At 39.0% G+C, this 60,948-nt stretch overlaps 2 protein-coding genes across 3 annotated transcripts; one reads left to right on the top strand and one right to left on the bottom strand.

Annotated features, from left to right (window-relative positions):
- Positions 1–1,758: 1,758 nt before the first annotated feature.
- On the top strand, positions 1,759–22,694 carry LOC137836638 (uncharacterized). Of its 2 annotated transcripts, XM_090301221.1 has the most exons (25): positions 1,759–1,973; positions 2,810–2,933; positions 3,030–3,092; positions 3,815–3,916; positions 3,998–4,163; positions 5,245–5,343; positions 6,783–6,932; positions 8,998–9,037; positions 9,241–9,298; positions 9,791–9,873; positions 10,973–11,071; positions 11,181–11,296; positions 11,376–11,494; positions 13,896–13,966; positions 14,350–14,455; positions 16,936–17,075; positions 17,195–17,353; positions 17,431–17,534; positions 17,698–17,873; positions 18,964–19,153; positions 19,514–19,613; positions 20,064–20,232; positions 20,688–20,770; positions 20,847–20,923; positions 22,248–22,694. In XM_090301221.1, the coding sequence occupies exons 1-25, from the start codon at positions 1,938–1,940 to the stop codon at positions 22,417–22,419; spliced, it is 2,802 nt and encodes a 933-aa protein (XP_090157347.1). In that variant the 5' UTR covers positions 1,759–1,937; the 3' UTR covers positions 22,420–22,694. The 2 variants fall into 2 exon arrangements, with proteins under 2 accessions (XP_090157347.1, XP_090157348.1); XM_090301222.1 differs by lacking the exon at positions 8,998–9,037 and having other exon boundaries at positions 1,789–1,973.
- Positions 22,695–23,928: 1,234 nt separating this feature from the next.
- LOC150027776 (proteasome subunit alpha type-1-A-like) lies at positions 23,929–25,523 on the bottom strand. The gene is made up of 2 exons (XM_090301147.1): positions 25,083–25,523; positions 23,929–24,626 (listed from the first exon to the last, which is right to left on the bottom strand). Exons 1-2 carry the CDS (start codon positions 25,431–25,433, stop codon positions 24,132–24,134), a joined length of 846 nt encoding a protein of 281 aa, XP_090157273.1. The 5' UTR covers positions 25,434–25,523; the 3' UTR covers positions 23,929–24,131.
- Between the last annotated feature and the right edge of the window lie 35,425 nt (positions 25,524–60,948).

The following is a 60,948-nucleotide window of genomic DNA, read 5'->3' as shown; positions in this document are numbered from 1 at the left end:
GTGGTGGTTCAATTTTTCAACCACTCTCCTTTATCTTACAATATGTGAAAGTGGTTCCCATTGACCCAATAGAAGTTTAACATTGAGATTTATAGGTGCGCTAATGAGTTTGGGATGCATTAGTCCAACTTATCTTGTTAAGGCAAAAGTTTAGCACCCTAAGATTATTTATTAAGTGTTAAAAATAACCAAGTATAAAATATTATCATAATTTGTTTGTAAGACGATAATTCTAACAAATTATGTAAAACACAAATATTTTTTTTATGATAAATGATATAACAATGTGTTGCTTTTATCTTGAGTATGATAAGACGAATAAAATAACAAATAAAATGTGTAAGACATCGGACGATAAGTGCATAGACTAAACCATCATCATACTTCAATAAATATTCATATGTTGTAGGAAATGTTTGTCTATCAAGGAGATATGTTTTGAGATAAAATGTGAATTAATATTGAGATCTCTTGGAAAACAAGCTAAAATTGCTCTCTTCGTTAACTTCCTGACACAAAGAGCCTTTTAATTCTAACCTAATTATCTATGATGTACGCTTTGCACTTTTACCACGAATTGATGTAAACGACTGTGCTACCTAAAGAGATAAACATTGTCAGTTATAAATTATGTGTGTAGAAAAAAGTATTAAATGCAACCATTCATGTTGAAGTTCGTTAGATGCAAGTTGAACATAAAAGAATAATTGTAGTTGTTCAACGCCTATATAAAGTCAACCATAAAAAAAAAAAGCAAAGGAGATACCATTCCAAATTGTTGATGAGGTAAAAGGTATTCCTCAAAGCTTCATAAGTTTTATCTTAATCAAGCTGCCCTAATTGTTTCCCAGCTTCAGTGCCCTCAAAAATTGTGGTTGTCAGATTTCCAGTAGAGCTATTAATGATCATATCTTGGGAATCAATCACTTTAGTAGAAGTTCTTTTTTTTTTCCTATACTCTTTAGGTTGTTTATGAACCACTTGACCCCCCACAAATTTCCTATACTCTTTGTTGTTGTCAGTATTATTCTTGTTTTGAGAAGACTTATGTTGAGGACCAACAACAATAGGATTCTAAGCATTAAACACTCGACACCGAACAAGATCATGCCCAATCATATTACAATGAGAGCAAAATAGAGGATGTCACTCATATTCCACATCAGCTATAAAAGTAAACCTGAACGTTCAACCAATAGCTGATTAGGAAAAGATGATACAAGATCAATATCAACAAGCACTTTAGTATAAAAACCCTTATTTTTTTCATAGTATGATCATTCAAGGACAAAGGGGTACCAATTCCTCTAATAATAGAACATATAGCCCATGGTTTCGAATATTCCAGAGACAAATTGTAAATTTGAACAGAAATATGAATTTTAGTGATTTTCATAGTAGATGGAACAAAGTCTTTTGTCTAGTCAAATAACCTCAAAAAACTCAGAGATAATTTCCATGAACCAATCCTTAGAACTTTCCTCATGTCATTTAAAGAGGAAAACTCAAACTCATAAAAATCATTGCCAAAGAGATATAACCTTCCACACAAACTATAATGTTTCTTGGTTAAATCAAAGTGTGTTAGGGGTTGATACCCTTAGTATATATTTTAATTTAATAAAAATGTGACGTGTTTTTCTAGTTATTTATTATTTAAATATAATTTATAATTATTTTTAATAAAATATACCCAAATACATATTAATAATTATTTATATAACACCTAATTTTTATTTTCTTTAAGTTAGATGAATTATATTAATTAGGAAGTTTTCACTTATTTGTGATTATTCTTCCGTAATTCAAATCTCGTCTCCATATGTGTTACTCGTCCTCACTCCAGCACGCTGAACCCTACCCACTTTGTTCTCGACTGTGCCTCGCCGTGTAGTTGCCGTGGTCTGGTTCGTCCTTTTGCAGTGGCACCACCTACCATGATTCGTTCTTCTGCAGTGGCTTTACCCATCTTGGTTCGCCTTTTTTTTTTCTTTCTTTTCTCTGTTTGCTCTTTGTTTCTGCAGCAACAACTTCACCCACCCTCCCCAATTTTTTTTTTCTGCTCAATACTTATGTCTAATATATGAATCTGAAACAAAGTTGTAGATTAATAATCCATAATTGATAGCTATGATGCTTGATTTTCGTTGTGCAAAGAAGTTTACCTTCTCCTTCAGGACACCTCATGGAAGTTGTATGTTAATAATCCAATCCAACGATTTCTGCGTGCTTGCTTTGGTCTGTAATTATCCCTTTTGTTCTCTATTCCAATGACATTTCCGGTGTGGCACATTCTGGCCAACCCTGTGACAGTGCTCTATTTCTGAGGCTCCTATATAAGAATTTGGTCTACATTTTTACTATATAAGAACAAGTCATCAATTTTGGCTATGTTTTTTTAACTTGCATCATTTCTCTACGAGTCCCCTTTTTTCTCTATTTCAATGACTTTTTCCAGTGCGGCACAGGATTTATAGCCAACCCTGTGATTGTGCTTTGTTCCCTGTTTCTGACACTCCTACATTTTTATCTTTCTCTGCTGTTGGTTTATGTTTTTATCATTTATATATCTGGTATAAATTGTATAGCACGAATCAGGGTGGGAGATGAATCCATGATTCATTTTAGGTTCAACCTAGCTCTTGATCCATGACAGAATTAATCTAGAGAGCATAACTGTTCTGATGTTGATTATTTCGTTTTATTTTATTTTTAATAGCTAGTTCTTGTGGCCTCTTAACATCCATGTGATAAGTTTGTCATTTCTGCAAATAAAGACATTCATAACGCTTATTGTGATTTTTATCAGTTCTTAATAGTTAGTTCACTTGGATCTCCTATTGAAACTCGCAAAAGTGGCAGATCATCTGTATTCTCACTGTTTAACCTCAAAGAAAAGAGTCGCTTTTGGAGTGAGGATGTTATACACCATGGTATGTTGACACCTTGTTCATTGAGTCAAAACTTCTTTTTTCACTGTCCAGTAAGAGATTTTTTTAATCTCATTAGTTAATTTGTTGGTTCTTCAGATTTTGATGATTTGAAGTTTTCAAGCCATGGAAAATTAAGCTCATTTAATTATACCAATGCAGGTATGCATGCATTCTTTAAAGTTCTTCGCAAATTAACTTTGTTTCTTTGAACTACTGTTGTTTTATAATGTACAATCCTATATTCTTCTATTTAATGAATATTTATCCTAGATAAGTCTATGTTAATTTTATTGCTATAAAAGTTAACATGGATTGTCAAATTCTTAGCTTCCAGGCTGCTAGTTGTTTTATTTGCCTCTTGTGTAGAAACTCATCCCAGAGATTAAATAGGTGGAGTTTTCCTTCTCATCCATTTGAGCTATATTATACTTGTGAAAAAATGTTTGTGGTATACTTTCTTATTCTTGTGTATGGAATTCAATATGTCCAATAGCCCAATAGATCATGATCATTTAGTCAAAAAACAAAAGCTTTTGTAGTTTATGACCCATGACATTTCGTGACTGAAATATCAATGTTTTTTAATTCTAAACCTTTGGCAAGTCTCACCCCTCACCCCTATTCTTGGTTAGTCTAAAGATGAAAAAACTATCAATGCTGTATTTATTTGTTCCATGTCCAATATAGGACTATTGTTATCTTGTTAGCACTGGTTCTAGCTTATCTTTCTCTAATTACATTTTTATCTTGTTTTGATATACTATTATATTTTGATCACCACAGTGGTTGTAGCTGTATTTTAAGCATGGATTGGCTAAAGCTTCTGCAATTTACTTTGAAAAATGAGCACCTAGTCTTAAAATAATTTTATTGTATTTCAGGGAACATAGCTAATTATCTAAAGCTTCAGGAAGTTGATTCCATCCACCTCCCAGTTCCTATGAATTTTATATTTATAGGATTTGAAGGGAAGGGCAGCCATGGTACATAGCTGAAAACTAACTTTTTTGGTTATTTCATATTATTGGAATGTAGATTCTATAGCGGTTTTTTGTGTCTTTCAGAATTCAAGCTTCTACCAGAAGAAATTGAGCGTTGGTTTACCAAAATTGATCATATCTTTGAACACACTCGAATCCGACATGAAGAAGTTCTTACTCCATTTTACAAAACCAGTATCGATAAAATGCGATGGCACCACCTTCCTGTTGTCAGTCACATAAATTACAAGTAACTTGTGTTTTTTTTCTTTTCATCTGGCCTTGAATTTACTGACTAGTGCTTGACATCATCTTGCTTTTATGATAAATTATATGCTCTACATTTCTGAAATTGATACCAGTTTTAAGTTTCAATACAGTAGGGATTTTGACTGATAATTCTAATATATTTTTTAATATAAATGACTACTTCTTTTGATGTTTCAAAAAAATCCATTTCATTCTTCTTTTATATTTGTTCTCTATATATTATATAAAATCAAAGATTATCGGGCAGAAAGATTCTAAGTCGGAAAAAATAGGAACTAAGATATAGGATTTTTCAGGAAGGGATTAAAATAAAACAATTATTTTATTGATATTCTAAGAATATTTTTGTTTCAGCACAAACAAGAAGGAATAAGAATTGGACTCCAAAAGACAAAGAATCCCCCGTAGAGTAACTTTTCCATGTTTTAATTTATTTATTTTAGTTCTATTATGCAGAATAGAATTACAAAAAGTATTAAAAAATGTAGTTATTTTGTATTAGTTTGTGGAGAAACACAAACACAGACTGATTTGGCATCACATTTAGAGGATTTACTCCATAAAACCTTTGAGTTTAACATAGGGATGGAGTGGAAAATTGGCTGGACCAATTTTGAAAGCCAAAGCTTTTGTTAGTTTCATTCTCAGAAGAGAACTAGCAGGGCCTACAATGGCTGCACTCATTTTCTCTTGGACGGAAAACATTTAAACTAAACCTTTTCATCTGATAAATTTGATTGTGCTTTTATCGTTCACTTAATTTAGCAGTTTATTTTTAAATAAAAGGATATATTTTGGAGAATGAAGAGAAGTGCATGGTAGAAGGATGAACAATTTGTCTGAATCAATCAACTTAATCAAAGAAAATTTGAATATTGGTTATGGAATATTTTCTAATCCCTGTTAATAACACTTGTATATCTTTTTCTTTGAGCCCTGTTGATTGGAATGGCTACTCTGAAGTGAATCTGATAATGTTTTTCCTCATTTATTCTTGGAATTTCCTTTCGGTGTGTGAATTGTATTATCTTTTGTTTATGATAATGGACATTATGATGCAGCTTTTCTGTTCATGCTATTGAAATGGGAGAGAAGGTTACTTCCATAATTGAGAATGCCATAAATGTGTTTGGCCGCAAGGATGATCCAGTTGGCAGCAGGTAAATTTAATTTAATTTTTTCTAATGTTGCTAATGATACATGTACTTGAATAAATAAGATGGAGAAAGAATGTATTCAACCTACACTGTTGTGCTTTTTTATTGATGTATATATATGAATTACAAAATAAGGCAAGACCATGGTAGTCAAAATCAAGATCTTACTCAAGATCGGAGAGAGAAATATGAATCGTAAGTCGGGAGATCATAACACAGATTGTAAGATCCTACAAATTTTATGAAAATTTATACACACATTAGATCATTATATCTCACTAAAAATTAATTGAACCTCATAATATATAAAAGAGTACTTAATTAGGTGTAAACACCCATCCTATGATAGGAGTAACTCTTTACTAGTTACAAAATAGTGAGAAAACTTTGAAGACAAGTGGATGGAAGTTCAAGTTTGTCTTTCATTAAATAAACCCAACTGCATTAAGAGAATTCATCAGTGAAAGTTACAAAATAATGAAAACAAAAAAATTGGGTTAAAAATTCACACAAGAAATCATTTGGAGACGGTGGGTCTAGTTGGCCAACACAATTTTTTGAAAAGGCTCTAGATTCCATATTAAGTTATATGAGGATAGAGACATTGAGCTGATATTTATATTGAGAAAAAGAAACCATCACAAAAAGTAGTGGAAATTTGATATCCTCTAAATAGTAAAGATGTGATACGAGAATAACTAAAAATGTTTCTAATAATAAATATTCTTGATTATATAGGATTTGCTCCTTATTTTTATAATTATGATAGTTCTGTTTCTCCCCTCTCCATGCACTGGTAGGGATGGAGCCGATTAATTTGAGTTTCTTTTCTTTTGAAAGGTAAAAGCTAGGCAAAGAAGTGTTTTAAGAAAAACAAAATTTAAAAGTTCAGCCTTCTTTTTAATGGAAACTTTTACAAAGCTAGTTTTAAGTTCCAAGAATACATTACCTAAGAAATTTTAACTTGAAAGTAAGTTTCAAGCTTAATGAACTATATAGTTATTGAATGGTAAATGACCAATTTGGTCCTTGGATATGTAAAATAGGGGCTATTTAGTGTTTGAAAGAACAAAAATATTGATTTAGCCTCTAAATGTTTGATCCCTAAACTTAGTGTCAAATTTGTCCTTAAAGGTTACAACTTAATTACAATAGTCTCACAAAATTTAATAAGACGTGATTGTCACACTTTATACACATTCAAAGACTCAATTAGAATTGTTGTACTTTTAGGGACTAAATTAATAAAGTGTACACTTTAAGGGAGCAAAATGACTTAGTAAATAACTTTAAATGCAAGGCTCTTTTAGTTTTAACTTCAAAGTAGCTACGAAGCTCTAAAGAAGTGAAAACAAATGTTACTTTAGGAACATAATGTGTCTTCTTTTAGTTTGCTTTTGAATTTCTTGCTTTCTCTTATTTTTCTAATTTCTTTATTGCAGGGACACTAATGGTGGTAGTTGGCAAGTAGATGTGGACATGTTGGATGGCCTTTTTTCTAGCCTAGTTGAATACCTTCAGCTAGATAATGCATACAATATTTTTATTTTAAATCCCAAGCGTGATGAGAGGAAACCTAAATATGGGTATAGGTGCGTATTTGTAGAATGTTGTCATTTATTATTTATTATAAATATCAAATCCAACAATGTCACCTCTTTCATAAAGAATCTTGGAATTGTACACAGTTCAAACTCATGAGTTTGTAAGCCTAAATTCAAGGACCAAAGTAGTTATTTACCTTGTGAAGAAGGGAAATCAGTTTTGGGGAGAGAAAAGGTATTTGATGATTAAAGGGAATGCTTCTAAAAGGGGGATTCCTAGAATTTAAAATTAGAGTTTAACTCAATCACACAAAATTCCTTGTAAGGTAAGGCCTATCCAAGCTTCTATTTTTAGACATATCTCTAGTTGACATGGATTAAGACAACTTTCCAACATTTTCCTTAATGTCCAAGGCAATTTCAGGTGTCTCAAATATGGATTTAATATAGACTATGGTATCATCGTAGGATTAAGGCCTAACACAATTCATAAGATCGACTTGTAAGGTGAGGTGAAGACTCTGCCTATGTTTTATAATATCTATATTAATCATATCTCTAATTAATGTGAGAATACCACCATCATTGAGACTGCAATTAAGGTAACCTCAAAGAAACCTCAAGGTACACTATGGGTGACCACAATTAAAGCAACTTTTCAGGGCTTAACATTTTTTTGTAGTTTGCAGTTATAGCTTGGGGTATAGGATACCAATCATTTTGTAGGGAGCCTTTTCTCTTATATTTGCCATATTTTCTATTCTCAAAGGCCTTAAGAGATTATGGTTAATGCATGTAACTTGAATGGCATTAAAAATGGATGGTGCCATTAAGGCACATGTAGGTGCTGTTGTGTCCTCTCTAAAAAAATAGGAAATATTTTGGTGTTCCACATTCAAGATTAATTGGTGAGATCACATAATTCAATCTTGAAGGAGCATATTGGCTCAATTCAGTGATCATTCAGCTAGGTTGAGTTCCTTGATGACTGACAAGTTGGGTCTTCTCCAAGTCAATGTGGCAATGCACATTGAGTTGGTATAAAAATGCAATGCCAACAATGTTCACTGTAATCACCATTCACTAGCTCAAGAACTAGGGGAAACACCATTCAAGTCATCAATGATTCAGGAGAATCTACGTAACATCTCCTGTAGAAAAAACCAAATATTAGCGATTGGTAGAAAAGTTTATTTATCACAGTTGATATCAGACATTGCTTATGCAGTTAGTGTGGTAAACTAGTTTATGCATTATCCAAGAGAAAGACACATGCAAGCAGTTGATACAATTCTTCAGTACTTAATGTCAAGCCCAGGAAAATGGTCATTCTTCAGGAAACGAGACACTTTGACCCTGAAGATATATACTTATGCAGACTATGCATGTTCTATTACTGGTAGAAAATCTACATCTCAGTATGTTTTTTGGAGAAAATCTAGTGACCTGGAGAAGCATAAAAATAGGATAGAGTATCTCGTTCCAGTGCAAAAGTTGAATTTCAAGCCCTGCTCAAGGCATGTGAAGGACTTTGGATGAAGATCATACTTGATGACCTTAAAGTATAGGTTGACATCCCTATGCAATTGTACTGTGATGACAAGTCAGTCATGAGCATTGCCCGTAATTCAGTCTAACATGATGAGACCAAACATATTGAAATTTGACAGGTACTTCATCAAAGATAACCTTGACAGAGGCCTAGTGGTTATAACTCATGTCCATACAAGATTTTAGATAGTAGACATTTTAACTAGAGGGCTTCCTCAGGGCAGATTCAAGGATCTTGTAGGCAAGTTGGGGATGAGATTGATATTCATTCAACAGCTTGAGATAGTGTTGTAAATGGCAGATTATTAGGATATTTTTTTTTTCAATATCTCCATAGTAATTAGGAAAAAATATTTATTTTTTAAAAAGTTTTTGGTTATTACAATTTACAAATAGAGATTATGAGAATGTAATTGGTGTGATTGATATCAATAAAATAATTCTTTATTTTCTTACATAGTTCAGGTCTAACCTATTATGGGTATCTGGGAAAATTATCTGTTTTGGCCGTGCTTTTGTTACTCGTGTTTTTATATATTGTTTCTCTTACAAAATATTTCAGGAGAGGTTTATCTGAGCCCGAAATAAACTTGCTAAAGGAGGTATATAAAATGTTCTGTCTTTTCTCCTTAGAATGTGCATTGCTATTGTGATTTGGTTGTCATTTGTAAAATGTATCATACTATGTTTGGCACTCTTCTGCAGAATTTATGAACTATTTACTAGCAAAAAGTAATTGCTAAATATTTATTTCTACTGAACCAAAGTCTTCAGTGCCAACACTAACAACTACCATATTGTGCAGAATAAGAGTTTGCAAATGAAGCTTCTTCAGGCAGAAAACATTCCTGAAAATATTCTAGGTATGAGATCGATTGTCATTTCATTTTGTCTAAGGAACTTAGTACTGGATTCATCAAAGCCAATGAGCAGCTTGTGGGCATTCTAACTATATCCTTAAGAGGTTCTAGAGTTGAATTTATATATTCCAAGCTTGGTGCATACAATTTATATGCTCCAGCTTGAGAAGGAGTGTTGAAATAGGTGTAATTATTTTGTTGTATTTTTGGGTGTACCTACTTTATGTTAAGGAACATATTTTTTTAGCTTTCCTCTTTGAGATATATTTGTAGTCATGTTTATATATACACATACATCAGCTGAGATGAAACTGACTGGTTTTGGCCATCTCTAAATTCAAGTAAAATTAACACCACAAAGTCTTTCCATAACAACAATGCTTATTCAAACTTTTATTATTTATGATATACTTCTGCAGTTGATGTTTGCAGTCCCTCTTTATTTCTTCTTTCTTTTACTTAGAACCTCATTAGGTATTTACTATTGCTCTACAGCTCTTACTAAGATTCAGCGACCTTTGTATGAAAAGCATCCAATGATGAAATTTTCTTGGACAAGAACCGAGGATGCTGATATTGTAAGTATTTCATTTCCTTGTATGGTGAAAGCATATATGCTCATTAATTTTTATTTTGCATGATGTGATTCAAATCTTTCACATGATTGGATGACCTTATGATAGTCTTATACCAAATTCAATTGGGGCAAGCTTTAGTTGTTTTTCCTACTTATTTTGAACTTCATTTACCTACAAAACTAATATTAATCCTCATTCAGTTCTACTTTATTGATCTCTTGTGCATGCAAAATTGGCTACTAGTCCTCCGAATTAATCCTTCTATTTCAGATTTCTTTTCCCTACCTCTTGCACCATAATGTCCTATTGCATTATCAGTTGGACTTTCCAAATGATCATCTCATGTCTCGGCTGGCTTCGAAATATGCATTTCCTCTATGTCCAAGATTTTTCTACTCTTTTTCTCTCCATGACTTCTATTTATCATTGGCCTCTTTATCAGCTACATCAAAAGTTAACTTGTAGGAGCTAATACAAGAGGAAAGTGGAAATTAGCTAGGAAGGGAGAGGGCATTTAGTTATTTGAGATCAATTAGATAGGGTTAATAGTGTTTGTAGTACCTGAAAATTTTTGAACTTTTTATTTTTGCTTTCCAGCTTCTAAAACTAATAGTTTTCATTCATGCCTGTATATTTTTAAAATAAGAAAACTTAGTCCTTAATGCTAGTAACACTTTTTCCCTCTATACTGGGACCAAATTTTGGGCATTTAAAAAAAATATACGGACTAAAACCAAAGTTTTGAAAGTTCAGAACAAAAATAAAAAATTGGAATTTTTTGTAGTCCTAAAACAGCATTGACTCATTAGATAATACGGTGCATGGATAATTTCAAAGAGTTAAAAATTTTAATAAAGGAGAAAGAAACCCTCTGACATGGATGTATATTTTACAAACCACAAAATCATAATCTTCGTGTTCTCTCCAATTATATATTTCTTTGCTTGAAGTCGAAGAGTATCTAGCAGTATTTCTACTGTAGTTGTCCTTCTCAGAGCTCACTTACAATTTGGGTCTGGTCTCTTTTCTGGAGTTCATGGTGTAAGCAGTGTAAATTTTTATTAAATGTTTGCTGTTTTGGTACAACAACAAAATGCAGATGGATTGGTATAATATTTGGCTAAATGCACTAGATAATTTTCGGAGGTTGTATCAAGGGAAAGACATAGTTGAGATCATTGAGGTCAAAGTTTTACAGGTATACCACTCATCAGATGTCTCCACTTATAGGAAAGTATATTTAATTACTAAAATTTTTGCACTACGTTTTTTCCCGAAGTTTTCATTTTTTGATCCTGTATTTCTAGTTACTAAAAGGGAAGGATCAAGACCTGAAGCTCCATCTAGAGAAGGTATTAAAATCTGCAGACTACAGTGGTTTTCAAGCAGAATGTCTCACTGATACATGGATTGGAAAGGACAGGTTCAATTTCTTACTTCACAAAATGCTAAATTTTCACTCACATTTCTTTTTGTTTACATTCGTTAGTGTTTTGTACCAGATGGGCATTTATTGATTTAAGTGCTGGTCCCTTTTCATGGGGACCTGCTGTTGGTGGAGAAGGTGTGCGTACGGAAGCAAGTTTGCCAAGTGTAGAAAAAACGATTGGTTCAGCTTCAGGTAGTTATGATTTGATGTGTGTAATTTATCCAGCTGTAAATCATGCTTTTGATATTAGACTATAGTGTTAGATGTTGTAGCTGTCAATGACATCTGCATAGTTAGTTATACAGTTGATATATATTAGTAATTAATTCAGCATAATATCTTATCTATAAATAGGGAACTCTCAGTAGTAAGTTTAAGTTCAGTATAATAGTTTTCTCAATATCATAGTAAGAGCTTGAAAAATTCCTAAATCATGGATAATGCTTCTCTGATGCAGAAACTGACCAACCACTTTGGGTAGAATGACTATAATTATGTAAGGAAACAAATAATTATTTTATTGATAACTCTTAGGAAGTGGGTTCATGCCTTATTCGATCTCACAAAATTGATTTATAAGGTGAGGATTGCATCCCATTTATATTTATAATTTGGCCTTATTTCTAGATGATGTAGGATTTCCAACACACCCTCTCATGCCGGGGTATGAACATTTTGAGCGTGGGATAATACTTTGCTTATTTGCATTCGTATTAAAAGGACATTGATTATTTGGAACAGCATCTATAGTGCATATCCCTATTATATAACCTAAACTTTGGCAATGGCCAGCATAGTCAGGAAATTGAGTGCATGCTCGTTGACAAGAGGGTTTGCTACGAACAGCAGAGGAAAATAGAACAATGAACATGGCTGCAAGGATAAGATTCAGCAAAACCATTGAGAGAAGTGAGTGAGCCATGTTAGGAAGTGCGCTTAAGCCTAACTCATCTTCACAAAATCGGTTTATAAGGTGAGTTTTGACCCACTTATATACTGTAAATTGGCCTTATTCCTAGTTGATGTGGGATCTCCAACAATAACAATATCACCAACTCACTCACAATGATAATCACTCTCAATATCAAAATTACCTTTGTGGGGTAGACTTTAGCGGTGAGAAAGGTCATGATGGTCAATGTAACATTCAATTTTAAGTTTGTACCATTAAGTCATACTGAAGTATTGTGTTACCACCAATCCTAACAATGGTCAATCTAAAAATTCTTAGGACAATCCTCCAAATTTTAGGGTCCAACTATTTCCTTGACCCAACCTTACTATACTGCAGTTAGTTCACCTTATGGTCCCAATCAGTTTGCCACTAGTGCTCAAGCCCATTACACTACCTTTCCACTACCTCAATGATCCCAAAATAGGTATTTTGATTCAAGGGCTACATTCATGTTACAACAACTCCTGAATTTCTGAAGCAACAAACTGCAATTCCACATGAAGAGGTTTTCCTCTTGGGTATATTTACATATCTTTCTTTTTTGTGCCTTCAGCAACCAAAAATCTTGTGAGTGTAACCAAATTTGTAAATGATAATGGTTTTTACTTTGAATTTAATCCCAGTAACTTTTATGTCAAATCTTAGGGTTTCCTTGGCTCAAATGTTCTCTCTTCTGGTGTGTTTGATAATGCAAATTTACTATTCATGAAGAAACATTTGAGTGTATTTGTGAGGATTTTGGTTTGGTATAGGTGATTTGGGTGAATCTCTGGAGAAAGTTTGGAGTGAGAAGATTATGTGAGATGGAGAGAAAGTGGGAGATTGTGAGTATTATATGTAAATGACTATTTTTCCCTTCGGTGTTCCAATTTTTTGTTTTCTCCTTTGTGTTCAGGCTTTCTTGGACACCTTGAGAATTTCTATTTTTTACCCTTGTGTTCTTGGCTTTTGATCTGTAGTGGTCTCTAGACTTGTCCATTCCATTTCTACGTCACCCACAATTACTTCATAAAAGCTTAATGGCAAAATTACTTATTTTGGTCTGCATGTGTTGACATTTGGTTTCATGCCCAAGGTATTCTTCATAATCGCTTGGAAGATAATAATAAAATACCATTAGACAAAGTTAAACATTGGAATTAGATGGATTTTCGTTTTTGTGCCTTGTTATGACAGTCTGTAGAACCAAATATGTTGGGACTTTTAGATCATTCAAACTTGTAACTCTTCTGGAAGAAGGCTAATAATGTTTGGGCAAATGATATTCAATGCCTTTATGACTGTTCATAAACTGACATCTCTTAAACAAATACGCCATTGCATGACTTCTTTATCACTAAAGCCCGACCGGCTGGTGAGTAATTGAATATGTTCTTAGAAGTTTATTCTTTATAAGAGATTAAGAAGAAGTTGTTTAAGTTTTACATGATTAAGATCTTCATGCCATGCACATAGATTTTGATCTATTTGGGATCTAATTCTGACCATCAAGAAATTCCATCAATGCCATGCACCTCTGATATATTTGGTTGACTTGTAAAGTTGCATCTTATTTGTTTTGCTCATTATGCATGGCTTAACTCTTGATGCCATGTTATATTTCTGGCTATTTTGATCCGTTTGCATTGCTAATTGCAGAAATTTCAGAAGAAGAAGCTGAAGACCGATTGCAAGATGCTATTCAGGAGAAATTTTCTGTATTTGGTGATGTATGTAAAATAAGTTGGATCTAACAATATATTGCATATGGTTTTTCTAAGAACGAGGTTTTAGAGAGTTGTAGTAAATTGTAAATACTCTGGATAATTTCTACCTCATACATTGTAAATACTGCAAACAAATTAAAAAAGAAAAGTGTGGTTCAACCAAAATGTTAAGGATGTGAAACAAATTGTGATAGAAACAAACACTTTTATTCTAGGTTTCTCTCAAGTTGACAGGAATTTTATGTAGTGTTTGTAGACTTTGATATCATTGGAATGTGATAATGATGTTGAGAGGAATGTAGGCATCCAATATATGTAGTAAATGTCCCCCCCTTTCCGCAGTCATTTTTCTAAAAGTAGGTCAATTGTTACTTTTAATGTTGCAGAAGGAACACCAGGCGATTGATATTCTTTTAGCTGAGATTGATATATATGAGCTTTTTGCTTTTAAGCATTGCAAAGGAAGGAAAGTTAAGCTTGCTCTTTGTGAAGGTAATCTCATTATGTAGCTTTTTGCCTTTAAATTTCTAAATTTAACTTAAAGTTTGTTGAATTCCCTTTTTCATTTTGGTAAAAAATGATTTCCTTTACTTTCTCATAAAATCTTGATTTTTGGACATGTTGGGAGATAACAAATAAACACAGGATATGAACAGTGTAATTAAAGCTAGGTCGCAGCAAGCATTGAAAGCTATAGGACAGTACAAAGTTAGAAAATAATATACGTAGTTAATATTCTTCAAATCAATATAAACACAAATCTTAAAGATCTCCATAAAATATGAACAAAAATGCAAATTTGAGCTTGTTTTTAAAGTATAAGCGATTCTGCATAATGTTTTCAAATCAAATACCAATCTTGACATTGTGAATGTTTTACAGATTCATTATCCATTTATAAACTAACCCACTTACATTAGTATAATGCTTCAACGTACTGATCCAACATAATGTGACACGGGTATGTTATATTAGACTTGGAAAAGTGCAGACAAAAACAGTTTGTTTTCGTCTGGAGAATTCTCCATTAAATAGTGATGATAATTCTGATTTTTTAGCCTTGAAACTGGCTATTCTGCAATAAATTTTATCCTTCTGCCAGGCTAACTAATTATGGACGTAATTTTATAATTATAGCTGTACAATCATGCAGGAACTGTAACCAACAAATCTGTGCTAATAATAACAGATATTATGTAATATTCTACAATCTATGCCAATTAATTACAAATATTCTGCTAATCATTTCTTTTGGCTTCCCACCTGAAATTGATGTAAGTCTACAATCATCAATATGTTGATTAGGAAATTCTGGTGCTGACATGTCAAGGGTTTGGTAAGAACGTTAATGATTTGAACAGATGTAGAAACATTAGGCTAGGTAATAGCTTTGTGGTCGTAGGCCTCCCAGATTGAGTAGCAATCAACCTCTATGTGCTTCCTTCTTTCATGGTAAACAGGTTTGCAACAATTTGAATGGCACTTGTATCGTCAACAAGTATGGAGTTGGTTTTGCATGTGAAAAACTCAGCTCCAAAACAAGAGTCTGTAGCCAAGTAATCTCAGAAGCAATTTGCAGATATGGTGTGATATTCAGCTTCAATAGATCATTTAGAGACTGAATTTTTTTTCTTGCATTTCTAAGAGATAGAAGGATTCCCTAAAATATACACCAGCCAGTAGTGGATTTTCATGTATTCGAACATCCAACCCAATTAGAATCACTTTAGGCTTGAAGTTATGATGACACACTACCAATAGGGAAAAAAGACCACGATTGCAAGTACCCAAGAGATACTTAATAATATGGTGTATTGCTGAAAGGTGCAAATGTTAGGAAGATACCAAGCAATGTTGTGTGAAACTTTTCAAACCATATTGTTGGTGCTTCTTTCAATCCATATAAAGAATGCTTCAGTTTGAAAACAATATTAAGTAAAGGTGAAAGCATACTGGTATGAAGTTAGACGTAAATTTCCACCTTGGGGTCACCATGGAGGAATGCATTCTTTGTGTCCATAGGTGTATTTTCCAAGATTCAAGTGCAGCAATGGCAATCATAGTGCACACAATAGTCATTTTGGCCACAAGTTAAAAGGTATCCTCATAATCAATGCCAAATTCTTGCTTATTTCCTACAACAATCAGCCTAGCCTTGTATTTATCTATTGATCCATCTGAACAAAGCTTTATATTGGGTGGCCAAGATGCGTATGCTATAAATTAACAATGGCTGAATTTCAGTAAACAAAAGGAAGGAAAGCACATGGAGGTTGAGAAAAATAGAGAGGAAAAAGACCTTCAACTTTGGGCCATTTCTTGATCATCTTCCGAGGTTGAATAACTCTTGCCATTAAGGCAAACAATTAAGATATCATACTTGTCACTAGACATGAAGTTGAGAAAATAAAAATCACGAAAAAATCATACAAGAGACAGCAAAACAAGGATAGTCTTGCAAAACCCAAAGGCTTTGGATAGAACTAAGATAGGATTACAACCTAGTCTGATACCATATTAGGAAAAAATGCATATCAAAATGATGTGTTTTCCTCTGGAGAATTCTCCATTACCCTTGAAACTGACTATTCTGCAATAAAGGCTATCATGCAGCTGGGCTAACTAATTATCGAGATTATTGCATAAATATAGCTGTACAATCATGCAGAAATTGTTTACCAATAATTGCTCCAATAATAACAAATATTCTGTAATATTCTGCAATCTACACCAATTAATAACAAATATTCTGCTAGTCAATTTCTTTGGCATGGTAATCATTTGAAGTATCTATGCTTCTCTGCTAGTGAGATGTTCTCATAATGCTTTTATTTGTATGCAATAATGCTTTTTTTTATTTTTCATTCTAATTATCTAACTTTGTAGATTTCACAGCTCAGTTTATGTAGGTTTAAAATCTACAACGTTTTATTGTAGTTTTTCATACAGCTTGTAACATTTGATAATTTCAGAACTTGATGGGAGGATGCGGGATTTGAGAAATGAGCTACAGTCATTTGAAGGTGAAGAATATGATGAAAGTCATAAGAAAAAGGCCATAGAAGCTTTGAAACGGATGGAGAGCTGGAATCTATTCAGTGATACACAAGAGGTCAGCCAGTTAATCTTGGTTAATTTAGTAAATTACTATAATGAGTGGTGTGCCCCCAATTTTTGTGTAGCTTAAATTTCTGGTTAGACCTCTTCATTCAAGGATTTACCCCTTTGCAGGAGTTCAAAAATTACACAGTTGCGCGTGATTCTTTTCTTGCACATCTAGGTGGAACACTGTGGGGATCTATGAGACATATTGTGTCACCTTCGGTTGCTGATGGTGCTTTTCATTATTATGAAAAGATATCCTTTCAGTTGTTTTTCGTGACACAGGAGGTAAGATGTCTTTTCGATCATTTGAAAAGGTTTGCAACAGCTGAATATTGATATTGCCCTTGTATTATTTTTTGCAGAAAGTTAGGCACAATAAACAGCTTCCTGTGGATATGAATGCTATAAAGGACAGCCTTTCTTCCTTGACGGTTCCTTCTCAGAAACCAATGTTCAGTCAGCACATGTATGTTATGAATTTTTAATTCTACCCTTTCCTTGCCTTACCTTTAATTAGGCATTTGGTTGGTGAAATGTTTTCTTAACAAAATGCTGTGGATCTGATTTATCACGTTCTTATGAAATTGTGCATTCTCCCTAGTTTTCTAGTTACATAACTATGACTTCAGGTTGCCGCTGTCGGAGGATCCTGCCTTAGCAATGGCCTTTGCAGTTGCACGACGAGCAGCTGCTGTACCTTTACTGCTTATCAATGGAACCTACCGAAAGACAGTTCGAACATATCTTGATTCTGCTATTCTGCAATATCAATTGCAAAGGCTGAATAAACATGGTTCTCTTAAAGGTCATTCTTATACCCTTATGTCCTGTTTTAGAATGCCATTTGTTTGTACATGGAAAAATGGGAATAAGTTGGACAGTCCTCTTGAAGTTGAGAGAATAAAAAGGTGAAAGGAAAATTAAGTTCGAACATATCTTGATTCTGCTATTCTGCAATATCAATTGCAAAGGCTGAATAAACATGGTTCTCTTAAAGGTCATTCTTATACCCTTATGTCCTGTTTTAGAATGCCATTTGTTTGTACATGGAAAAATGGGAATAAGTTGGACAGTCCTCTTGAAGTTGAGAGAATAAAAAGGTGAAAGGAAAATTAAGTTCGAACATATCTTGATTCTGCTATTCTGCAATATCAATTGCAAAGGCTGAATAAACATGGTTCTCTTAAAGGTCATTCTTATACCCTTATGTCCTGTTTTAGAATGCCATTTGTTTGTACATGGAAAAATGGGAATAAGTTGGACAGTCCTCTTGAAGTTGAGAGAATAAAAAGGTGAAAGGAAAATTAATTTCGTCCATTGATTAGTGTATATGCTGCTCAATCTATTTTCATCCTTGCACATTTTTATTCCAAGCAAATTTTGGGGAATTTCATTTTGAAATCTTTATTCAATTAAATAAATAATCAAGCCTGAATTAGAGATGAGTTTAAGACAACCTTTGTTTAAATTCTATAAGATGCTTGGCGTTATGCCTCAATTGCTGAATAGCAGGTGTGGCATGCTGTATTTGGGATGATAGTAGCATCAATCCTTACTATATATTAGTTTGCGTGTGTCTAAAACTCTTTACAGCTTATAGCTTGGAGTTTCAAGTTCATAGTGTTTGCTTCACTAAGTGACCAAAAGTTTGTCACGGACTATGCATAAATATATTAGTCACACCAAAATTGTCTTGTTTGTTATCATCAAAACATGGATGTCAAAAGGGAAAAACTGAAGATATGTAAAGTGTGAAATAGTAGGGATTAACAAGGACTTTCTACGTCTAGCATGTAGGGGTTGCGCATTGTGGTTGGACGTGATAAGTTTAAAATAAAGTTCTCTTTTATTCTTGATATTCTGCCTATTGATAAATATATTAATATTTGGTGCAGGTAGGCATGCACATTCCAGGTCCGTGCTCGAGGTTCCAATCTTTTGGTTCATCTACAGTGAACCACTTTTACTAGACAAATATTTTCAGGCAAAAGCTCTGTCTGACATGATTATTGTCGTTCAGTCAGAGCCGTCCTCCTGGGAAAGCCATCTACATTGTAATGGACATTCACTTCTACTGGACTTGAGGTAAGATTCAGAAACCTATCTTCCAACTTTCTAAAATTGCTTATTCATCTTTCTTGCAAAACACTTTCTTAAAAAAAGGTTGTTTTGGGGGGAATTTGTTGATGATGGAGCCAAAAATATCAGGATATCAAGCAATGCTTCACTGTTTTGGGGGGAAATTTGTTGATAGTAGGCCTTACATTTTCAATATTTTTGTCAAAGCATCGTATTTTATTGATTTCACTGGGTAAGGGGAAGGGCAAGAGGTGAACTTCTATAGAAATTTATATTGAACAATTGTGATAGTACCTTTATTTATCGTACAAAAATAATCTACTCATCAGTTCTTTCATCATTTCATCCTTTATATGGACAATAAAGGCAGCCTATAAAAGCTGCAGTTGCTGCCACTGCTGAGCATCTTGCTGGATTGCTTCCCCTTCATCTTGTCTATGGTCAAGCCCATGAGACAGCAATCGAGGTACATTTGATCTAATATTTGGAGTTCAATCTATTTCTTTGACGCATTTAGTATTTTAGGTCTTACTGAATCCAGATATCTTTCATTTGTTGAGGTTCAGCTCTTGTGCATAATGTATGGGACTATGTTACTCTTCTTTGGGTATACCTAAGCCCTTAAAATGCAACAATTCACCCACACCTTGCAAAACTCCCCAACCCCCCTAAAATACAAAAAAGTGATGTATGTTAGCAAAAGAGCCTGCAGGAAGCTAGACCACCTTTTCAATTTGTCCTGGTTGCAGATGCTTAATGCCTTTGTCAACAATATACATACTCATTTAGAGATTAGCCTGTGTGAACTGTGTCCCAAGTTCCTAGAACAGTCAATGTCCATATACTAAAATGTAGCTTCGTTTTCAAGTGTATTTGAATCACACCATATTGTAAGATTTATCTCTGCATATGACAGGACTGGTTATGGTCAGTAGGATGCAACCCTTTCTCCATTACATCACAAGGTTGGCACATTTCACAGTTCCAGTCTGATTCAATTGCTCGGAGCTATGTCATTACTGCCCTTGAAGAATCAATACAACTGGTTAATTCTGCCATTAATCTTTTGCTAATGGAACGTACCAGTATCCTTACTGTGTAGCATTGAAGCTATTTAATGATAGACAAATGACTATTTCAAAATGCATCAATGAGATCATTATTATAATGTGCCATATCCTCTATTTCTGTTATCTTTCCTTTTTAAAGATTTATTCCTTTATCAACATTTCATCCCAAAATGAAGACAAAAATGAGAAATTAAACTTGTACTAAGAAAGTGAAATTTAAATCTAATTCAACCTTGAAAAACAAGAGGGGGGGGGGGGATATATATTTTATGTATCTTTGAAGAATTAAAAGTCTATTTCATATAGTCAATGTACCATTGCATTTGCCTTTGTGAGAAAAAATATTGAAGCATATTTTATCAAATTAAACCATGTGAAACCAAACCTGCCCTTTGCTTTTCAGGAGTATCGTAGTGCTTTTGTTTTTCTTGAGACACAATGAGTTAATGTGAATTCTTAACAAAATAAAGCTGACAAAACGTTCAGGATCTTCCTGTCCCAGGAGCATGAGCTTGTAAACAAGTACAATTATGTTGTTAGCCTTTGGAAAAGGGTGAGTGATAGTTATTTGTAGCTTCTATTAAATTTGTAATCTTATTCTTAAATTCCATGAATGTTGTATTCTTCAGGTATCAACTGTCACTGGAGAATTGCGTTATGTTGATGCATTGAGGCTACTAAACACCTTGGAGGATGCATCCAAAAGGTTGGGCACTATTCTTCAATAAGCATTTTAATGAAAAGAACATACTTATAAGAGAGCAACAAGAGATGTGTACCTCCAATAGACAACCAAAAAAATAAATATAAAGCCATAAGAACGAAGAAAAGAACATCTGCTATTCAATGCTCTAACCAATCTCTCTGCTTGCCTAGCAGAGAAATCTCTTTAATATAGCTCTCACATCTCTTGAACAGTCTGACATTCACCAACAGTAGAAAAGGGCCCTCACCACAAATGTCACTGTTGGTTTGTGAACTAGGAAACACTGCAACTTTTAGGATACAAAATACCTGCAAAAAATCATCTTCATTAATCCTATTTAGCAGGCTTTAAATAAAATAGGTGGTTGCATCACATAATGCGGCTGCCATGACTGCATCATGCCATAGTTGCGGACCACGTAATATTGCAACCACAATTCAAAAGTCAAAACCTAGCTACTAAGCACAACATCCCAAATTGAGGACTAGTCCTTAGAGAGGGGGCCTTAGAGTGTGAAGGTTTTTGGCAAGTTATGCTATTGCACAAAACATTACAGCAAGGGCTAGTTGATGAAAGGGTGCTATTTTTTCCTCTTTGGTGCAGGTGTTTTATCCTCTAGTGAGAAGAGAGAATGAATAATTTCAAATTTGTATTATTTTAATAGAATTTGGAATTCCACCCTTTTAAGTAATAAACTCATGAATTTCTAATTTCTAATTTTTATTCTTAAAAATTCCTTTTCCAAAAAAATAGTTCATTTCATTACAAATCATTTTAGTTTTTTTAGAAAATGAATTATTCTTTTAAAACTCTTCATCCAAACACAACATCATGTATTGTGCAACCGTTATCTAGCTCAGCAAGCAACTTTTTTCTGAACTCAGGCTACACACTAATTGAGAAAGCACTTTATTATTGGCTTCTTACTCAAACAGTAGACAATTTATTCATTGTAATGTCACACGTTCCTATTGAAGAATGTGTTCTGTTGGAAATAAATGTATTAATTGATCTAAAGGCTTGGTAAACTAAGGAGGATAAATACTATGGTGCATAACTGTTTGCAACTCTTTGGTGCATCTAGTTGGAGTAGTGGTTGCACATTTATGGGTATCTAGTTGGTCTCACTGGTATTCAAAGTGAGTGACTATTATAATGTACAGACAGAGCGACTAGCAAGCCCTATTTTATCGTTGATCTTTATTCAGTTCGTTATTTCTTGCCTTTCATATCAAGAAGCCATTTGAACTGAAGGAATTAACGTGCAATACGACTTTTTTATTTTTCTTAGATTTTGTTTTTTGTCTGACAATCTCTCATGCAGGTTTGTTGGTCAAGTTAATGCGACTCTTGCCCTTCTTCATCCAATCAACTGCACAAGAGAGAGAAAAATACATATGGTGTTTGATATGACAACTATACCAGCTTTCTTGATTGTTCTAGGGTGCCTTTATATGGTATTGAGACCAAGGCGACCAAAACCAAAGATTAATTGAGGCTTCTAGCTACCATTTTGAAGTCTAATGGAAGGATTTGACAAGGGTTCTCCATGTTGGCAAGTGTAAGCTTGGTGGTAAGGATTTACACCATTTTTATGATAGACGTACATAATTTTGTCGGATTTTTAGACTTTGTTGGTCATGAGTACCCTCAAGCACATTTAGTTTAAAAATAGTTTTTTATGCGTCAATTTTTGCCTGTATGCAAATTGTTTATATTTTGAAAATCATTTTAAACTAGAGCTAATCAGTAAGGGCTATATCTTTCTCCACCCTATGATTCCTTCATGCACCTTTATGAGATGTTGGAAAACTTTAAAATATTCATGTTTTAGATTTTTTGATTGCAAAACACGGAAATATGTTCTAAATCGTAAAATCTAGAATAATATTTCAAGTCATGTCCATAATAATTTTTCTAGAAATATGTTTTTGAATTGTATAATTCAGAATAATTTTTTTTAAAATTTTCAACTGTGCAATCTGTCAAATTATACAATCTAAAGTATTTTTCATCCAAAAAAATTTCTACAAGCATGGAAAAAAGTATAGGTTAAAAGAAATTACCTTAGTAAAAGTTACTTAACGCCGCACTTACTCAACTCAAATCCATGATAAACAAAGTTTTGTATAAAGATAATAGGGGATTAAAATACATGATTTTTATTTAGAAGAATTAAAATGTTAGAAAGTAAATAATTAGTGTATAAGATAATGGGGAAGATATTTTTTAAAAAGTTAAATAAGCAGAAAACGTGAGAATCAAAGAGAATGAGTACCCTAAACTTTCCGCTTAAAGCTCCAAAAGAAAGTTTAAAAAAATTATTTTTAATAAATTAATCTTTTAAAGCATAATTTACTTTTATTAATTAATTATATTTTGAAAATAAATAATTAAAACAAATATTAAAATAATAAATAAATATTAATATATTACTTTAATAGTATATTGAAATAAATCATTTTAATTTTAATTTTATATTAAAATTTAAATTAATTTATTATCATTTTAAAATATAACTTATATATATATTAAAATTTATAATTAATTATTTATTTAATTTAAAATTTATTTCAATTACACCAATTACTTCACTCATAAACCTTTATAAATCTCAATCCAAACAACTTTTTTTTCATACTTATACCTAAAATTCATTCTCTAAAATACATGAAACATTAGAGAGATCTTAACTAAAATACAAAAAAGGCTTTTAAAAAATTCTTTTAAGATCTTAACTATAAAATATTTCACAAACACATTCATGCTCACAGAGGACCTCAGCCAGTTTTGATACTGGCAAAAATTTAAACCACAAACTGCCAAATATTCTAACATGAATTATTTAAATTAATAATAAAGTTATTTATATTCAAAATCATTTATAATATAGTCAAATATAAGAAAAACTAGACACCCCAGAGCTGAAGATGAACAGTTGCTTTTCTCATAGGCTACAAGAGTCAAGCATTAAATAATTAAGTTTAAACAGTTATATCTAACAATTTTCATCGAGAATTTCAGTAAAGTTCATCAAACAGCTATAAAATTGTTTACAATGATCAAGCACGGATGAATTGCAGAAACAAACAGATTAACGAAAATAAAATACATCAAAAAGATGTCTTCTCCCCATAAACAGTCAATATGATACCTACTCATCTTTAAATATCGGCATTCAACACCTCTAAAAATAGATTTTTACTAATCAAATTTCCATGGGAGAACCACCTTGATCTCCAGCAGCTGCACCACCTTGATCTGCACCAGAAGCCTGATCCGTGGGAGCCTCCTGCTCCGTTGTTGGCTGAGCTTCTTCAGCTGGAGGTTCTTCCTCCTTTACAATCTCAAAAGTATCAATCAACTGTTGAACAGTTTCCTGATCTAAAATGTGGAATGGCTCACCAACTCCAACCACAGCAATGGTGCACACAGAACTCCTCAGTTTTTCACCTTGCAAGGACTCTCTAGTTGCTATAAGTGCATCTTTGATCAGATCTTCTCGGGAAGAGCCGATGAAGTTATCAAACCTGCGTTCCAAATATGTCTTTGCAGCTTGAGAGCGAGACCCAATAGCAAAAGCCTGATATTCAAAATAGTTTCCACTGGGGCAGTTGTAATACAGGTGAGCTCCTGATTCATCTAATCCGGCGACCAGGAGACCAACCCCATACGGACGTTTCCATGACCGCTGGGTGCAAACCTGCAACTCAAAATTGCATCACAAACATTGATAAGATATCCTTCCAGTTCTGATAAATTTTGCAGACAATTCTCAGTTCTCTTTTGCCATGTAATTCTGCAGATACAAGCGCAAAATTGTCTCCAATGCCCTATTTATACAACTTTCTACGACTAAAACACAACTTAAATATGTGTAACTGCATATAATAGAAATTAGATATGTTTGGAGAAACTTCTTTATAAGCACTTGTATGACAGAAAAATAAGAAGGAAAAACGAAATGCATTCACAGTTCCGAAATTTAACAAACATACAACACGCAATTCACAGTTTAATCGCGTGACCTAAAATCGAAATTAAACAGCGGAACACCAGACGAGTCGTGCCAATTCCAACAATTAAAATGCGAGAGATAGTAATTACTTCTGTCGCTGAAGAAAAACAAAGCATATGTGGAAGGAAGGGGAATGAGGACCTGTGCCTTGTCGGCGAGCTGAACGACGAGTCTGCCGACGGGCAGAGGGGACTCGTAGGTGTAGTTATAGTTGATGCACTCGGAGCGCATGTACCGGGAGAGGACGCGGCCGTCGGCAGTGAGGCCGGCGATGGCGACGCCGATGTGGTTGTCGACCTTGAAGATCTTCTTCTGGTGCGAGGAGAGTTCGGAGTTGGCCTTGTTGACGCATGCGAGAACCACGTGCGTCTTGGATCGGAGACCGATCGCCGCCGAGCCCTGCTTCACCGCCTCCATCGCATACTCCACCTGGAACAACCGCCCCGCGGGGCTCCATGTCGTCACGTCCGTGTCGTACTGGTTTCGGAACATTCTCGATTCAACAACAGAACCAACGCTTTCCCTTTCTTCTCCCTCTTCTCTTCTTCACTCTCACTCTCTTCCCCCTCTGCCTTCAGTGTTTGTTGGACAGGTAAAGTCACGTTTGACTGTTTAGTCCACAAGCCCAATGGGCTCTCACACATTACACCGGCCCGAAATTGGATGCTTCTTCCTGCACCCCTATTGTCATTCAACTATTGGGTGTATCTACCTAATAGTATATGTCAACAATCTCAAGTACTTTTTGAGATTAAGGTAGCATAATTGAACAATAGAATTATTTGGCAAAGGAAATATGCATTTCATAGTTTCAAGGATGTACACAACAGAAAAATAACAATTAGAGATGGTTGAATTGTTATTTTCGTCATTGTGTCTATTGAGTTTTGGCTGAGATTTGAGTCCCAGACTCGTCCCACAAGTTTCGCAATAAATTTTTTATTCATCACTGCCCGGCTGAAAGGAAGGTTCATTCGTGTGTGAAACTGTTTGATTTTTTTCCTGGGTGAATACTCATCCGTTTGACCTGAAATCTGTCCCGTTTTGTCCCAAATTCAGTAGAGATTCTTACGCGGAACTTTAGGAAAAAACCATTTCGGGAGAATTTTTCATAAATTCTGTGCAAATCAAGGCTATCCTCTAGCAAAACTTGTGAAATTTCGCCATACTTTTTGCAATTTTTTTCCAGGTCCGTATTGCGCTGAAAAAGTTCACACAAGTACTTTTGTATGTTGTTTGCACCCAGGTAAGAAGGCACGTCCATAAACAAATCACAGAAAGAAGATACGGGGAAGAAAAGCCAGGAGGTTTTGTTTTCGGAAAACGGGTACTCTCGGTCTGGGACTTACTGCGCCTTACTTCTTGAGTATTTTGGTCTGAAATTTTTACCAGACATTCGTCATTGTGTCTGTTGAGTTTTGGCTGAGATTTGAGCCCCAGACTCGTCCCACAAGATTCGCAATAAATTTTTTATTCATCACTGCCCGAGCTGAAAGGAAGGTTCGTTCGTGTGTGAAACTGTTTGATTTTTTTCCTTGGTGAATACTCATCCGTTTGACCTGAAATCTGTCGCGTTTTGTCCGAAATTCAGTGGAGATTCTTATGCGGAATTTCAGGAAAAAACCATTTTGGGAGAATTTTTCATAAATTTTGTGCAAACCAAGACTATCCTCTAGCAAAACTTGTGAAATTTCGCCCTACTTTCTGCAATTTTTTCCGGGTCCGTATTTCGCTGAAAAAGTTCACGCAAGTACTTTCGTATGTTGTTTGCACCCAGGTAAGGACGCACGTCCATAAACAAATCACGAAAAGAAGATACGGGGAAGAAAAGCCAGGAGGTTTTGTTTTCGGAAAACCGGTTTTGTTCACTCTCGGTTTGGGACTTACTACGCCTTACTCCTTGGGTATTTTAGTCTGAGATTTTTACCAGACATTCGTCATTGTGCCTGTTGAGTTTTGGCTGAGATTTGAGCCCTAGAATCGTCCCACAAAATTCGCAATAAATTTTTTTATTCAACACTGCCCAGGCTGAAAGGAAGGTTCGTTCGTGTGTGAAACTGTTTGATTTTTTTCCTCGGTGAATACTCATCCGTTTGACCTGAAATATGTCCCGTTTTGTCCCAAATTCAGTGGAGATTCTTACGCGGAACTTCAGGAAAAAACCATTTCGGGAGAATTTTTCATAAATTTTGTGCAAACCAAGGCTATCCTCTAGCAAAACTTGTGAAATTTCGCCCTACTTTCTGCAATTTTTCTCTGGGTCCGTATTGCGCTGAAAAAGTTCACGCAAGTACTTTCGTATGTTGTTTGCACCCAGGTAAGGAGGCACGTCCATAAACAAATCACGGAAAGAAGATACAGGGAAGAAAAGCTAGGAGGTTTTGTCTTCGGAAAATCGGTTTTGTTCACTCTCGGTCTGGGACTTACTGCGTCTTACTCCTTGGGTATTTTGGTCTGAAATTTTTACCAGACATTCGTCATTGTGTCTGTTGAGTTTTGGCTGAGATTTGAGCCCCAGACTCGTCCCACAAGATTCGCAATAAATTTTTTATTCATCACTGCCCGGGCTGAAAGGAAGGTTCGTTCGTGTGTGAAACTGTTTGATTTTTTTCCTTGGTGAATACTCATCCGTTTGACCTGAAATCTGTCGCGTTTTGTCCGAAATTCAGTGGAAATTATTACGCGGAATTTCAGGAAAAAACCATTTCGGGAGAATTTTTCATAAATTTTGTGCAAACCAAGGCTATCCTCTAGCAAAACTTGTGAAATTTCGCCCTACTTTCTGCAATTTTTTTTTGGGTCCGTATTGCGCTGAAAAAGTTCACGCAAGTACTTTCGTATGTTGTTTGCACCCAGGTAAGGAGGCACGTCCATAAACAAATCACGGAAAGCAGATACGGGGAAGAAAAGCTAGGAGGTTTTGTCTTCGGAAAATCGGTTTTGTTCACTCTCGGTCTAGGACTTACTGCGTCTTACTCCTTGGGTTTTTTGGTCTGAAATTTTTACCAGTCATTCGTCATTGTGTCTGTTGAGTTTTGGCTGAGATTTGAGCCCCAGACTCGTCCCAAAGGATTCGCAATAAATTTTTTATTCATCACTGCCCGGGCTGAAAGGAAGGTTCGTTCGTGTGTGAAACTGTTTGATTTTTTTCCTTGGTGAATACTCAACCGTTTGACCTGAAATCTGTCGCGTTTTGTCCGAAATTCAGTGGAAATTCTTACGCGGAATTTCAGGAACAAACTATTTTGGGAGAATTTTTCATAAATTTTGTGCAAACCAATGCTATCCTCTAACAAAACTTGTGAAATTTCGCCCTACTTTCTGCAATTTTTTTCCGGCTTCGTATTGCGCTGAAAAAGTTCACGCAAGTACTTTCGTATGTTGTTTGCACCCAGGTAAAAAGGCACGTCCATCAACAAATCACGGAAAGAAGATACGGGGAAAAAAAGCCAGTAGGTTTTGTTTTCGGAAAACCGGTTTTGTTCACTCTCGGTCTGGGACTTACTGCGCCTTACTCCTTGGGTATTTTGGTATCACATTTTTACCAGACATTCGTCACTGTGTCTGCTGAGTTTTGGCTGAGGTTTGAGCCCCAGATTCGTCCCGCAGGATTGGCAATAAATTTTTTATTCGCCACTGCCAGGGCTGAAAGGAAGGTTCGTTTGTGTGTGAAACTGTTTGATTCTTTTCGTGGGTGAATACTCATCCGTTTGACCTGAAATTTGTCCCGTTTTGTCCCAAATTCAGTGGAGATTCTTGGGTGGAATTTCAGGAAAAAACCATTCCGGAAGAATTTTTCAGAAATTTTGTAAAAACCAAGGCTATCCTCTACCGAAACTTGTGAAATTCCGGCCTAATTTCTGCAATTTCATTCTGGGTCCGTACTGCGCTGAAAAAAATTCGCACAAGCACTTTCGTATGCTGTTTGCACCCAGGCAAGGAGGAACGTCCATAAACGAATCACAAAAAGAAGATACGGGGAAGAAAAGCCAGGACGTTTTGTTTTCGGAAAACCGGTTTTGTTCACTCTCGGTCTGGGACTTCCTGCGCCTTACTCCTTGGGTATTTTGGTCTGAAATTTTTACCAGACATTCGTCACTGTGTCTGCTGAGTTTTGGCTGAGGTTTGAGCCCCAGATTCGTCCCGCAGGATTGGCAATAAATTTTTTATTCGCCACTGCCAGGGCTGAAAGGAAGGTTCGTTTGTGTGTGACATTGTTTGATTCTTTTCGTGGGTGAATACTCATCCGTTTGACCTGAAATTTGTCCCGTTTTGTCCCAAATTCAGTGGAGATTCTTGGGTGGAATTTCAGGAAAAAACCATTCCGGAAGAATTTTTCAGAAATTTTGTAAAAACCAAGGCTATCCTCTACCGAAACTTGTGAAATTCCGGCCTAATTTCTGCAATTTCATTCTGGGTCCGTACTGCGCTGAAAAAAATTCGCACAAGCACTTTCGTATGCTGTTTGCACCCAGGCAAGGAGGAACGTCCATAAACGAATCACAAAAAGAAGATACGGGGAAGAAAAGCCAGGACGTTTTGTTTTCGGAAAACCGGTTTTGTTCACTCTCGGTCTGGGACTTACTGCGCCTTACTCCTTGGGTATTTTGGTCTGAAATTTTTACCAGACATTCGTCACTGTGTCTGCTGAGTTTTGGCTGAGGTTTGAGCCCCAGATTCGTCCCGCAGGATTGGCAATAAATTTTTTATTCGCCACTGCCAGGGCTGAAAGGAAGGTTCGTTTGTGTGTGAAACTGTTTGATTCTTTTCGTGGGTGAATACTCATCCGTTTGACCTGAAATTTGTCCCGTTTTGTCCCAAATTCAGTGGAGATTCTTGGGTGGAATTTCAGGAAAAAACCATTCCGGAAGAATTTTTCAGAAATTTTGTAAAAACCAAGGCTATCCTCTACCGAAACTTGTGAAATTCCGGCCTAATTTCTGCAATTTAATTCTGGGTCCGTACTGCGCTGAAAAAAATTCGCACAAGCACTTTCGTATGCGGTTTGCACCCAGGCAAGGAGGAACGTCCATAAACGAATCACAAAAAGAAGATACGGGGAAGAAAAGCCAGGACGTTTTGTTTTCGGAAAACCGGTTTTGTTCACTCTCGGTCTGGGACTTACTGCGCCTTACTCCTTGGGTATTTTGGTCTGAAATTTTTACCAGACATTCGTCACTGTGTCTGCTGAGTTTTGGCTGAGGTTTGAGCCCCAGATTCGTCCCGCAGGATTGGCAATAAATTTTTTATTCGTCACTGCCAGGGCTGAAAGGAAGGTTCGTTTGTGTGGGAAACTGTTTGATTCTTTTCGTGGGTGAATACTCATCCGTTTGACCTGAAATTTGTCCCGTTTTGTCCCAAATTCAGTGGAGATTCTTGGGTGGAATTTCAGGAAAAAACTATTCCGGAAGAATTTATCAGAAATGTTGTAAAAACCAAGGCTATCCTCTACCGAAACTTGTGAAATTCCGGCCTAATTTCTGCAATTTAATTCTGGGTCCGTACTGCGCTGAAAAAAATTCGCACAAGCACTTTCGTATGCGGTTTGCACCCAGGCAAGGAGGAACGTCCATAAACGAATCACAAAAAGAAGATACGGGGAAGAAAAGCCAGGACGTTTTGTTTTCGGAAAACCGGTTTTGTTCACTCTCGGTCTGGGACTTACTGCGCCTTACTCCTTGGGTATTTTGGTCTGAAATTTTTACCAGACATTCGTCACTGTGTCTGCTGAGTTTTGGCTGAGGTTTGAGCCCCAGATTCGTCCCGCAGGATTGGCAATAAATTTTTTATTCGTCACTGCCAGGGCTGAAAGGAAGGTTCGTTTGTGTGGGAAACTGTTTGATTCTTTTCGTGGGTGAATACTCATCCGTTTGACCTGAAATTTGTCCCGTTTTGTCCCAAATTCAGTGGAGATTCTTGGGTGGAATTTCAGGAAAAAACCATTCCGGAAGAATTTTTCAGAAATTTTGTAAAAACCAAGGCTATCCTCTTCCGAAACTTGTGAAATTCCGGCCTAATTTCTGCAATTTCATTCTGCGTCCGTACTGCGCTGAAAAAAATTCGCACAAGCACTTTCGTATGCTGTTTGCACCCAGGCAAGGAGGAACGTCCATAAACGAATCACAGAAAGAAGATACGGGGAAGAAAAGCCAGGACGTTTTGTTTTCGGAAAACCGGTTTTGTTCACTATCGGTCTGGGACTTACTGCGCCTTACTCCTTGGGTATTTTGGTCTGAAATTTTTACCAGACATTCGTCACTGTGTCTGCTGAGTTTTGGCTGAGGTTTGAGCCCCAGATTCGTCCCGCAGGATTGGCAATAAATTTTTTATTCGTCACTGCCAGGGCTGAAAGGAAGGTTCGTTTGTGTGTGAAACTGTTTGATTCTTTTCGTGGGTGAATACTCATCCGTTTGACCTGAAATTTGTCCCGTTTTGTCCCAAATTCAGTGGAGATTCTTGGGTGGAATTTCAGGAAAAAACCATTCCGGAAGAATTTTTCAGAAATTTTGTAAAAACCAAGGCTATCCTCTACCGAAACTTGTGAAATTCCGGCCTAATTTCTGCAATTTCATTCTGGGTCCGTACTGCGCTGAAAAAAATTCGCACAAGCACTTTCGTATGCTGTTTGCACCCAGGCAAGGAGGAACGTCCATAAACGAATCACAGAAAGAAGATACGGGGAAGAAAAGCCAGGACGTTTTGTTTTCGGAAAACCGGTTTTGTTCACTCTCGGTCTGGGACTTACTGCGCCTTACTCCTTGGGTATTTTGGTCTGAAATTTTTACCAGACATTCGTCACTGTGTCTGCTGAGTTTTGGCTGAGGTTTGAGCCCCAGATTCGTCCCGCAGGATTGGCAATAAATTTTTTATTCGTCACTGCCAGGGCTGAAAGGAAGGTTCGTTTGTGTGTGAAACTGTTTGATTCTTTTCGTGGGTGAATACTCATCCGTTTGACCTGAAATTTGTCCCGTTTTGTCCGAAATTCAGTGGAGATTCTTGGGTGGAATTTCAGGAAAAAACCATTCCGGAAGAATTTTTCAGAAATTTTGTAAAAACCAAGGCTATCATCTACCGAAACTTGTGAAATTCCGGCCTAATTTCTGCAATTTCATTCTGGGTCCGTACTGCGCTGAAAAAAATTCGCACAAGCACTTTCGTATGCTGTTTGCACCCAGGCAAGGAGGAACGTCCATAAACGAATCACAGAAAGAAGATACGGGGAAGAAAAGCCAGGACGTTTTGTTTTCGGAAAACCGGTTTTGTTCACTCTCGGTCTGGGACTTACTGCGCCTTACTCCTTGGGTATTTTGGTCTGAAATTTTTACCAGACATTCGTCACTGTGTCTGCTGAGTTTTGGCTGAGGTTTGAGCCCCAGATTCGTCCCGCAGGATTGTCAATAAATTTTTTATTCGTCACTGCCAGGGCTGAAAGGAAGGTTCGTTTGTGTGTGAAACTGTTTGATTCTTTTCGTGGGTGAATACTCATCCGTTTGACCTGAAATTTGTCCCGTTTTGTCCCAAATTCAGTGGAGATTCTTGGGTGGAATTTCAGGAAAAAACTATTCCGGAAGAATTTATCAGAAATGTTGTAAAAACCAAGGCTATCCTCTACCCAAACTTGTGAAATTCCGGCCTAATTTCTGCAATTTCATTCTGGGTCCGTACTGCGCTGAAAAAAATCCGCACAAGCACTTTCGTATGCTGTTTGCACCCAGGCAAGGAGGAACGTCCATAAACGAATCACAAAAAAAAGATACGGGGAAGAAAAGCCAGGACGTTTTGTTTTCGGAAAACCGGTTTTGTTCACTCTCGGTCTGGGACTTACTGCGCCTTACTCCTTGGGTATTTTGGTATCACATTTTTACCAGACATTCGTCACTGTGTCTGCTGAGTTTTGGCTGAGGTTTGAGCCCCAGATTCGTCCCGCAGGATTGGCAATAAATTTTTTATTCGTCACTGCCAGGGCTGAAAGGAAGGTTCGTTTGTGTGTGAAACTGTTTGATTCTTTTCGTGGGTGAATACTCATCCGTTTGACCTGAAATTTGTCCCGTTTTGTCCCAAATTCAGTGGAGATTCTTGGGTGGAATTTCAGGAAAAAACCATTCCGGAAGAATTTTTCAGAAATTTTGTAAAAACCAAGGCATACTATACCGAAACTTGTGAAATTCCGGCCTAATTTCTGCAATTTCATTCTGGGTCCGTACTGCGCTGAAAAAAATTCGCACAAGCACTTTCGTATGCTGTTTGCACCCAGGCAAGGAGGAACGTCCATAAACGAATCACAAAAAGAAGATACGGGGAAGAAAAGCCAGGACGTTTTGTTTTCGGAAAACCGGTTTTGTTCACTCTCGGTCTGGGACTTACTGCGCCTTACTCCTTGGGTATTTTGGTCTGAAATTTTTACCAGACATTCGTCACTGTGTCTGCTGAGTTTTGGCTGAGGTTTGAGCCCCAGATTCGTCCCGCAGGATTGGCAATAAATTTTTTATTCGTCACTGCCAGGGCTGAAAGGAAGGTTCGTTTGTGTGTGAAACTGTTTGATTCTTTTCGTGGGTGAATACTCATCCGTTTGACCTGAAATTTGTCCCGTTTTGTCCCAAATTCAGTGGAGATTCTTGGGTGGAATTTCAGGAAAAAACCATTCCGGAAGAATTTTTCTGAAATTTTGTAAAAACCAAGGCATGCTCTACCGAAACTTGTGAAATTCCGGCCTAATTTCTGCAATTTCATTATGGGTCCGTACTGCGCTGAAAAAAATCCGCACAAGCACTTTCGTATGCTGTTTGCACCCAGGCAAGGAGGAACGTCCATAAACGAATCACAAAAAGAAGATACGGGGAAGAAAAGCCAGGACGTTTTGTTTTCGGAAAACCGGTTTTGTTCACTCTCGGTCTGGGACTTACTGCGCCTTACTCCTTGGGTATTTTGGTATGAAATTTTTACCAGACATTCGTCACTGTGTCTGCTGAGTTTTGGCTGAGGTTTGAGCCCCAGATTCGTCCCGCAGGATTGGCAATAAATTTTTTATTCGTCACTGCCAGGGCTGAAAGGAAGGTTCGTTTGTGTGTGAAACTGTTTGATTCTTTTCGTGGGTGAATACTCATCCGTTTGACCTGAAATTTGTCCCGTTTTTTTCCAAAATTCAGTGGAGATTCTTGGGTGGAATTTCAGGAAACAACCATTCCGGAAGAATTTTTCTGAAATTTTGTAAAAACCAAGGCTATCCTCTACCGAAACTTGTGAAATTCCGGCCTAATTTCTGCAATTTCATTCTGGGTCCGTACTGCGCTGAAAAAAATTCGCACAAGCACTTTCGTATGCTGTTTGCACCCAGGCAAGGAGGAACGTCCATAAACGAATCACAAAAAGAAGATACGGGGAAGAAAGGCCAGGACGTTTTGTTTTCGGAAAACCGGTTTTGTTCACTCTCGGTCTGGGACTTACTGCGCCTTACTCCTTGGGTATTTTGGTATGAAATTTTTACCAGACATTCGTCACTGTGTCTGCTGAGTTTTGGCTGAGGTTTGAGCCCCAGATTCGTCCCGCAGGATTGGCAATAAATTTTTTATTCGTCACTGCCAGGGCTGAAAGGAAGGTTCGTTTGTGTGTGAAACTGTTTGATTCTTTTCGTGGGTGAATACTCATCCGTTTGACCTGAAATTTGTCCCGTTTTGTCCCAAATTCAGTGGAGATTCTTGGGTGGAATTTCAGGAAAAAACCATTCCGGAAGAATTTTTCAGAAATTTTGTAAAAACCAAGGCTATCCTCTACCGAAACTTGTGAAATTCCGGCCTAATTTCTGCAATTTCATTCTGGGTCCGTACTGCGCTGAAAAAAATTCGCACAAGCACTTTCGTATGCTGTTTGCACCCAGGCAAGGAGGAACGTCCATAAACGAATCACAAAAAGAAGATACGGGGAAGAAAAGCCAGGACGTTTTGTTTTCGGAAAACCGGTTTTGTTCACTCTCGGTCTGGGACTTACTGCGCCTTACTCCTTGGGTATTTTGGTATGACATTTTTACCAGACATTCGTCACTGTGTCTGCTGAGTTTTGGCTGAGGTTTGAGCCCCAGATTCGTCCCGCAGGATTGGCAATAAATTTTTTATTCGTCACTGCCAGGGCTGAAAGGAAGGTTCGTTTGTGTGTGAAACTGTTTGATTCTTTTCGTGGGTGAATACTCATCCGTTTGACCTGAAATTTGTCCCGTGTTTTTCCAAAATTCAGTGGAGATTCTTGGGTGGAATTTCAGGAAACAACCATTCCGGAAGAATTTTTCTGAAATTTTGTAAAAACCAAGGCTATCCTCTACCGAAACTTGTGAAATTCCGGCCTAATTTCTGCAATTTCATTCTGGGTCCGTACTGCGCTGAAAAAAATTCGCACAAGCACTTTCGTATGCTGTTTGCACCCAGGCAAGGAGGAACGTCCATAAACGAATCACAAAAAGAAGATACGGGGAAGAAAGGCCAGGACGTTTTGTTTTCGGAAAACCGGTTTTGTTCACTCTCGGTCTGGGACTTACTGCGCCTTACTCCTTGGGTATTTTGGTATGAAATTTTTACCAGACATTCGTCACTGTGTCTGCTGAGTTTTGGCTGAGGTTTGAGCCCCAGATTCGTCCCGCAGGATTGGCAATAAATTTTTTATTCGTCACTGCCAGGACTGAAAGGAAGGTTCGTTTGTGTGTGAAACTGTTTGATTCTTTTCGTGGGTGAATACTCATCCGTTTGACCTGAAATTTGTCCCGTTTTGTCCCAAATTCAGTGGAGATTCTTGGGTGGAATTTCAGGAAAAAACCATTCCGGAAGAATTTTTCAGAAATTTTGTAAAAACCAAGGCTATCCTCTACCGAAACTTGTGAAATTCCGGCCTAATTTCTGCAATTTCATTCTGGGTCCGTACTGCGCTGAAAAAAATCCGCACAAGCACTTTCGTATGCTGTTTGCACCCAGGCAAGGAGGAACGTCCATAAACGAATCACAAAAAGAAGATACGGGGAAGAAAGGCCAGGACGTTTTGTTTTCGGAAAACCGGTTTTGTTCACTCTCGGTCTGGGACTTACTGCGCCTTACTCCTTGGGTATTTTGGTCTGAAATTTTTACCAGACATTCGTCACTGTGTCTGCTGAGTTTTGGCTAAGGTTTGAGCCCCAGATTCGTCCCGCAGGATTGGCAATAAATTTTTTATTCGCCACTGCCAGGGCTGAAAGGAAGGTTCGTTTGTGTGTGAAACTGTTTGATTCTTTTCGTGGGTGAATACTCATCCGTTTGACCTGAAATTTGTCCCGTTTTGTCCCAAATTCAGTGGAGATTCTTGGGTGGAATTTCAGGAAAAAACCATTCCGGAAGAATTTTTCTGAAATTTTGTAAAAACCAAGGCTATCCTCTACCGAAACTTGTGAAATTCCGGCCTAATTTCTGCAATTTCATTCTGGGTCCGTACTGCGCTGAAAAAAATCCGCACAAGCACTTTCGTATGCTGTTTGCACCCAGGCAAGGAGGAACGTCCATAAACGAATCACAAAAAGAAGATACGGGGAAGAAAAGCCAGGACGTTTTGTTTTCGGAAAACCGGTTTTGTTCACTCTCGGTCTGGGACTTACTGCGCCTTACTCCTTGGGTATTTTGGTATGAAATTTTTACCAGACATTCGTCACTGTGTCTGCTGAGTTTTGGCTGAGGTTTGAGCCCCAGATTCGTCCCGCAGGATTGGTAATAAATTTTTTATTCGTCACTGCCAGGGCTGAAAGGAAGATTCGTTTGTGTGTGAAACTGTTTGATTCTTTTCGTGGGTGAATACTCATCCGTTTGACCTGAAATTTGTCCCGTTTTGTCCCAAATTCAGTGGAGATTCTTGGGTGGAATTTCAGGAAAAAACCATTCCGGAAGAATTTTTCAGAAATTTTGTAAAAACCAAGGCTATCCTCTACCGAAACTTGTGAAATTCCGGCCTAATTTCTGCAATTTCATTCTGGGTCCGTACTGCGCTGAAAAAAATCCGCACAAGCACTTTCGTATGCTGTTTGCACCCAGGCAAGGAGGAACGTCCATAAACGAATCACAAAAAGAAGATACGGGGAAGAAAGGCCAGGACGTTTTGTTTTCGGAAAACCGGTTTTGTTCACTCTCGGTCTGGGACTTACTGCACCTTACTCCTTGGGTATTTTGGTCTGAAATTTTTACCAGACATTCGTCACTGTGTCTGCTGAGTTTTGGCTGAGGTTTGAGCCCCACATTCGTCCCGCAGGATTGGCAATAAATTTTTTATTCGTCACTGCCAGGGCTGAAAGGAAGGTTCGTTTGTGTGTGAAACTGTTTGATTCTTTTCGTGGGTGAATACTCATCCGTTTGACCTGAAATTTGTCCCGTTTTGTCCCAAATTCAGTGGAGATTCTTGGGTGGAATTTCAGGAAAAAACCATTCCGGAAGAATTTTTCTGAAATTTTGTAAAAACCAAGGCTATCCTCTACCGAAACTTGTGAAATTCCGGCCTAATTTCTGCAATTTCATTCTGGGTCCGTACTGCGCTGAAAAAAATCCGCACAAGCACTTTCGTATGCTGTTTGCACCCAGGCAAGGAGGAACGTCCATAAACGAATCACAAAAAGAAGATACGGGGAAGAAAAGCCAGGACGTTTTGTTTTCGGAAAACCGGTTTTGTTCACTCTCGGTCTGGGACTTACTGCGCCTTACTCCTTGGGTATTTTGGTATGAAATTTTTACCAGACATTCGTCACTGTGTCTGCTGAGTTTTGGCTGAGGTTTGAGCCCCAGATTCGTCCCGCAGGATTGGCAATAAATTTTTTATTCGTCACTGCCAGGGCTGAAAGGAAGGTTCGTTTGTGTGTGAAACTGTTTGATTCTTTTCGTGGGTGAATACTCATCCGTTTGACCTGAAATTTGTCCCGTTTTGTCCCAAATTCAGTGGAGATTCTTGGGTGGAATTTCAGGAAAAAACCATTCCGGAAGAATTTTTCAGAAATTTTGTAAAAACCAAGGCTATCCTCTACCGAAACTTGTGAAATTCCGGCCTAATTTCTGCAATTTCATTCTGGGTCCGTACTGCGCTGAAAAAAATCCGCACAAGCACTTTCGTATGCTGTTTGCACCCAGGCAAGGAGGAACGTCCATAAACGAATCACAGAAAGAAGATACGGGGAAGAAAAGCCAGGACGTTTTGTTTTCGGAAAACCGGTTTTGTTCACTCTCGGTCTGGGACTTACTGCGCCTTACTCCTTGGGTATTTTGGTCTGAAATTTTTACCAGACATTCGTCACTGTGTCTGCTGAGTTTTGGCTGAGGTTTGAGCCCCAGATTCGTCCCGCAGGATTGGCAATAAATTTTTTATTCGTCACTGCCAGGGCTGAAAGGAAGGTTCGTTTGTGTGTGAAACTGTTTGATTCTTTTCGTGGGTGAATACTCATCCGTTTGACCTGAAATTTGTCCCGTTTTGTCCGAAATTCAGTGGAGATTCTTGGGTGGAATTTCAGGAAAAAACCATTCCGGAAGAATTTTTCAGAAATTTTGTAAAAACCAAGGCGAGCTCTACCGAAACTTGTGAAATTCCGGCCTAATTTCTGCAATTTCATTCTGGGTCCGTACTGCGCTGAAAAAAATTCGCACAAGCACTTTCGTATGCTGTTTGCACCCAGGCAAGGAGGAACGTCCATAAACGAATCACAAAAAGAAGATACGGGGAAGAAAAGCCAGGACGTTTTGTTTTCGGAAAACCGGTTTTGTTCACTCTCGGTCTGGGACTTACTGCGCCTTACTCCTTGGGTATTTTGGTATGAAATTTTTACCAGACATTCGTCACTGTGTCTGCTGAGTTTTGGCTGAGGTTTGAGCCCCAGATTCGTCCCGCAGGATTGGCAATAAATTTTTTATTCGTCACTGCCAGGGCTGAAAGGAAGGTTCGTTTGTGTGTGAAACTGTTTGATTGTTTTCGTGGGTGAATACTCATCCGTTTGACCTGAAATTTGTCCCGTTTTGTCCCAAATTCAGTGGAGATTCTTGGGTGGAATTTCAGGAAAAAACCATTCCGGAAGAATTTTTCTGAAATTTTGTAAAAACCAAGGTTATCCTCTACCGAAACTTGTGAAATTCCGGCCTAATTTCTGCAATTTCATTCTGGGTCCATACTGCGCTGAAAAAAATTCGCACAAGCACTTTCTTATGCTGTTTGCACCCAGGCAAGGAGGAACGTCCATAAACGAATCACAAAAAGAAGATACGGGGAAGAAAGGCCAGGACGTTTTGTTTTCGGAAAACCGGTTTTGTTCACTCTCGGTCTGGGACTTACTGCGCCTTACTCCTTGGGTATTTTGGTATGAAATTTTTACCAGACATTCGTCACTGTGTCTGCTGAGTTTTGGCTGAGGTTTGAGCCCCAGATTCGTCCCGCAGGATTGGTAATAAATTTTTTATTCGTCACTGCCAGGGCTGAAAGGAAGGTTCGTTTGTGTGTGAAACTGTTTGATTCTTTTCGTGGGTGAATACTCATCCGTTTGACCTGAAATTTGTCCCGTTTTGTCCCAAATTCAGTGGAGATTCTTGGGTGGAATTTCAGGAAAAAACCATTCCGGAAGAATTTTTCAGAAATTTTGTAAAAACCAAGGCTATCCTCTACCGAAACTTGTGAAATTCCGGCCTAATTTCTGCAATTTGATTCTGGGTCCGTACTGCGCTGAAAAAAATCCGCACAAGCACTTTCGTATGCTGTTTGCACCCAGGCAAGGAGGAACGTCCATAAACGAATCACAAAAAGAAGATACGGGGAAGAAAGGCCAGGACGTTTTGTTTTCGGAAAACCGGTTTTGTTCACTCTCGGTCTGGGACTTACTGCGCCTTACTCCTTGGGTATTTTGGTCTGAAATTTTTACCAGACATTCGTCACTGTGTCTGCTGAGTTTTGGCTGAGGTTTGAGCCCCACATTCGTCCCGCAGGATTGGCAATAAATTTTTTATTCGTCACTGCCAGGGCTGAAAGGAAGGTTCGTTTGTGTGTGAAACTGTTTGATTCTTTTCGTGGGTGAATACTCATCCGTTTGACCTGAAATTTGTCCCGTTTTTTTCCAAAATTCAGTGGAGATTCTTGGGTGGAATTTCAGGAAAAAACCATTCCGGAAGAATTTTTCTGAAATTTTGTAAAAACCAAGGCTATCCTCTACCGAAACTTGTGAAATTCCGGCCTAATTTCTGCAATTTCATTCTGGGTCCGTACTGCGCTGAAAAAAATCCGCACAAGCACTTTCGTATGCTGTTTGCACCCAGGCAAGGAGGAACGTCCATAAACGAATCACAAAAAGAAGATACGGGGAAGAAAAGCCAGGACGTTTTGTTTTCGGAAAACCGGTTTTGTTCACTCTCGGTCTGGGACTTACTGCGCCTTACTCCTTGGGTATTTTGGTCTGAAATTTTTACCAGACATTCGTCACTGTGTCTGCTGAGTTTTGGCTGAGGTTTGAGCCCCACATTCGTCCCGCAGGATTGGCAATAAATTTTTTATTCGTCACTGCCAGGGCTGAAAGGGAGGTTCGTTTGTGTGTGAAACTGTTTGATTCTTTTCGTGGGTGAATACTCATCCGTTTGACCTGAAATTTGTCCCGTTTTGTCCCAAATTCAGTAGAGATTCTTGGGTGGAATTTCAGGAAAAACCATTCTGGAAGAATTTTTCAGAAATTTTGTAAAAACCAAGGCATACTCTACCGAAACTTGTGAAATTCCGGCCTAATTTCTGCAATTTCATTCTGGGTCCGTACTGCGCTGAAAAAAATTCGCACAAGCACTTTCGTATGCTGTTTGCACCCAGGCAAGGAGGAACGTCCATAAACGAATCACAAAAAGAAGATACGGGTAAGAAAGGCCAGGACGTTTTGTTTTCGGAAAACCGGTTTTGTTCACTCTCGGTCTGGGACTTACTGCGCCTTACTCCTTGGGTATTTTGGTATGAAATTTTTACCAGACATTCGTCACTGTGTCTGCTGAGTTTTGGCTGAGGTTTGAGCCCCAGATTCGTCCCGCAGGATTGGCAATAAATTTTTTATTCGTCACTGCCAGGGCTGAAAGGAAGGTTCGTTTGTGTGTGAAACTGTTTGATTCTTTTCGTGGGTGAATACTCATCCGTTTGACCTGAAATTTGTCCCGTTTTTTTCCAAAATTCAGTGGAGATTCTTGGGTGAAATTTCAGGAAAAAACCATTCCGGAAGAATTTTTCTGAAATTTTGTAAAAACCAAGGCTATCCTCTACCGAAACTTGTGAAATTCCGGCCTAATTTCTGCAATTTCATTCTGGGTCCGTACTGCGCTGAAAAAAATTCGCACAAGCACTTTCGTATGCTGTTTGCACCCAGGCAAGGAGGAACGTCCATAAACGAATCACAAAAAGAAGATACGGGTAAGAAAGGCCAGGACGTTTTGTTTTCGGAAAACCGGTTTTGTTCACTCTCGGTCTGGGACTTACTGCGCCTTACTCCTTGGGTATTTTGGTATGAAATTTTTACCAGACATTCGTCACTGTGTCTGCTGAGTTTTGGCTGAGGTTTGAGCCCCAGATTCGTCCCGCAGGATTGGCAATAAATTTTTTATTCGTCACTGCCAGGGCTGAAAGGAAGGTTCGTTTGTGTGTGAAACTGTTTGATTCTTTTCGTGGGTGAATACTCATCCGTTTGACCTGAAATTTGTCCCGTTTTTTTCCAAAATTCAGTGGAGATTCTTGGGTGGAATTTCAGGAAAAAACCATTCCGGAAGAATTTTTCTGAAATTTTGTAAAAACCAAGGCTATCCTCTACCGAAACTTGTGAAATTCCGGCCTAATTTCTGCAATTTCATTCTGGGTCCGTACTGCGCTGAAAAAAATCCGCACAAGCACTTTCGTATGCTGTTTGCACCCAGGCAAGGAGGAACGTCCATAAACGAATCACAAAAAGAAGATACGGGGAAGAAAGGCCAGGACGTTTTGTTTTCGGAAAACCGGTTTTGTTCACTCTCGGTCTGGGACTTACTGCGCCTTACTCCTTGGGTATTTTGGTCTGAAATTTTTACCAGACATTCGTCACTGTGTCTGCTGAGTTTTGGCTGAGGTTTGAGCCCCACATTCGTCCCGCAGGATTGGCAATAAATTTTTTATTCGTCACTGCCAGGGCTGAAAGGGAGGTTCGTTTGTGTGTGAAACTGTTTGATTCTTTTCGTGGGTGAATACTCATCCGTTTGACCTGAAATTTGTCCCGTTTTGTCCCAAATTCAGTAGAGATTCTTGGGTGGAATTTCAGGAAAAACCATTCTGGAAGAATTTTTCAGAAATTTTGTAAAAACCAAGGCATACTCTACCGAAACTTGTGAAATTCCGGCCTAATTTCTGCAATTTCATTCTGGGTCCGTACTGCGCTGAAAAAAATTCGCACAAGCACTTTCGTATGCTGTTTGCACCCAGGCAAGGAGGAACGTCCATAAACGAATCACAAAAAGAAGATACGGGTAAGAAAGGCCAGGACGTTTTGTTTTCGGAAAACCGGTTTTGTTCACTCTCGGTCTGGGACTTACTGCGCCTTACTCCTTGGGTATTTTGGTATGAAATTTTTACCAGACATTCGTCACTGTGTCTGCTGAGTTTTGGCTGAGGTTTGAGCCCCAGATTCGTCCCACAGGATTGGCAATAAATTTTTTATTCGTCACTGCCAGGGCTGAAAGGAAGGTTCGTTTGTGTGTGAAACTGTTTGATTCTTTTCGTGGGTGAATACTCATCCGTTTGACCTGAAATTTGTCCCGTTTTTTTCCAAAATTCAGTGGAGATTCTTGGGTGAAATTTCAGGAAAAAACCATTCCGGAAGAATTTTTCTGAAATTTTGTAAAAACCAAGGCTATCCTCTACCGAAACTTGTGAAATTCCGGCCTAATTTCTGCAATTTCATTTTGGGTCCGTACTGCGCTGAAAAAAATTCGCACAAGCACTTTCGTATGCTGTTTGCACCCAGGCAAGGAGGAACGTCCATAAACGAATCACAAAAAGAAGATACGGGTAAGAAAGGCCAGGACGTTTTGTTTTCGGAAAACCGGTTTTGTTCACTCTCGGTCTGGGACTTACTGCGCCTTACTCCTTGGGTATTTTGGTATGAAATTTTTACCAGACATTCGTCACTGTGTCTGCTGAGTTTTGGCTGAGGTTTGAGCCCCAGATTCGTCCCGCAGGATTGGCAATAAATTTTTTATTCGTCACTGCCAGGGCTGAAAGGAAGGTTCGTTTGTGTGTGAAACTGTTTGATTCTTTTCGTGGGTGAATACTCATCCGTTTGACCTGAAATTTGTCCCGTTTTTTTCCAAAATTCAGTGGAGATTCTTGGGTGGAATTTCAGGAAAAAACCATTCCGGAAGAATTTTTCTGAAATTTTGTAAAAACCAAGGCTATCCTCTACCGAAACTTGTGAAATTCCGGCCTAATTTCTGCAATTTCATTCTGGGTCCGTACTGCGCTGAAAAAAATCCGCACAAGCACTTTCGTATGCTGTTTGCACCCAGGCAAGGAGGAACGTCCATAAACGAATCACAAAAAGAAGATACGGGGAAGAAAGGCCAGGACGTTTTGTTTTCGGAAAACCGGTTTTGTTCACTCTCGGTCTGGGACTTACTGCGCCTTACTCCTTGGGTATTTTGGTCTGAAATTTTTACCAGACATTCGTCACTGTGTCTGCTGAGTTTTGGCTGAGGTTTGAGCCCCACATTCGTCCCGCAGGATTGGCAATAAATTTTTTATTCGTCACTGCCAGGGCTGAAAGGGAGGTTCGTTTGTGTGTGAAACTGTTTGATTCTTTTCGTGGGTGAATACTCATCCGTTTGACCTGAAATTTGTCCCGTTTTGTCCCAAATTCAGTAGAGATTCTTGGGTGGAATTTCAGGAAAAACCATTCTGGAAGAATTTTTCAGAAATTTTGTAAAAACCAAGGCATACTCTACCGAAACTTGTGAAATTCCGGCCTAATTTCTGCAATTTCATTCTGGGTCCGTACTGCGCTGAAAAAAATTCGCACAAGCACTTTCGTATGCTGTTTGCACCCAGGCAAGGAGGAACGTCCATAAACGAATCACAAAAAGAAGATACGGGTAAGAAAGGCCAGGACGTTTTGTTTTCGGAAAACCGGTTTTGTTCACTCTCGGTCTGGGACTTACTGCGCCTTACTCCTTGGGTATTTTGGTATGAAATTTTTACCAGACATTCGTCACTGTGTCTGCTGAGTTTTGGCTGAGGTTTGAGCCCCAGATTCGTCCCGCAGGATTGGCAATAAATTTTTTATTCGTCACTGCCAGGGCTGAAAGGAAGGTTCGTTTGTGTGTGAAACTGTTTGATTCTTTTCGTGGGTGAATACTCATCCGTTTGACCTGAAATTTGTCCCGTTTTTTTCCAAAATTCAGTGGAGATTCTTGGGTGGAATTTCAGGAAAAAACCATTCCGGAAGAATTTTTCTGAAATTTTGTAAAAACCAAGGCTATCCTCTACCGAAACTTGTGAAATTCCGGCCTAATTTCTGCAATTTCATTCTGGGTCCGTACTGCGCTGAAAAAAATCCGCACAAGCACTTTCGTATGCTGTTTGCACCCAGGCAAGGAGGAACGTCCATAAACGAATCACAAAAAGAAGATACGGGGAAGAAAAGCCAGGACGTTTTGTTTTCGGAAAACCGGTTTTGTTCACTCTCGGTCTGGGACTTACTGCGCCTTACTCCTTGGGTATTTTGGTCTGAAATTTTTACCAGACATTCGTCACTGTGTCTGCTGAGTTTTGGCTGAGGTTTGAGCCCCAGATTCGTCCCGCAGGATTGGCAATAAATTTTTTATTCGTCACTGCCAGGGCTGAAAGGGAGGTTCGTTTGTGTGTGAAACTGTTTGATTCTTTTCGTGGGTGAATACTCATCCGTTTGACCTGAAATTTGTCCCGTTTTGTCCCAAATTCAGTAGAGATTCTTGGGTGGAATTTCAGGAAAAACCATTCTGGAAGAATTTTTCAGAAATTTTGTAAAAACCAAGGCTATCCTCTACCGAAACTTGTGAAATTCCGGCCTAATTTCTGCAATTTCATTCTGGGTCCGTACTGCGCTGAAAAAAATTCGCACAAGCACTTTCGTATGCTGTTTGCACCCAGGCAAGGAGGAACGTCCATAAACGAATCACAAAAAGAAGATACGGGGAAGAAAAGCCAGGACGTTTTGTTTTCGGAAAACCGGTTTTGTTCACTCTCGGTCTGGGACTTACTGCGCCTTACTCCTTGGGTATTTTGGTATGACATTTTTACCAGACATTCGTCACTGTGTCTGCTGAGTTTTGGCTGAGGTTTGAGCCCCAGATTCGTCCCGCAGGATTGGCAATAAATTTTTTATTCGTCACTGCCAGGGCTGAAAGGAAGGTTCGTTTGTGTGTGAAACTGTTTGATTCTTTTCGTGGGTGAATACTCATCCGTTTGACCTGAAATTTGTCCCGTTTTTTTCCAAAATTCAGTGGAGATTCTTGGGTGGAATTTCAGGAAAAAACCATTCCGGAAGAATTTTTCTGAAATTTTGTAAAAACCAAGGCTATCCTCTACCGAAACTTGTGAAATTCCGGCCTAATTTCTGCAATTTCATTCTGGGTCCGTACTGCGCTGAAAAAAATTCGCACAAGCACTTTCGTATGCTGTTTGCACCCAGGCAAGGAGGAACGTCCATAAACGAATCACAAAAAGAAGATACGGGGAAGAAAGGCCAGGACGTTTTGTTTTCGGAAAACCGGTTTTGTTCACTCTCGGTCTGGGACTTACTGCGCCTTACTCCTTGGGTATTTTGGTATGAAATTTTTACCAGACATTCGTCACTGTGTCTGCTGAGTTTTGGCTGAGGTTTGAGCCCCAGATTCGTCCCGCAGGATTGGCAATAAATTTTTTATTCGTCACTGCCAGGGCTGAAAGGAAGGTTCGTTTGTGTGTGAAACTGTTTGATTCTTTTCGTGGGTGAATACTCATCCGTTTGACCTGAAATTTGTCCCGTTTTGTCCCAAATTCAGTGGAGATTCTTGGGTGGAATTTCAGGAAAAAACCATTCTGGAAGAATTTTTCAGAAATTTTGTAAAAACCAAGGCTATCCTCTACCGAAACTTGTGAAATTCCGGCCTAATTTCTGCAATTTCATTATGGGTCCGTACTGCGCTGAAAAAAATCCGCACAAGCACTTTCGTATGCTGTTTGCACCCAGGCAAGGAGGAACGTCCATAAACGAATCACAAAAAGAAGATACGGGGAAGAAAAGCCAGGACGTTTTGTTTTCGGAAAACCGGTTTTGTTCACTCTCGGTCTGGGACTTACTGCGCCTTACTCCTTGGGTATTTTGGTATGAAATTTTTACCAGACATTCGTCACTGTGTCTGCTGAGTTTTGGCTGAGGTTTGAGCCCCAGATTCGTCCCGCAGGATTGGCAATAAATTTTTTATTCGTCACTGCCAGGGCTGAAAGGAAGGTTCGTTTGTGTGTGAAACTGTTTGATTCTTTTCGTGGGTGAATACTCATCCGTTTGACCTGAAATTTGTCCCGTTTTTTTCCAAAATTCAGTGGAGATTCTTGGGTGGAATTTCAGGAAAAAACCATTCCGGAAGAATTTTTCTGAAATTTTGTAAAAACCAAGGCTATCCTCTACCGAAACTTGTGAAATTCCGGCCTAATTTCTGCAATTTCATTCTGGGTCCGTACTGCGCTGAAAAAAATTCGCACAAGCACTTTCGTATGCTGTTTGCACCCAGGCAAGGAGGAACGTCCATAAACGAATCACAAAAAGAAGATACGGGGAAGAAAAGCCAGGACGTTTTGTTTTCGGAAAACCGGTTTTGTTCACTCTCGGTCTGGGACTTACTGCGCCTTACTCCTTGGGTATTTTGGTATGACATTTTTACCAGACATTCGTCACTGTGTCTGCTGAGTTTTGGCTGAGGTTTGAGCCCCAGATTCGTCCCGCAGGATTGGCAATAAATTTTTTATTCGTCACTGCCAGGGCTGAAAGGAAGGTTCGTTTGTGTGTGAAACTGTTTGATTCTTTTCGTGGGTGAATACTCATCCGTTTGACCTGAAATTTGTCCCGTTTTTTTCCAAAATTCAGTGGAGATTCTTGGGTGGAATTTCAGGAAAAAACCATTCCGGAAGAATTTTTCTGAAATTTTGTAAAAACCAAGGCTATCCTCTACCGAAACTTGTGAAATTCCGGCCTAATTTCTGCAATTTCATTCTGGGTCCGTACTGCGCTGAAAAAAATTCGCACAAGCACTTTCGTATGCTGTTTGCACCCAGGCAAGGAGGAACGTCCATAAACGAATCACAAAAAGAAGATACGGGGAAGAAAGGCCAGGACGTTTTGTTTTCGGAAAACCGGTTTTGTTCACTCTCGGTCTGGGACTTACTGCGCCTTACTCCTTGGGTATTTTGGTATGAAATTTTTACCAGACATTCGTCACTGTGTCTGCTGAGTTTTGGCTGAGGTTTGAGCCCCAGATTCGTCCCGCAGGATTGGCAATAAATTTTTTATTCGTCACTGCCAGGGCTGAAAGGAAGGTTCGTTTGTGTGTGAAACTGTTTGATTCTTTTCGTGGGTGAATACTCATCCGTTTGACCTGAAATTTGTCCCGTTTTGTCCCAAATTCAGTGGAGATTCTTGGGTGGAATTTCAGGAAAAAACCATTCTGGAAGAATTTTTCAGAAATTTTGTAAAAACCAAGGCTATCCTCTACCGAAACTTGTGAAATTCCGGCCTAATTTCTGCAATTTCATTATGGGTCCGTACTGCGCTGAAAAAAATCCGCACAAGCACTTTCGTATGCTGTTTGCACCCAGGCAAGGAGGAACGTCCATAAACGAATCACAAAAAGAAGATACGGGGAAGAAAAGCCAGGACGTTTTGTTTTCGGAAAACCGGTTTTGTTCACTCTCGGTCTGGGACTTACTGCGCCTTACTCCTTGGGTATTTTGGTATGAAATTTTTACCAGACATTCGTCACTGTGTCTGCTGAGTTTTGGCTGAGGTTTGAGCCCCAGATTCGTCCCGCAGGATTGGCAATAAATTTTTTATTCGTCACTGCCAGGGCTGAAAGGAAGGTTCGTTTGTGTGTGAAACTGTTTGATTCTTTTCGTGGGTGAATACTCATCCGTTTGACCTGAAATTTGTCCCGTTTTGTCCCAAATTCAGTGGAGATTCTTGGGTGGAATTTCAGGAAAAAACCATTCCGGAAGAATTTTTCAGAAATTTTGTAACAACCAAGGCGAGCTCTACCGAAACTTGTGAAATTCCGGCCTAATTTCTGCAATTTCATTATGGGTCCGTACTGCGCTGAAAAAAATCCGCACAAGCACTTTCGTATGCTGTTTGCACCCAGGCAAGGAGGAACGTCCATAAACGAATCACAAAAAGAAGATACGGGGAAGAAAAGCCAGGACGTTTTGTTTTCGGAAAACCGGTTTTGTTCACTCTCGGTCTGGGACTTACTGCGCCTTACTCCTTGTGTATTTTGGTATGAAATTTTTACCAGACATTCGTCACTGTGTCTGCTGAGTTTTGGCTGAGGTTTGTGCCCCAGATTCGTCCCGCAGGATTGGCAATAAATTTTTTATTCGTCACTGCCAGGGCTGAAAGGAAGGTTCGTTTGTGTGTGAAACTGTTTGATTCTTTTCGTGGGTGAATACTCATCCGTTTGACCTGAAATTTGTCCCGTTTTTTTCCAAAATTCAGTGGAGATTCTTGGGTGGAATTTCAGGAAAAAACCATTCCGGAAGAATTTTTCTGAAATTTTGTAAAAACCAAGGCTATCCTCTACCGAAACTTGTGAAATTCCGGCCTAATTTCTGCAATTTCATTCTGGGTCCGTACTGCGCTGAAAAAAATTCGCACAAGCACTTTCGTATGCTGTTTGCACCCAAGCAAGGAGGAACGTCCATAAACGAATCACAAAAAGAAGATACGGGTAAGAAAGGCCAGGACGTTTTGTTTTCGGAAAACCGGTTTTGTTCACTCTCGGTCTGGGACTTACTGCGCCTTACTCCTTGGGTATTTTGGTATGAAATTTTTACCAGACATTCGTCACTGTGTCTGCTGAGTTTTGGCTGAGGTTTGAGCCCCAGATTCGTCCCGCAGGATTGGCAATAAATTTTTTATTCGTCACTGCCAGGGCTGAAAGGAAGGTTCGTTTGTGTGTGAAACTGTTTGATTCTTTTCGTGGGTGAATACTCATCCGTTTGACCTGAAATTTGTCCCGTTTTGTCCCAAATTCAGTGGAGATTCTTGGGTGGAATTTCAGGAAAAAACCATTCCGGAAGAATTTTTCAGAAATTTTGTAAAAACCAAGGCATACTATACCGAAACTTGTGAAATTCCGGCCTAATTTCTGCAATTTCATTCTGGGTCCGTACTGCGCTGAAAAAAATTCGCACAAGCACTTTCGTATGCTGTTTGCACCCAGGCAAGGAGGAACGTCCATAAACGAATCACAAAAAGAAGATACGGGGAAGAAAAGCCAGGACGTTTTGTTTTCGGAAAACCGGTTTTGTTCACTCTCGGTCTGGGACTTACTGTGCCTTACTCCTTGGGTATTTTGGTATGAAATTTTTACCAGACATTCGTCATTGTGTCTGCTGAGTTTTGGCTGAGGTTTGAGCCCCAGATTCATCCCGCAGGATTGGCAATAAATTTTTTATTCGTCACTGCCAGGGCTGAAAGGAAGGTTCGTTTGTGTGTGAAACTGTTTGATTCTTTTCGTGGGTGAATACTCATCCGTTTGACCTGAAATTTGTCCCGTTTTGTCCCAAATTCAGTGGAGATTTTTGGGTGGAATTTCAGGAAAAAACCATTCCGGAAGAATTTTTCTGAAATTTTGTAAAAACCAAGGCATACTCTACTGAAACTTGTGAAATTCCGGCCTAATTTCTGCAATTTCATTCTGGGTCCGTACTGCGCTGAAAAAAATTCGCACAAGCACTTTCGTATGCTGTTTGCACCCAGGCAAGGAGGAACGTCCATAAACGAATCACAAAAAGAAGATACGGGGAAGAAAAGCCAGGACGTTTTGTTTTCGGAAAACCGGTTTTGTTCACTCTCGGTCTGTGACTTACTGCGCCTTACTCCTTGGGTATTTTGGTATGAAATTTTTACCAGACATTCGTCACTGTGTCTGCTGAGTTTTGGCTGAGGTTTGAGCCCCAGATTCGTCCCGCAGGATTGGCAATAAATTTTTTATTCGTCACTGCCAGGGCTGAAAGGAAGGTTCGTTTGTGTGTGAAACTGTTTGATTCTTTTCGTGGGTGAATACTCATCCGTTTGACCTGAAATTTGTCCCGTTTTGTCCCAAATTAAGTGGAGATTCTTGGGTGGAATTTCAGGAAAAAACCATTTTGGAAGAAATTTTGTAAAAACCAAAGCTATCCTCTACCGAAACTTGTGAAATTCCGGCCTAATTTCTGCAATTTCATTCTGGGTCCGTACTGCGCTGAAAAAAATCCGCACAAGCACTTTCGTATGCTGTTTGCACCCAGGCAAGGAGGAACGTCCATAAACGAATCACAAAAAGAAGATACGGGGAAGAAAAGCCAGGACGTTTTGTTTTCGGAAAACCGGTTTTGTTCACTCTCGGTCTGGGACTTACTGCGCCTTACTCCTTGGGTATTTTGGTATGAAATTTTTACCAGACATTCGTCACTGTGTCTGCTGAGTTTTGGCTGAGGTTTGAGCCCCAGATTCGTCCCGCAGGATTGGCAATAAATTTTTTATTCGTCACTGCCAGGGCTGAAAGGAAGGTTCGTTTGTGTGTGAAACTGTTTGATTCTTTTCGTGGGTGAATACTCATCCGTTTGACCTGAAATTTGTCCCGTTTTGTCCCAAATTCAGTGGAGATTCTTGGGTGGAATTTCAGGAAAAAACCATTCCGGAAGAATTTTTCAGAAATTTTGTAACAACCAAGGCGAGCTCTACCGAAACTTGTGAAATTCCGGCCTAATTTCTGCAATTTCATTATGGGTCCGTACTGCGCTGAAAAAAATCCGCACAAGCACTTTCGTATGCTGTTTGCACCCAGGCAAGGAGGAACGTCCATAAACGAATCACAAAAAGAAGATACGGGGAAGAAAGCCAGGACGTTTTGTTTTCGGAAAACCGGTTTTGTTCACTCTCGGTCTGGGACTTACTGCGCCTTACTCCTTGTGTATTTTGGTATGAAATTTTTACCAGACATTCGTCACTGTGTCTGCTGAGTTTTGGCTGAGGTTTGTGCCCCAGATTCGTCCCGCAGGATTGGCAATAAATTTTTTATTCGTCACTGCCAGGGCTGAAAGGAAGGTTCGTTTGTGTGTGAAACTGTTTGATTCTTTTCGTGGGTGAATACTCATCCGTTTGACCTGAAATTTGTCCCGTTTTTTTCCAAAATTCAGTGGAGATTCTTGGGTGGAATTTCAGGAAAAAACCATTCCGGAAGAATTTTTCTGAAATTTTGTAAAAACCAAGGCTATCCTCTACCGAAACTTGTGAAATTCCGGCCTAATTTCTGCAATTTCATTCTGGGTCCGTACTGCGCTGAAAAAAATTCGCACAAGCACTTTCGTATGCTGTTTGCACCCAAGCAAGGAGGAACGTCCATAAACGAATCACAAAAAGAAGATACGGGTAAGAAAGGCCAGGACGTTTTGTTTTCGGAAAACCGGTTTTGTTCACTCTCGGTCTGGGACTTACTGCGCCTTACTCCTTGGGTATTTTGGTATGAAATTTTTACCAGACATTCGTCACTGTGTCTGCTGAGTTTTGGCTGAGGTTTGAGCCCCAGATTCGTCCCGCAGGATTGGCAATAAATTTTTTATTCGTCACTGCCAGGGCTGAAAGGAAGGTTCGTTTGTGTGTGAAACTGTTTGATTCTTTTCGTGGGTGAATACTCATCCGTTTGACCTGAAATTTGTCCCGTTTTGTCCCAAATTCAGTGGAGATTCTTGGGTGGAATTTCAGGAAAAAACCATTCCGGAAGAATTTTTCAGAAATTTTGTAAAAACCAAGGCATACTATACCGAAACTTGTGAAATTCCGGCCTAATTTCTGCAATTTCATTCTGGGTCCGTACTGCGCTGAAAAAAATTCGCACAAGCACTTTCGTATGCTGTTTGCACCCAGGCAAGGAGGAACGTCCATAAACGAATCACAAAAAGAAGATACGGGGAAGAAAAGCCAGGACGTTTTGTTTTCGGAAAACCGGTTTTGTTCACTCTCGGTCTGGGACTTACTGTGCCTTACTCCTTGGGTATTTTGGTATGAAATTTTTACCAGACATTCGTCATTGTGTCTGCTGAGTTTTGGCTGAGGTTTGAGCCCCAGATTCATCCCGCAGGATTGGCAATAAATTTTTTATTCGTCACTGCCAGGGCTGAAAGGAAGGTTCGTTTGTGTGTGAAACTGTTTGATTCTTTTCGTGGGTGAATACTCATCCGTTTGACCTGAAATTTGTCCCGTTTTGTCCCAAATTCAGTGGAGATTTTTGGGTGGAATTTCAGGAAAAAACCATTCCGGAAGAATTTTTCTGAAATTTTGTAAAAACCAAGGCATACTCTACTGAAACTTGTGAAATTCCGGCCTAATTTCTGCAATTTCATTCTGGGTCCGTACTGCGCTGAAAAAAATTCGCACAAGCACTTTCGTATGCTGTTTGCACCCAGGCAAGGAGGAACGTCCATAAACGAATCACAAAAAGAAGATACGGGGAAGAAAAGCCAGGACGTTTTGTTTTCGGAAAACCGGTTTTGTTCACTCTCGGTCTGTGACTTACTGCGCCTTACTCCTTGGGTATTTTGGTATGAAATTTTTACCAGACATTCGTCACTGTGTCTGCTGAGTTTTGGCTGAGGTTTGAGCCCCAGATTCGTCCCGCAGGATTGGCAATAAATTTTTTATTCGTCACTGCCAGGGCTGAAAGGAAGGTTCGTTTGTGTGTGAAACTGTTTGATTCTTTTCGTGGGTGAATACTCATCCGTTTGACCTGAAATTTGTCCCGTTTTGTCCCAAATTAAGTGGAGATTCTTGGGTGGAATTTCAGGAAAAAACCATTTTGGAAGAAATTTTGTAAAAACCAAAGCTATCCTCTACCGAAACTTGTGAAATTCCGGCCTAATTTCTGCAATTTCATTCTGGGTCCGTACTGCGCTGAAAAAAATCCGCACAAGCACTTTCGTATGCTGTTTGCACCCAGGCAAGGAGGAACGTCCATAAACGAATCACAAAAAGAAGATACGGGGAAGAAAAGCCAGGACGTTTTGTTTTCGGAAAACCGGTTTTGTTCACTCTCGGTCTGGGACTTACTGCGCCTTACTCCTTGGGTATTTTGGTATGAAATTTTTACCAGACATTCGTCACTGTGTCTGCTGAGTTTTGGCTGAGGTTTGAGCCCCAGATTCGTCCCGCAGGATTGGCAATAAATTTTTTATTCGTCACTGCCAGGGCTGAAAGGAAGGTTCGTTTGTGTGTGAAACTGTTTGATTCTTTTCGTGGGTGAATACTCATCCGTTTGACCTGAAATTTGTCCCGTTTTGTCCCAAATTCAGTGGAGATTCTTGGGTGGAATTTCAGGAAAAAACCATTCCGGAAGAATTTTTCAGAAATTTTGTAAAAACCAAGGCTATCCTCTACCGAAACTTGTGAAATTCCGGCCTAATTTCTGCAATTTCATTATGGGTCCGTACTGCGCTGAGAAAAATCCGCACAAGCACTTTCGTATGCTGTTTGCACCCAGGCAAGGAGGAACGTCCATAAACGAATCACAAAAAGAAGATAAGGGGAAGAAAGGCCAGGACGTTTTGTTTTCGGAAAACCGGTTTTGTTCACTCTCGGTCTGGGATTTACTGCGCCTTACTCCTTGGGTATTTTGGTATGAAATTTTTACCAGACATTCGTCACTGTGTCTGCTGAGTTTTGGCTGAGGTTTGAGCCCCAGATTCGTCCCGCAGGATTTGGCAATAAATTTTTTATTCGTCACTGCCAGGGCTGAAAGGAAGGTTCGTTTGTGTGTGAAACTGTTTGATTCTTTTCGTGGGTGAATACTCATCCGTTTGACCTGAAATTTGTCCCGTTTTGTCCCAAATTCAGTGGAGATTCTTGGGTGGAATTTCAGGAAAAAACCATTCCGGAAGAATTTTTCTGAAATTTTGTAAAAACCAAGGCTATCCTCTACCGAAACTTGTGAAATTCCGGCCTAATTTCTGTAATTTCATTCTGGGTCCGTACTGCGCTGAAAAAAATCCCTAGAAGCACTTTCGTATGCTGTTTGCACCCAGGCAAGGAGGAACGTCCATAAACGAATCACAAAAAGAAGATACGGGGTTGAAAAGCCAGGACGTTTTGTTTTCAAAAAACCGGTTTTGTTCACTCTCGGTCATGGACTTACTGCGCCTTACTCTTTGGTTATTTTGGTTTGAAATTTTTACCAGACATTCGTCACTGTGTCTGCTGAGTTTTGGCTGAGGTTTGAGCCCCAGATTCGTCCCGCAGGATTTGGCAATAAATTTTTTATTCGTCACTGCCAGGGCTGAAAGGAAGGTTCGTTTGTGTGTGAAACTGTTTGATTCTTTTCGTGGGTGAATACTCATCCGTTTGACCTGAAATTTGTCCCGTTTTTTCCCAAATTCAGTGGAGATTCTTGGGTGGAATTTCAGGAAAAAACCATTCCGGAAGAATTTTTCAGAAATTTTGTAAAAACCAAGGCATACTCTACCGAAACTTGTGAAATTCCGGCCTAATTTCTGCAATTTCATTCTGGGTCCGTACTGCGCTGAAAAAAATTCGCACAAGCACTTTCGTATGCTGTTTGCACCCAGGCAAGGAGGAACGTCCATAAACGAATCACAAAAAGAAGATACGGGGAAGAAAAGCCAGGACGTTTTGTTTTCGGAAAACCGGTTTTGTTCACTCTCGGTCTGTGACTTACTGCGCCTTACTCCTTGGGTATTTTGGTATGAAATTTTTACCAGACATTCGTCACTGTGTCTGCTGAGTTTTGGCTGAGGTTTGAGCCCCAGATTCGTCCCGCAGGATTGGCAATAAATTTTTTATTCGTCACTGCCAGGGCTGAAAGGAAGGTTCGTTTGTGTGTGAAACTGTTTGATTCTTTTCGTGGGTGAATACTCATCCGATTGACCTGAAATTTGTCCCGTTTTGTCCCAATTTAAGTGGAGATTCTTGGGTGGAATTTCAGGAAAAAACCATTTTGGAAGAATTTTTCAGAAATTTTGTAAAAACCAAGGCTATCCTCTACCGAAACTTGTGAAATTCCGGCCTAATTTCTGCAATTTCATTCTGGGTCCGTACTGCGCTGAAAAAAATCCGCACAAGCACTTTCGTATGCTGTTTGCACCCAGGCAAGGAGGAACGTCCATAAACGAATCACAAAAAGAAGATACGTGGAAGAAAAGCCAAGACGTTTTGTTTTCGGAAAACCGGTTTTGTTCACTCTCGGTCTGGGACTTACTGCGCCTTACTCCTTGGGTATTTTGGTATGAAATTTTTACCAGACATTCGTCACTGTGTCTGCTGAGTTTTGGCTGAGGTTTGAGCCCCAGATTCGTCCCGCAGGATTGGCAATAAATTTTTTATTCGTCACTGCCAGGGCTGAAAGGAAGGTTCGTTTGTGTGTGAAACTGTTTGATTCTTTTCGTGGGTGAATACTCATCCGTTTGACCTGAAATTTGTCCCGTTTTTTTCCAAAATTCAGTGGAGATTCTTGGGTGGAATTTCAGGAAAAAACCATTCCGGAAGAATTTTTCTGAAATTTTGTAAAAACCAAGGCTATCCTCTACCGAAACTTGTGAAATTCCGGCCTAATTTCTGCAATTTCATTCTGGGTCCGTACTGCGCTGAAAAAAATCCGCACAAGCACTTTCGTATGCTGTTTGCACCCAGGCAAGGAGGAACGTCCATAAACGAATCACAAAAAGAAGATACGGGGAAGAAAAGCCAGGACGTTTTGTTTTCGGAAAACCGGTTTTGTTCACTCTCGGTCTGGGACTTACTGCGCCTTACTCCTTGGGTATTTTGGTCTGAAATTTTTAGCAGACATTCGTCACTGTGTCTGCTGAGTTTTGGCTGAGGTTTGAGCCCCACATTCGTCCCGCAGGATTGGCAATAAATTTTTTATTCGTCACTGCCAGGGCTGAAAGGAAGGTTCGTTTGTGTGTGAAACTGTTTGATTCTTTTCGTGGGTGAATACTCATCCGTTTGACCTGAAATTTGTCCCGTTTTGTCCCAAATTCAGTGGAGATTCTTGGGTGGAATTTCAGGAAAAACCATTCCGGAAGAATTTTTCAGAAATTTTGTAAAAACCAAGGCATACTCTACCGAAACTTGTGAAATTCCGGCCTAATTTCTGCAATTTCATTCTGGGTCCGTACTGCGCTGAAAAAAATTCGCACAAGCACTTTCGTATGCTGTTTGCACCCAGGCAAGGAGGAACGTCCATAAACGAATCACAAAAAGAAGATACGGGGAAGAAAAGCCAGGACGTTTTGTTTTCGGAAAACCGGTTTTGTTCACTCTCGGTCTGTGACTTACTGCGCCTTACTCCTTGGGTATTTTGGTATGAAATTTTTACCAGACATTCGTCACTGTGTCTGCTGAGTTTTGGCTGAGGTTTGAGCCCCAGATTCGTCCTGCAGGATTGGCAATAAATTTTTTATTCGTCACTGCCAGGGCTGAAAGGAAGGTTCGTTTGTGTGTGAAACTGTTTGATTCTTTTCGTGGGTGAATACTCATCCGTTTGACCTGAAATTTGTCCCGTTTTGTCCCAAATTAACTGGAGATTCTTGGGTGGAATTTCAGGAAAAAACCATTTTGGAAGAATTTTTCAGAAATTTTGTAAAAACCAAAGCTATCCTCTACCGAAACTTGTGAAATTCCGGCCTAATTTCTGCAATTTCATTATGGGTCCGTACTGCGCTGAACAAAATTCGCACAAGCACTTTCGTATGCTGTTTGCACCCAGGCAAGGAGGAACGTCCATAAACGAATCACAAAAAGAAGATACGGGGAAGAAAAGCCAGGACGTTTTGTTTTCGGAAAACCGGTTTTGTTCACTCTCGGTCTGTGACTTACTGCGCCTTACTCCTTGGGTATTTTGGTATGAAATTTTTACCAGACATTCGTCACTGTGTCTGCTGAGTTTTGGCTGAGGTTTGAGCCCCAGATTCGTCCCGCAGGATTGGCAATAAATTTTTTATTCGTCACTGCCAGGGCTGAAAGGAAGGTTCGTTTGTGTGTGAAACTGTTTGATTCTTTTCGTGGGTGAATACTCATCCGATTGACCTGAAATTTGTCCCGTTTTGTCCCAAATTAAGTGGAGATTCTTGGGTGGAATTTCAGGAAAAAACCATTTTGGAAGAATTTTTCAGAAATTTTGTAAAAACCAAGGCTATCCTCTACCGAAACTTGTGAAATTCCGGCCTAATTTCTGCAATTTCATTCTGGGTCCGTACTGCGCTGAAAAAAATCCGCACAAGCACTTTCGTATGCTGTTTGCACCCAGGCAAGGAGGAACGTCCATAAACGAATCACAAAAAGAAGATACGTGGAAGAAAAGCCAAGACGTTTTGTTTTCGGAAAACCGGTTTTGTTCACTCTCGGTCTGGGACTTACTGCGCCTTACTCCTTGGGTATTTTGGTATGAAATTTTTACCAGACATTCGTCACTGTGTCTGCTGAGTTTTGGCTGAGGTTTGAGCCCCAGATTCGTCCCGCAGGATTGGCAATAAATTTTTTATTCGTCACTGCCAGGGCTGAAAGGAAGGTTCGTTTGTGTGTGAAACTGTTTGATTCTTTTCGTGGGTGAATACTCATCCGTTTGACCTGAAATTTGTCCCGTTTTTTTCCAAAATTCAGTGGAGATTCTTGGGTGGAATTTCAGGAAAAAACCATTCCGGAAGAATGTTTCTGAAATTTTGTAAAAACCAAGGCTATCCTCTACCGAAACTTGTGAAATTCCGGCCTAATTTCTGCAATTTCATTCTGGGTCCGTACTGCGCTGAAAAAAATCCGCACAAGCACTTTCGTATGCTGTTTGCACCCAGGCAAGGAGGAACGTCCATAAACGAATCACAAAAAGAAGATACGGGGAAGAAAAGCCAGGACGTTTTGTTTTCGGAAAACCGGTTTTGTTCACTCTCGGTCTGTGACTTACTGCGCCTTACTCCTTCGGTATTTTGGTATGAAATTTTTACCAGACATTCGTCACTGTGTCTGCTGAGTTTTGGCTGAGGTTTGAGCCCCAGATTCGTCCCGCAGGATTGGCAATAAATTTTTTATTCGTCACTGCCAGGGCTGAAAGGAAGGTTCGTTTGTGTGTGAAACTGTTTGATTCTTTTCGTGGGTGAATACTCATCCGTTTGACCTGAAATTTGTCCCGTTTTTTTCCAAAATTCAGTGGAGATTCTTGGGTGGAATTTCAGGAAAAAACCATTCCGGAAGAATTTTTCTGAAATTTTGTAAAAACCAAGGCTATCCTCTACCGAAACTTGTGAAATTCCGGCCTAATTTCTGCAATATCATTCTGGGTCCGTACTGCGCTGAAAAAAATTCGCACAAGCACTTTCGTATGCTGTTTGCACCCAGGCAAGGAGGAACGTCCATAAACGAATCACAAAAAGAAGATACGGGGAAGAAAGGCCAGGACGTTTTGTTTTCGGAAAACCGGTTTTGTTCACTCTCGGTCTGGGACTTACTGCGCCTTACTCCTTGGGTATTTTGGTCTGAAATTTTTACCAGACATTCGTCACTGTGTCTGCTGAGTTTTGGCTGAGGTTTGAGCCCCACATTCGTCCCGCAGGATTGGCAATAAATTTTTTATTCGTCACTGCCAGGGCTGAAAGGAAGGTTCGTTTGTGTGTGAAACTGTTTGATTCTTTTCGTGGGTGAATACTCATCCGTTTGACCTGAAATTTGTCCCGTTTTTTTCCAAAATTCAGTGGAGATTCTTGGGTGGAATTTCAGGAAAAAACCATTCCGGAAGAATGTTTCTGAAATTTTGTAAAAACCAAGGCTATCCTCTACCGAAACTTGTGAAATTCCGGCCTAATTTCTGCAATTTCATTCTGGGTCCGTACTGCGCTGAAAAAAATCCGCACAAGCACTTTCGTATGCTGTTTGCACCCAGGCAAGGAGGAACGTCCATAAACGAATCACAAAAAGAAGATACGGGGAAGAAAAGCCAGGACGTTTTGTTTTCGGAAAACCGGTTTTGTTCACTCTCGGTCTGGGACTTACTGCGCCTTACTCCTTGGGTATTTTGGTCTGAAATTTTTACCAGACATTCGTCACTGTGTCTGCTGAGTTTTGGCTGAGGTTTGAGCCCCACATTCGTCCCGCAGGATTGGCAATAAATTTTTTATTCGTCACTGCCAGGGCTGAAAGGAAGGTTCGTTTGTGTGTGAAACTGTTTGATTCTTTTCGTGGGTGAATACTCATCCGTTTGACCTGAAATTTGTCCCGTTTTGTCCCAAATTCAGTGGAGATTCTTGGGTGGAATTTCAGGAAAATCCATTCCGGAAGAATTTTTCAGAAATTTTGTAAAAACCAAGGCATACTCTACCGAAACTTGTGAAATTCCGGCCTAATTTCTGCAATTTCATTCTGGGTCCGTACTGCGCTGAAAAAAATCCGCACAAGCACTTTCGTATGCTGTTTGCACCCAGGCAAGGAGGAACGTCCATAAACGAATCACAAAAAGAAGATACGGGGAAGAAAAGCCAGGACGTTTTGTTTTCGGAAAACCGGTTTTGTTCACTCTCGGTCTGTGACTTACTGCGCCTTACTCCTTGGGTATTTTGGTATGAAATTTTTACCAGACATTCGTCACTGTGTCTGCTGAGTTTTGGCTGAGGTTTGAGCCCCAGATTCGTCCCGCAGGATTGGCAATAAATTTTTTATTCGTCACTGCCAGGGCTGAAAGGAAGGTTCGTTTGTGTGTGAAACTGTTTGATTCTTTTCGTGGGTGAATACTCATCCGTTTGACCTGAAATTTGTCCCGTTTTTTTCCAAAATTCAGTGGAGATTCTTGGGTGGAATTTCAGGAAAAAACCATTCCGGAAGAATTTTTCTGAAATTTTGTAAAAACCAAGGCTATCCTCTACCGAAACTTGTGAAATTCCGGCCTAATTTCTGCAATATCATTCTGGGTCCGTACTGCGCTGAAAAAAATTCGCACAAGCACTTTCGTATGCTGTTTGCACCCAGGCAAGGAGGAACGTCCATAAACGAATCACAAAAAGAAGATACGGGGAAGAAAGGCCAGGACGTTTTGTTTTCGGAAAACCGGTTTTGTTCACTCTCGGTCTGGGACTTACTGCGCCTTACTCCTTGGGTATTTTGGTCTGAAATTTTTACCAGACATTCGTCACTGTGTCTGCTGAGTTTTGGCTGAGGTTTGAGCCCCACATTCGTCCCGCAGGATTGGCAATAAATTTTTTATTCGTCACTGCCAGGGCTGAAAGGAAGGTTCGTTTGTGTGTGAAACTGTTTGATTCTTTTCGTGGGTGAATACTCATCCGTTTGACCTGAAATTTGTCCCGTTTTTTTCCAAAATTCAGTGGAGATTCTTGGGTGGAATTTCAGGAAAAAACCATTCCGGAAGAATGTTTCTGAAATTTTGTAAAAACCAAGGCTATCCTCTACCGAAACTTGTGAAATTCCGGCCTAATTTCTGCAATTTCATTCTGGGTCCGTACTGCGCTGAAAAAAATCCGCACAAGCACTTTCGTATGCTGTTTGCACCCAGGCAAGGAGGAACGTCCATAAACGAATCACAAAAAGAAGATACGGGGAAGAAAAGCCAGGACGTTTTGTTTTCGGAAAACCGGTTTTGTTCACTCTCGGTCTGGGACTTACTGCGCCTTACTCCTTGGGTATTTTGGTCTGAAATTTTTACAAGACATTCGTCACTGTGTCTGCTGAGTTTTGGCTGAGGTTTGAGCCCCACATTCGTCCCGCAGGATTGGCAATAAATTTTTT

This window comes from Phaseolus vulgaris, chromosome 4, assembly GCF_051622355.1.
Source record: "Phaseolus vulgaris cultivar YP4 chromosome 4, ASM5162235v1, whole genome shotgun sequence".
In the NCBI taxonomy this organism is placed as follows: Eukaryota; Viridiplantae; Streptophyta; class Magnoliopsida; order Fabales; family Fabaceae; genus Phaseolus; species Phaseolus vulgaris.
The sequence above is the reverse complement of the archived record's forward strand: the minus strand, read 5'-3'. Positions and strand labels throughout refer to the sequence as shown.

Excerpts from the sequence above, each read along its gene's own strand:
- LOC137836638 (XM_090301221.1), top strand. The coding sequence starts at position 1,938 with ATGATTCGTTCTTCTGCAGTGGCTTTACCCATCTTG. Across the intron at positions 1,974-2,809 it reads CAGTGGCTTTACCCATCTTG|TTCTTAATAGTTAGTTCACT; the intron begins GTTCGCCTTTTT and ends GATTTTTATCAG. Across the intron at positions 20,771-20,846 it reads TTGTTAGCCTTTGGAAAAGG|GTATCAACTGTCACTGGAGA; the intron begins GTGAGTGATAGT and ends TGTATTCTTCAG.
- LOC150027776 (XM_090301147.1), bottom strand. The coding sequence starts at position 25,433 with ATGTTCCGAAACCAGTACGACACGGACGTGACGACATGGAGCCCCGCG. Across the intron at positions 24,627-25,082 it reads AGCTCGCCGACAAGGCACAG|GTTTGCACCCAGCGGTCATG; the intron begins GTCCTCATTCCC and ends TTTGAGTTGCAG.